This window comes from Erigeron canadensis, chromosome 5 (genome assembly GCF_010389155.1).
Source record: "Erigeron canadensis isolate Cc75 chromosome 5, C_canadensis_v1, whole genome shotgun sequence".
Lineage (NCBI taxonomy): Eukaryota > Viridiplantae > Streptophyta > Magnoliopsida > Asterales > Asteraceae > Erigeron > Erigeron canadensis.
In genome coordinates, this window is record NC_057765.1 from 1,056,293 (window position 1) to 1,128,381 (window position 72,089).

The window sequence follows — 72,089 nt, forward strand, 5'->3', positions numbered from 1 at the left end:
TCAGTGACCAAGACATGAATTAACTTGTAAGAATGTGTTTTACTCGTTTTAATGACAGACGCGTAATCAGTTTTGCTGAAAGATCAGCATGGCCATACTGACATCAAAAATTCATAACTAGAGTTCTACATCATATTTTTAACTCATTCCGGTGGCAACTTCGAACTAACACAGTAACCTACATTTTCTTTTTAGGGCTCAACAAGTGAAAATTATGTCATGGGGGTGATTTACATGTGACAAGGTCAGGGACAGAATCTGTCCAAACTAGTTCTCACTAACTTTTAACAAAATCTATCATGCAACCCAACTAAAAACCCCTAAATTGGTTAAACTAAAAAACCCTAACTTGTATTATATAAATTAGGGCTATTTGTTTACAAAGTCACTCAACTTGTCACAAATACCTATTTTTGGGTCCAAACAAAAAAGTTCTCTATTTTAGGGAACAAAACCGGCAAAAACACCTATAAAGGGTCTGTACCAGCTAGAATATGATGTGGAACCCGTCAATGCTTGCCTGGCACTTAATTGTACACCTGGACCCCACTTAACACATATAACACTATTATTTATCACCCCTAGTATTCCAACCACACTTTTTGGTATCCCAACCAAAAAGTGTGGACCCCCATGTTTATAATGGTATATATGATTGAGTAAAAAACGGCCCCTCTGTCATTAATAAATCTGGTCGGGTTACCAAAATAATGGTCGGGATACCAGGCGCCTTATTTATTTATATATCTATATTTATATTTATTTATATCCATATACATATACACTTGCAGAGTCCAAATCAAAACTAAAAATCAAGATAACAAATAAACATATCATTCATATCAGATTCCCATATTGTATAGTATATACACAATTCTCACGGAAGGAAATTGATACTTCTCACAAATCGCTATGCACGAATCTCGACTTATATAATAAATATATATAAAATTCTTTGTGCATACATATATACAAAGTCTCTGTGTTGAATTAGAAAATGATTTCAAATATTATCGCCTATTCGACGAGGAGCCCGGTGACATGAGGTTGGCGCCAACGAGAAGCATCAGTAGCAGATGGTCGTCGGAGCAGCAGATACGGTGGTTGGATCTATATGTTACTTGAGCACGATGCGTTGATACCGGCAAGACGCAATAGCAGCAAATGGATGGTTGGATCTAATGATCGAATTAGCAAATGGATCTAAAAAAACTCTAACCCTCCCTTTATCGACTTTTTTCTAATCTCCGATGTATGGTTTCGGCATCGGAGATTTATGTGTATTAGGTGGGCGATGATTATATAGTATTATAGATACAGATTAGATGATATAGATTTATGTGTTATAGATATAGTAAGATATAGATTCGATTATGCATGGGAAGATTGATGATGATATAGATTTGTGTTATAAATATTAAATAAGTGATGCCATAGATATATATTGGTTGGATGATATTTGAATAAGCTACCGTAATGACATGTAATTTTTGATTAAGCAAAAATAAAATTAAAAATATAAATGACTGGCTACCTGTTTGCGGACCCATTATAGGTGTTTTTGCCGGTTTTGTTTCTCACAATAAAGAACTTTTTTGTTCAAACCCCAGAAAAGATATATGAGACAAGTTGAGGGACTTTCCAATCAAATAGCCCTATAAATTAACTCATTTTTATGAAAACCCCTAAATTTCCCAATTCAATTTAATAGCAAGAACCCTAATTTCTAAAGGAAATCAAGAATTAGGTTAAAGGAAAATTCATTACCTTCAAGATTAGGAATTGTAATGTAGAATGAAATCACAATTGTCTTCCTCTTTCTTCTTCCTAATTTCAGTCCCATCACCACACTTAACCCTCACATTTTAATTTCTTAGATGATGGAAGATTATTATTATGATCAAGCTTTGAAGAATTTCTTGAATTAATAGACATTGATCTAGACTACACACCCAGGAACTGTCTGTTGTTTATTAAAAGAGTTGGCAGCATTGTGACAGACCTTTACCAATCTGCAGCATCAGAAAGTTAACCATAGTACACCGCAAGATTAACAGAATATGTGAACTACAATACCTGTTCTTCCTGCTCAGACTTGAACACTGCATTATCGACACCAACTTCTGTTCGCCTACACATTCTTTTCACATCAACGCCTTAGAAAGATACTAAGATAGTCCAAGAAGCCAACATAATGATCAATTCAAATATATATATATATATATAGATATATTTAAACCTATATAAACCATCAATATTTTACAAACTTCATAAAAAACAATTCTTATATGTAACCGGTCACTATAAACTGTAATGTTCTCATAAGATATTTTATAAACTCACCAACTGATGTGATTACATCTTTTGATCACTCTTTAGTCTTTATAATACTTCTCTTCTCCCGTTCGACACCAAATAGCAAAATCCAGCACATACTCCCACCATCTGCATCTGCATAATACACTAATAGAATAACCATGACTTATCAATCTCAAAAGTATCTCAGTGTAACAGGTCAAGCCTAAAGTTTTATTGTGAGGTCTTTTACCATCCATTCATCCAAGGATCTGTAGTCGGAACATGTAAAGCTATTTAGTTGCTTTGCCTAATCGAGTAATCAATGGTCATTTTCTAAACAAGCAGGATTGATACTTGCAAATGACACAGCAGAACGATAAAAAAAGATAAACTAAATACTTGAGTTCCTACATCATAGCAATATTTTCGATTACAAACCCAAAGAAACCTTTTATAAAAAACTATATTCTGCAAGAAAGAGAAAGCAACCAAATATAAAACTATTTATGGAAGATATGATGTCATGATTTTGATTATATATATATATACCTAAATGATTGGCACAAATCTTTGGGGTTTTGGATTGACGCATAACAAGACGACCTTTGCCGGTTTTCTTATGCTTCAAAAACTTAACTGAAATCCTTATCGAATCGATACGACTTTGATTTACTGAAAATTCGTAACATAATCAAAACCGATACATATTAAACACAATACATACACTTATTTTAATAGATACAGACACACTTATTTTTACCAATATATATAATAAAAATAATAAAAAAAGTAAGTGAGATCTATAGATCAAGGAAAAAAACATACAGATCGAGAATAGCATCTTTATCTTCTTCACCAGTAGTAACAGTAACTTCTTTCAGCTTAACGATCGGAGCGATTTGTGCTCCGGTATCTTCGTCTTCTGCTGGTGCGGTTTCTTCTTCTTCTCTGTGCTCTGGATCGTTGCTCGCCATTTGATTTCGATTTGAAGTTTTCAAGTTTTGAAGTTGTGTGTGTGTGAAATTTGATTGAGATAGAGATCGGAAATTATGAAGAAAGGGCGGCCGGATGTAAAGGGTTATTGGTGTGGATGTGTAGATATAGAGGCGTACAAGGGTTTTTTTTTTAAATAAGCACTGTAGCTCCGTGTTACCCTACCTTTTTTTATGACATTAAAAAATGCGTGTCATAAACTCTTCAGATTTTACAAATTATGACAGTATTTTTGTGACTTCTCACTTTGCGCGTCATCTATTAGCGTTGGTCATAAAAAGCGGGTTAAGGTAAAGATGGAATGAAGAAAAGATGAATAATTAAAAAGGTTGGTGGTAGAATTGTGATTCAACAAAAAAAGAAGTGTATGGCAACTCTTCTAAGTGCCACGACCCAAATGAGTTTTTGTGGGTATTTTACCCGCTATCCGCTAAAGTTTCAACTAAAACAATCCCATATTCAAAAATAAAATACTAGGAAACTATTTTAATGTCAAAACTATAATAGAGGTTAATTTTCATTGGCTTAATAATTTAAGATGTTAGATATGAAGAGAGATATAAATAAAGAGGTTAACAAGTATGCTGCTAGAACTTTCAGCAAATTGTGAGGGGGGATGATTTTGTATTTACACACGTGATTTTCAAAAGGGGGGGGGGAGATTGTGAGAGAGAATGGAGAATGATACATACTTCTAGCAGCGTATTTGTTTTTCCTATAAATAAAATGTTAGTGTAAAATATTGTAAATAAGAATAAATGTTTTTAAAGATAATTTGTCGTGTCTTGTTCAATTGTTCATGACATAAAGAAACTGCTTAGTGTCGGTGTATGAGGAGTTTAAGATTTAGGCAGACTTTACCCCTATCTAAGTAAAGAGACTGCTTTCAGTTTCTGCCTTAATGATCGAAAATGCCCTCCAACCTTTGCATGGGATAAAGATCGAACCTATAACCTTTGTCTCTAAAAACAAGGGTGTTTATCACTGATCCAACTTTGTTATTCAAGTATTATCTCCTTTTTAAGGTTTTTTTAAATATATAAAATTATTAGGATTAAAAAAAGTTTTGAGCTTATCCATTTAGCTAAGGTTGTCCTTGTCACCCATCATGTGCACAGCCAACAGATTAGGATATAGTGTAATATTTTTCACCAATATATACCTACCTACATACATCTTTATATATCACTTCAACATATATATTTTACTGAAAGTGTGAAGAAAACTCATAGCTTGAAGAGATGAAGAATACAGGAAAAACAATGAAATCCGGGTCAAAATACGGGGGGTCGTCATCGCATCATGAAATTACAAAAAAGGACAGGAAGTCAACAACAGGAATGAACGGGTCACCAAAGAAAGGAGGGCATGGTGGTAAGTTTACTTGGTCTGGCGATTCTAATCACTTCTCACCCGCTGAGTTGGATGATGGTGGATTCGATCACCAGATTACTGCTTCTATTGTTGTTGACCATCCTCCTAATAAATCATCATCTCACCATGATGTTTGAATACTTCAAAAAAATGACTAATAATAGTAGACGAATAATTTCATATAGGCTTAAAAACATGTCTTAAAAAAATTATATGTTAGATCGAACTCGTTATCTTTTATTTTTAACTTTTGATGTGTAACGTGTTAGTGTCTTTTTTTGTATAAGTATGTTTTGTAGGCCTGTAAAATTAGTCGTATTTATCATTTTTATAAAAGCGTCTCTAGGTTGTTATGGATAAATCGACCCATTATCGGTCGTGAAAATCTTAGTACGGAGTTGTTTGAATGTTTGTTACCGGATCAGATATATGTATGTAATTATTTGTACGCATCACGCATGGATGGATGTACTTTGCTCATGAATAATACGACTAATGATTAATGAACAAATATAGTTGCACTTTTGTTTTTATTTTTGTATTATGTACTATAGTTTTTCACAATATTATTTGTATCCATATATCCAAGATTCATCGTCTTTAACGTATCTAGTTATGTTATGATTTATGAAAGTGAAACGACTTTTCGATGTGATTAAAACAGTCACGGCATGCTGTAAGGCCATGGATGTAATACTTCTGGATGAATTCTAGTCGATTTAGAAATAGAAATGGATTGGCTTTTCTATTTCTTAGATGAGAAAAGTAAACATCAGCCTATTGTGTATTTGTGTTTCTAAGTTAAAAACGATCGAAAATGAAAACTAGATTATTATGATTATGAGTAGTGATTGATTCCATAACGTTTCCAACAAATTGTTGCCAAAACAAAGAAGATATATATGTTTTTCTATTAATATCGTGAAAATTAAGATCTATATGGGTTATTCAAAGAGATTTGTTTTGGAGTTTTTGTTGAGGTAGATTCTTCACCTAAACTGGGATGTTTCGGTTTAATTATTTTGCAAGTAAATATCTAAAATAGGAATTTTTATTTGGATATATAGGAGGATTATTCCTTTAGCCTAACATGATGTTAGGCTAATCTTGGCCTTTGAATGAAAATCAAGGGTCAAGATTCAAAAATAATTATTGAATCTTGGCCTTTGATTTTCAATTAAGGGTTAAGATTTTCCTAACTTGAGTCAAGTTGGGGAAATAATTTGAGAAAATCCTCTTCCGGATATATATAACTCGAATGACATATGAGTGATTTTAATTCTTTAATTGGTCACCTCAAGGTTTCGTTAAGAACTTTTGAATCTTAAACATCTAGTGAGATTATCATTTTGATAATAAGGTCATTTTGATGATGAGTTTGTAAGTATTTAATGTTTATGTCACAAAGTGTATTTCACTTCATATTTTCTATCATATTTTTGCTAGACAAATATAAACTACTTAAGTTAAAATTTGTAAATGTATTATAATGTGTTCTAACTAAACACCAATAATTGCACAAACACAAAAAAAACTTGTTTTTGAGCAAGCAACATCAACACACCGCACTTACAAAATGAAGTTAGTGTCAAACTAACTAACTAGTCGCTCGATATGAACAAATAAACGTACTCATTGCCTGCAACATCGACATTGTCATCATTATCGTTATTACTACCATTTCATGACTTAAAAATTGGACTTTTTAAACTTAGATTTTTTTAACATCTAAAGATTAAATCTTTTAAATTGGTTTTTCCAACCGAATCAATATATTAGTTTTTACAACATTGATCCATCATAATGACTTGATTTTTTTTTGTATATTAAAAAAATAAACTATTGATAACCCTTAAAACTATTAATAAAACACGATAAAGTAATTTATAATATTATACAAAGAATAATTGTTTTTATGACATTTAGTTTTATGTATATTATGTTTTAACCCTTAGAATTAAAAATAGCAAAATTCTAATCTTAATATTAATTTATTAAAATATTATATATGACATTTAATAATAATAATTACATGTAGCTTATTTTTTTTAGTAAATGACATTGAACTAGTAAATGTATTTTCCTTTTTAATTATTTTATTTTTTAATTTTTAAATACAATCTATGAGTTCTTTAAAAAATGATCTATAACAATCATCTTTTACATATTATATTGTAAAGAATATTTACGGTTTTGTCATTGTACAATGAGATGTATTAAGTTGTTAAAAAAATATAATGATAAATAAATTTAATTTATGTGCCTAAACATGAACTTAATCATAAGATGATGATGACATATGTAAGAATCAAATATCAAAATTAGGAAAGATAGGTTTCACATGTTCAAATTTTATAATTTTAGGTTAATATTTAAGCATATGATTAGGTTGGTTAATTATTTTCTTAAAAAAATAAAAATTATTAACTGTCATTTTAAAAGTACTATCTTCAATAATTTTCTACAACTATTAAAATGAGTTTAACTAGAATCTGAATTGTAATATGATGATCAAAGAAGATATTAGCTAACGACCACGCAACACTCTCTCTTTTACACCAAAAATCCCTTGAAATGCTTTCTTTCGTCCCAAATCCAAAATTAAAACCCCGTTTTCCATTAAATTAAATCATAAATCAAAATCATGATTTCCCAAACAACAATTCAATCAATCACCTTCACTCTGAAACCCTAAAATTCCCAACCAATTAATAAAAGAAAAAAAATGGGGAATAAAATCGCACGAACAACACAAGCATCAGCAACAGAGTATTATTTACACGATTTACCTTCATCTTATAATTTAGTACTTAAAGAGGTTTTAGGTCGATCACGTTTTTTAAAATCTATTCAGTGTAAACATGATGAAGGTTTGGTTTTAGTTAAAGTTTATTTTAAGCGTGGCGATTCTATCGATTTAAAGGATTACGAACGTCGTTTGGCTCGTATTCGCGATATCTTTAATCGTATCGAAAATCCTCATGTTTGGCCCTTTCAGGTTATATACATGTTTTTTTTTAATCAATTTTGATTGATTTTTATTTGATATTTAGGGAGAATTACGTTACGTTATAATGCGTTTTTAACTGTATGCTTATCGTATGTGTATCGCGGTTCAAAAGTTTACGTTTTGATGATTATGTAGTATAAGTAATGCTTTAGGTTGATAGATTAAATGCCTCTAAGTTTAATGCGGAAGAAATACGATAGAATGAGTACGTTTACCGTTTGGCGGTTTAGGATTGATGTCGAATTACGATAGCTGGAGTATATAATTTGTACACTTTTAAGGTGATAGTAGGCGTTAAGTTTGCAATTAAATTCATATTAAATGTTCGTTCGAGAAAGCCTTAAAGTATGACATAATAATTCCATAGTGTCAGGTAGGTTGATCGCAGGAAATATTTTTAATCACTGAAATGTTGATTAGAAAAGTTGGATACATCTGGGTTAATAAAGGGAATGTTTTCAGTACTATTTATCTATATATTGGGAATTTATATCATCAGTGTAGTTTTGTCCATCCAGAACCTCGATAGTAATCGAAGGAGTTATTTTTATTTTGAAACGTTGTGTTAGCTATGATGCCAAACAAAGACCTTATTGAAGAATACTGTAGAATGCTTATAGCCTCATAGGTGGTATGGTGAAGACTGCTTATTAGAATAGTTTCTAGTTTTGTTTACCTGACTCAGCAGTAAGGGTATGGAACTAACATTACTGGATGTAAGGAATGGATTTAGATGTTTCGTCTAAGGTAGCCTTAAACTAAGCTACTTTTCTTATACCCGTTTCTGTGTGGTTGCATTGGAGCCCATTTAAACTCCTCGTTTCAGCTTTAGTATTCAGTGCTTAACATTAGATAATGGAAGTTTAAAATTTGCAACTCATCTGAAAGTTTATTGTAGTTCTCCAAACAACAAACCTTCTATAATAAATGAGTAGTGTAATAGTTCACAAATCATTATAGTGTAAATCTCCTAGGACTTCACATACATATATTGGCATTTTTCCTGTTTAATTTTCTGAACGTGGCATTCATTGACTATATCTATTTTTGATTTGCTGAACCAGTCATCTTTAGGTTTAAGTTAAGGATGCCACTCAAAGTAGCTTACATAAGTTGTTCTCTTAGTGTCTTTTTTTTTATTAAAAAAACTTGAGAAAAAAGTTGTATGTCTATATTGCAGTTTTGGCTTGAAACTGATAAAGCAGCTTACTTGTTGAGGCAATACTTCTTTAATAACCTTCATGATCGACTAAGCACACGTCCTTTTCTCAGCCTTGTTGAGAAGAAATGGTTGGCTTTTCAGGTTTGCCCTTAATTTCATGACGTTTTCGTTATTTTGACAAGAGTAAAAAACTTGGTTTTCTTATGATACTTTCTTGTTGTTTAGCTGCTTTGTGCTGTGAAACAGAGTCATGACCATGGAGTTTGCCATGGTGAGCTCATTGATTCATGAATTTATTTATATTGTAGCTCTACTTGTTATTTCCGTTACAACGCAATTATGATTTATTTATATACAAATAGGTCGATTTTGGTTAACCTAAAGATTTAACTAAATAGGAAAAGAGTTAAATGGTCGAACATGTAGAGCATATGTCATTCATTGAAAGGTATAAACCTTCTACATTTTTATACCGAAAAAGATTGTAAGTTATCATTTAAATTTCTGTAGTATAGATTTTAATCAGACTTAATACTGTATTTATTTATAAAATTGGAAAACGAAACAAAATAATGTTTGAGGGCTGGCTCAACTTGACATTGCTCGGTTTGAGCCAGCAAACAGATTACCCTTTATGCTTTTTTGTCGAGGCCGCGCATTTTGTGACCCGTATGTTCTTTGGTCCCTGATGTAACATAAACATATCTGCAGGTGATATCAAATGTGAGAATGTTTTGGTTACTTCTTGGAACTGGCTTTACCTTGCTGATTTTGCATCCTTCAAACCAACCTATATTCCTCATGATGATCCCTCTGATTTCTCGTTTTTCTTTGATACCGGAGGAAGAAGACGTTGTTATCTTGCACCAGAAGTGAGTTTATTCTATGTCGTTTGCTTCTTCATTTTACCATTAATTTTTAATTGTTAAATTTCATTGACTGCACAAATGTCCTTTTCTACTCTTCTCAATACCTGGCAAGTTTGAAAGACGTGTGATATTTTTTTTTCTCTCTTTGAGCTTGTATCGGACGTCCTCTGTTACCCCTTATGTCTTAATCAGAAGAGAATTTATTTTGTAAGTTGCGAAGTCATATTTTACAAGGAATTGCTGACATTTTTCTCAATGTTTAGAGATTTTATGAGCACGGAGGTGAGATTCAAGTTGCACAAGATGCACCTTTACGGCCATCAATGGACATCTTTGCTGTTGGGTGAGTTTTTTTTGTTCCTCCTTTGCAATATATTTGTTCTAGTTTTCAAGGCATGCTATAGTTTTGGTTCATTATAGTTGGTACCTGTTGATATTCATTCTAAAGTTCATAAACAAGAGAATATTACTTAAAATGCAATACTTCAATTAGAGTTTTAGTGGTGCTGTATATACTTTACGAGCATGCAGTTACTCAATCTTTGATAATTCTAACTATGATTTTTGCAAATATGATTTTTGTAATTAGATTTTATATCCTTACAGCCTTTGCTACTTGTTGCTTTAGGTGTGTCATTGCAGAACTTTTTCTTGAAGGTCAACCGCTCTTTGAACTATCACAACTTCTTGCATATCGAAGGGGCCAGTTTGATCCTAGCCAACATCTGGAGAAGGTAAACTTTTACTATCTTCTCCGATCCTCTTTCTAAGCCTTTTAATTTGCCTTCTTGTTTCTCTTAATAATACTAAAATCTGTATTTTGAATGGAGAAGACATTAAATTTTAAGTTTTACCTTATGTATTACTGTTATAAATTTCGCAACCTACTTTTGTTACTGTTATACATCACCACAATAATACCCAATCTCATTGGTGCGTGGGGAGTTCCTGTTATAATTATCTTTATCATCTATATATGTATATACATAGTATAAAACATTCGGCTGGTGTCTTAAATATTGAATTCTTAAGTACAACAAAGTTACGAACATCTATTTAACCCTTTTGTCTTACCATTTGTATAATTATAGTATTTCTCTACTTACTTTACCTAATCATTTTCATCTATTAATATGTCACCAACAAATAATAAACTTGATTTTATGTACCCGTGTATTAGGCAATCTTAAAGCCGGTGTTAAAGCTGGCCACCGGCCACTGACACCCTTTGCTGCAGCTAATTGAAGTTCACGAATTTTGTTTTTGAATTTGATTTACACTCTAATTTAAATTTTGTTGAGAATCCATCCACCACTGAGCATGTCGCGGGTAGGCTTCTAGTTTCACATATTGAAGAACCATGTCTGTTCTTAAAAGAATAATACACTTAAATTTTTAAAACTAAAAGCACAACAGTTTGAGTTGCTAGACTCTAGATGTGACAAGTTGGGTGGGTTTGGTAACTGGTCAAAGCAGGTTGGGCTGCCTTCAAATGCTTTTGTCCAATGTTTTAAGTTTTTATGTCTAATTTGTATGTTAAATGTGATTAGAAAAATTATAATCTTTTTTAAGAATAAGATCTTATGCGTTAAAAAGACACTGGGTCATTTCACCTTATTAATCCCTTTTGATCTGTTGACTACGAAGCTATTTTTTTATCAACCACTTTGACCCGCTAGAGCTAAACATAACTTGAGTCAACCAATTCTTAATAAATGGGTCAAAATCATCTCCTATTATTCAATTTATTATCTTGATATATGTTAATATATAATCTCTTATCAATTACAATAAATATACGATGCAGATTCCAGATTCAGGAATCCGCAAAATGATTCTTCATATGATTCAGCTCGATCCTGAATCTCGCTGCTCTGCTGAAAGTTATCTGCAAAGTTATGCAGGTGTTGTGCTTCCATGCTACTTTTCACCGTTCCTGCATAATCTGTACTCAAATTTAAATCCTATTAATCCTGATTCGCGGGTAAGAGCGATCCAAGTTTCCATTCCCCAAGTGCAGAGTTATCATTTAACCAAGTTCTTTAATACTTTTATATATCCTCTTATCTTTCATACAGGTAGCAATGTGTCAGTTGTCTTTCCCAGAAATACTTAAACAAATGTTAAGCAACAAAGTGGAAGAGGTTCATTTTTCCGAAAATTCTCAGAATCACAAACAGGGGAAACTACTCCAAACTATCTCCAGTGTATTTAAGAGAAATCACCATCCGTTTCTGAGGGAGGTTACAATGAAAGATTTGAACTCTTTAATGTCTGACTATGACAATCAGTCAGATACATTTGGAATGCCATTTTTACCCTTACCAGAGGATAACACGAGCTGTGAAGGAATGGTTTTAATTGCGTCACTCCTCTGTTCTTGTATACGAAACGTCAAAATGCCTCAATTAAGAAGAAGTGCAGTCCTTTTATTAAAGTCATGCTCGCTGTACATAGATGATGAGGATCGGTTACAGCGTGTGCTTCCATACGTTATTGCAATGCTCTCAGATTCGTCTGCAATTGTCAGGTCGGCTGCTTTGGAGACTCTATGTGATATCCTACCATTAGTTCGAGATTTTCCTCCAAGCGATGCTAAGATCTTTCCGGAGTATATTCTCCCGATGCTTTCCATGCTTCCTGATGATCCGGAAGAAAGTGTAAGGATCTGCTATGCCAGCAATATATCTAAACTTGCCCTAACTGCGTACGGTTTTCTAATTCATTCAATAAGTTTAACAGAAGCAGGGGTTCTCAATGATTTAAGTGTAAACCAGAAGTCGCAAAAAATAACCGGAAAAAATGATGCACAGCTGGCACAACTGAGGAAATCAATAGCTGAGGTTATTCAAGAACTTGTAATGGGTCCAAAGCAAACTCCAAATATTAGAAGGGCACTTCTATTAGATGTGGGTAATCTTTGTTGGTTTTTTGGTCAAAGGCAGAGTAATGACTTTTTATTACCCATCCTTCCTGCATTTCTTAATGACCAAGACGAGCTTTTAAGATCAGTTTTTTACCGCCAGATAATTTATGTTTGTTTCGTTGTTGGTCAACGAAGCGTGGAGGAGTATCTTTTACCTTATCTTGAACAGGCTTTAGGTGATTCAACAGAGGGCGTTATAGTCAATGCGTTAGATTGCTTGGCGATTCTGTGCACGAGTGGATTCTTAAGGAAAAGAATACTTCTTGAAATGATCGAGCATGCCTTTCCATTGTTATGTTATCCAAGTCAATGGGTAAGAAGGTCAGCTGTAACGTTCATTGCAGCAAGTAGTGAGACCCTAGGTGCTGTTGATTCCTATGTGTTTCTTGTTCCACTTATTCGCCCTTTTCTCCGTAGACAACCTGCATCTTTAGCTTCCGAAAGCTCCCTTTTTTCATGTTTGAAGCCACCAGTCTCAAGGCAAGTATTCTACCAAATCTTGGAAAATAACAGGAGTTCAGACATGTTAGAAAGACAAAGAAAGATTTGGTACAATTCATCTGCATCTTCACAGTCTAAGCAAACGGAAACTGATGACATGTACCAGAAAGGTGTTAGAGAATTGGATCAGATGAAGATGTGGACTGATCGGAAGCCTGTTGGCACCACCTTGCAGTCATTTTCGCTTGGCGAAATGGGAAGCTTTGCTCGTACTGCTTCGGGTTCAGTTGATATTTTGGATCCCTTATTTTCAGATAAGTTGAAGTTTTCAGGATTCATGTCCCCACAGATAAGCGGTGCCAGTAGTTTAGTTGGTGAGAAATCTTCAGAAGGCATACCTTTATACTATTTCAAATATGATAACAAGAGAGCATCCGGAAATGCTTCGTTTGCACCAGAATCGTCTTTAACATTGGAGGCTTTTGGTTCTAGTTCTTTATCCACGAATCAGAAGGATCCTGTTAATAGTCCCCCACAACTTCATAGAGTGGTACATGAGTCGGAAGATAGAGAATTGGACCAGACAGTCCATGTCAGCAACAAATTTCAGGAGCTAGGAGTCTCAAGCTCTATAAATGATAACTCTCCCACCGAAATTTCAGGATTACCATCTTTTGGTGGAACCCCTGTAATTCCCGATTCTGGATGGCGGCCTCGTGGGGTGTTGGTTGCACACCTCCAAGAACACCGATCTGCTGTGAATGACATAGCTGTTTCAACTGACCACAGCTTTTTTGTCACTGCATCTGATGATTCTACTGTCAAGGTTTGGGATTCTAGGAAACTGGAAAAAGACATCTCGTTTAGATCTAGACTAACTTATTGTCTAGATGGAAGTCGAGCACTCTGTGCTACAATGCTTCACGCCTCTGCTCAAGTTGCAGTTGGAGCTTCCGATGGCACAATTCATATGTTTTCTGTTGATTACATCTCGAGAGGACTTGGAAGTGTTGTAGAGAAATATTCGGGAATCGCTGATGTTAAAAAAGTTGACATTAAAGAAGGGGCAATTCTTACACTTCTAAATTACTCTTCAGGTGGTGATGATGGTAAAACAATTCTTTATAGCACCCAGAACTGTGGCATCCATTTACGTGATACACGAGAAAACTCAAACTCATGGAATACAAAAGTGATTCCCGAAGAGGGTTATGTATCAGCACTTGTGGCAAGTCCGTGTGGGAATTGGTTTGTCTCTGGATCATCCCGAGGTGTTCTTACATTATGGGATTTGAGGTTTGGCATACCCGTGAACTCATGGCAATATTCGGTTGCATGCCCTATAGCGGATATGTGTCTTTTTGTTCCTCCTCAGAGTACTTCGCTATCTACAACAGTGAGGCCACTTGTATATGTTGCAGCAGGCTGTAATGAAGTTTCTCTGTGGAATGCAGAAAATGGGAGTTGTCACCAGGTAAATCACTAGTATCATTAACTCATACTAGTATATAAACTGTTTTGTAGTAAAATTTATTAGGTGAAAATTGATTTCTAAAGATGTCAAGTTTTATAGTCAGGTGGAAATTGGGTAAATTAGGCAAGTAGAGTAACATGTAAAAATGAGCTGGGATCAAATACGGGAACTCTCTTGAACGGGGTGGCTGGCAAGAAAATTCTTAAAACAATTCCTTAAGTTTTATTTGCCAAATGCCAAATGTTGTTTGTTTGGTATCATTGTAAGCTACATTTGATCCAGTATAGATACAACACTATCCAAACCAACCAATTTATAAATAAATGGTTGAAGTTGTTAGTTACAAAAACGGATCAATACATATCATAGAGTTCAAGAATAAGAAAAGCAAATTTTCTTATTTTTTTGGAAGTGTTATTAAAATGAAAAGCTATATTTTCTTCCCTTTCCATCTTCCTGCCACGTATCAATCTGGTTCGTTTGATACCGATTTATATACTGCAGGTACTGAGGGTTGCAAGTACTGACAGTGATACGGAGATATCTGACCAACCTTGGGCCTTGGCCAGACCATCTAGCAAGACGAATTCGAAAGCCGATTCTAGGAGGGGTGTAAATTACAAGTACAGAGTGGATGAGCTGAATGAACCTCCTCCCCGATCACCTGGAATTCGTTCATTGCTCCCGTTACCTGGAGGAGATCTATTAACTGGCGGCACTGACTTAAGAATTCGTCGATGGGATCATTGCAGGTCTTGGTTATCTCTCTTATGTTAGTTTGGTTGTCTCATTGTTATTATTTAATACTACTGACCTTCAGTTTTTCATAAATGCAGCCCAGAACGAACTTATTGCATCTGTGGTCCATCTATTAAAGGAATTGGAAATGACGAGTTTTATGAAACCAAATCCAGTTTTGGGGTGCAAATTGTGCAGGTTTGTCAATTCTATTTGATTGAAATACCCCCTTAGAAATAAGGAATAAATAGGGACGAAGTTCCTTGTGCTTGTGTAAATAGCATAACATCATGTTTGCATGGGGCTCAAGCTTCTGGTTATTAGATATAGCTATTGTCAATCCAAATGATATAGGGTTAATATTGCTGCGCTCATAATAATGCTCTCCTTACTATTTGAAATTCCAGCTCTGATATATTTCACCTAGACAGGACAGTTTCAGACCACATACTCAACTTCTTATTATATTGAGGGGGCCAAAACAGATAAAAGAATAGTTACTAAAAAATGGTTTAAGTTGTCAAAGTATAAATTTATTATTTTTTGGGACCCTAATTGTTTATAAAATGCTTGATTTTTATGGACCAAAATATTGTTAGTCAACCCCACCAAAGCCAACCTGAGTAAACCTGTAACTTAGTTACGCTTGACCTGCCATTCTGCCCATTGGCACCTTTAACTTCATTTTTTATGTTTAGTTAATCCATTTCAAAAAAAGGAAGTATGTGGTAATGTATTTTTATAGTACTTGTATTATTGTAAAAAAGATAAAGGTAAAGTGAGTCTGACATGACAATCACTTGTTCATAATAGGAAGCAAAAAGACGACCTTTGGCAACTAGGCCGACTGGAAAAGCAGTTCTTGCAGCTGCTGCCACCGACTCCGGTGGCTGTCACCGTGACTCTATTCTCTCTCTGGCTTCTGTCAAATTGAACCAGAGACTACTGTTATCAAGCAGCAGAGATGGTACTGTCAAGGTTTGGAAGTAGAGGATGTACTTATAGTGGCGATTACTTGTACATATATTAGCAATAGAGCTGTTCAAAACTTTATTATAGGTTTTTCTTTTAGTTTAGAATGTTTGCTTACTGTCAAGGTTCTAAGCTCCTGTACCTACTATAACTTTTAGTAACTTATATGACGAGTCTCTTGGTTTACTGTATAGCATGTAAATTTTTTGCCACTTGGGTAAATTGATATAAGTTTCTCTTTCAGTGTGTTATACGTTTCTATTTTAGCTGTGTTGTGAATATAATAGTCAGTTTCCGGATGATCATTATAATGTGGGCTTCACGCAATTTAGGATTGATATCTTTGCGAAACATGTGTCTGGATTACTCATTAGCATGTTTACCTTCTTTCTTTTTCTTAAAGGCAGATGGAAAACATCTGGAGCAGGAAGTTATAGTTACAGAGGTAAAAATCTGGATTCCGCTATGACATAACATGATCAAGCACTATGATGCTTGAATGTGATGAACTTGTAAAATAGTACCATAAGACATCATAGGATAAAAGTGGACATGTAAAACCAGATAATGTAACAGTATATTCTATGTTAATTCACCACGGAGTACTAGTGATGACTGCGTGACTACTCTGGAGACTCTCCAAATTTCATGCTGTACAGAATGCCATGAATCCGCGGTGTTGAGGTTCTTTGCGTTTTCAACGGCATCATCTATTCCTGGGAAGCATTTAGATCCATAATCATTGTGCTTTGATGGAGCATAAATCTGATGTGAACAAGGTTAGCGTTAGTTCATATGTTTATCTCTACTGTTTTGTGGACAACGAGATAATTTTAGTTTTTTTTTGGAAGACCAAGGTTATGTGGTAAAGCTCCTCTAGAGTCTAGAGGTGGCAAAACAGGTGGATTGGGTAGCGGGTCAAATTGGTATTGGGCCAAAACGGGTAATATTAATTAAATCGCGTTTTGTCTAAAAAGATTCTAATCTGTTATGGATCAATTTGTCGAATGTGGTAATAAAATAAATTTTTCAGTGATAATATTTTTTTAAATAATGGTTTTATGCTTTGTAAAAAAATTTGGAAATGTTTAATTATATGACCCATTTGACATGTTCTTGCTAAGCTAATTATAGTTGTTTTATACTTTGACCTAGAGATGAAGCAAGACTCCTAATGGACCTGTTCAAGTAAACGGCAAAATTGCCACATTTGGCTTATTTTTTAGTGAGAAAAGGTCACACCATCCTTTTTATATGACGGTTTCGGTTTTATTAAATATTTTTCTTATTCTTTTTTGTGTATGTGGGATAAGTGGGAAGGTAACAATAAGTAGTATACTTCTTTTGAGGCATAAATTTGTTGCAGCAAAAAAAAATCATGATTCTTCCATACAGGGAGATTAAAGTTATACCAGATGCTTGTACCATGATCTTTCAGGGAGTCCGTCCCTATCTGTAAGTGCTCGTTCTGCCATCATCAATCTGTCATTTATTTCTCTTACTTTCCAAGGTTGAGTTTTCCTCATGAATGCCCAGCCTTTGGTTTCTTTTAATTCCTGTAGCTCGTAATAGTTCATGTTCGGTATTAGTTGTACAAGCTTACATAAGAGAAGATTATTGCCGGACGCTTGACTGATACCTTGATTTCATCATTTATTTGCGTGACTGCTTTTCTCATTTTTCCAATAGATTTGAATAAGGGATCGAGGCTTATTCTTTGATCTGATAATTCAGTGTTCAAATCCTCTGCGGCTTCCTGTATCAGTAATTAAACGCATGGTAACGCATTGGTATGCTTCTAACTACCATCAAGAAGTTATGTAAACATACCTGAAGCTCCTGCACATAGGAATCGTAACTGAAAGGCAATATCTCTTCATCTGCAAGCTGAAGAACAACTAAACCCCAAATGCTTGCCGCTGTCATCAAAATCATCGGAAGTGATAATCAAGAATTAAAGGTAGACAGAAATAGTGTACATTTCTTTGCTTTGATAAGATCCAGTTTTTAGATACTTTTTGAATTGAGATGTACTATATAGGCATTAAAGCCATTGCCAAAGCACATAGAGTCTTAGCTTCTAAGCCAAGTATCACGGGAAGCCTGAAAGTTCATATGCCTCATTTAGTTAGAACTAAACATGGAAAAATGGGATGTTTGGGGGCTGTGTAACATGCTAGAATAGGTTCAGTTAACTTGAAACACTTCTCATCAAACTGATTAATCTGGTGGTAGTTAGTGTATTGAATATGATAAAAGAAAAAACTTACACTATTTTATTAATATAATCTACACTTTTAGATGACGTTTGATTCATTTGAATTGTTCCTTTTAAGCTAATATTTTGATTTACCCATTAGGTAAAACATAACTTGAGTCGTTCCTTTTATAGATGGATTGAAGCTCCTTCCACTAGTTAAAATTAAGATTCGTACAAATTACCTGCTAGGTGTCTACGAAACATTGGGTCGCCAAAGTTGCTCATCCAGACAAAGTCATCATACATGGAGTGGTAGACTGGGTAGCCTGCGACCAAAAAATCCAAGGAGTCAATAACTTATGTAATCTCCCCCTCAACCATATGTTGAGAAAGTATAACGAAATGTTATGTTGATGCAACCTTTTATCTGCCAACACTGGATAGGGAGTGTCTGGAAATTTAGATAACTTACTGTTTCCAAATGATATGTCTGTTGACGGGACGCCAATATGCTGTACAAATGCTGCGTAATCTGATCCTCCACCTCCTAACCTTCCAATCTTTTCCTCATCAAATTTCTTGTCAGGTACAGAAATTTTATATATTCTATTTAAATTTTTAATGTGCAAATAGATGTTTTTTATTCTGATTTTAGAAGTAAGACGTTAGTTCTCTGTCAGCTACTTGAAAGGCAGGAAAGTACTTCCAAAACATTTACCTGGGGACTATTGGTATTTTGTACCCATGATTCGTAGACTGTTTGTGATAAGTTGTCTGGGTCTTGAACCTTCAAAAAACGTTGTTGAATTAATGTACAGATAAACGAACTGCTTATGTGCCAGAACAAGGAGGGGGGATAAACCTTTACATCTACATTTGTAATAAAAGAAGGTCTAGTAACAGGTCGAAGGGCTATTAACAGGTCGTAACATGTATGTCCCTCTGTTCGGGTTGGGTTCTCTTTGAACACCTTTTGTCCAAAACGTTCTTAGAATAGCTGGTGTGTAAAATATGACTTGGTATTTGGCTTTCAGAAATAAGCGGTTGAAAATGTCAATGTGTATGTTTATTACCTGTTTTGTAGCTTCTATGATTAACTGATCAAGCTGTGGAGTTGCAGAGGCCCGAAATCCTGCGCCAGAAACCGCTATGTCAATGTTCAAGTAAGCAACAGCCTTTGATGCTAGCATTTCTCGGTTTTCTTCAACCCATTCTGTTGAGCCTACCTGAAATACAGCGTAGAATTATTGATGTTTCAACTTTTTCATTTTAAACTGCATGTGTAGTGCAAGATAGAAATTGACCAGTCCGTATTCCTCTGCATCCCAATTGCAAAATATGATAGTTCTTCGAGGTTTCCAACCCTGTTTCTGAAGCTTTTCTAGCCTTTCAGCAACCTGAATATTATATGTTTTTGTCAGCAACTCAGCACAAGTTTTAATAAAGGTGTGTCCTGGCCCCTGGGGAGTTACCAATATTGACCTCTTCACTGGTAAACGGGTCAATTTCAGTTATACTTTGTTATGAAATAAGTTAAAGTGACAATTTTTTTTTTTTTTTAGCTAAAGCACAAACAGGCTGAATGGGCCAATCATGTCGAAAGCGTTCTTTACTTTAGGTACAAGAGGGAATGTATAAAGTGTATTCAAACTGCATACCTCTTAAATAATATTATTTGAAGGGTTAGATTATCATAACAATCTAGTGTTTTTAATGATATTTTTTACATTGGTTATATATAAAATCTAAGAAAATGTAAGGAAAAGTTTTTGAAGGTCATCGTCGATGACCCAACTTGAGTACTTGACTCATCTTAAAGTTAACTGTTTTAACTTTAGACCTCTCACCCCACCTGCCAGTATGATTTGGATTTACCTCAAGCAAAGCAGCAGTGCCACTGTTGGGATCAACAGCTCCAAAGGTCCAAGCATCCCGGTGATTACCGAGGACAACAAATCTGGACACAAGCACACGCAGTTAAAGCTCTATTTGGCATATTACTTGGTGGATAAACTGTTACTTTCTCCAAGTCCATTTATATTGAAAGATAATTATCATTACCAATAAGTGGATGCTACTAAATTACTGATTTCGAGTCCAAAGGTAGATTAGATATTTAACTAGAGTTCATTTATGACACGTGAACTATATCTGAAGTCCGAATTTTATAATTTTCATGATATAATATGCAGGTTTGTATGATTAAGTGCTTCGTCCCTGTTCTGCCGTCGTGTTACATACTCACATGTATGATGTATCCACTTTCAGACACTTTCTAGGTGGTAATTTTCTTCTCACATTGCTCTCACGTAACTAGAGGTGCAAGATGGATTTGCAGATGGGCTAGTTAATGGGCTGTGTTTAGTTGAATCCGAAAACAATTTTTCTAAATGTCACACGTAATTGGGTTAAAAATTTCCACTCTAGATGTAACTTATCATGTATTTATTTTTTCAGTTGAGGTAAACATGAGTTTAATGGACTGGAAACATAATATACAATCAAGTACCTATCAGGCTCTTCTGCTCCTTCAATTATGCCTATCACATTCTGAATTGTACTTATAACTTGTTTTGCCTGCAAGACCAATATAATTTATTAGCAAAAAGCAAATATACATTAATCACTGAAACTTGCAATTAAAATTGTCATTCTTATGTACTGTTGGATTAAAATTTCGATCTTGTTACGGTAGTTAGGTAATCTTAGGTTTATCTGAACAATCAGCTTTTTTTTCACCATAAATCTTTATACCTGCCTCTCCAAACCTGGTGGTTCATAGCTATCGCAAAATTAGAATCCTAATCAGTGCCGCTTTTTAAAAAATCTATATTTTGATTTTATTTGAAGCTTCAGTCATTATTGTATCTGCCATTACCTTGTAACTGAGGTCTATAATCCCAGGTCCCGGTCCAACCCTATAAACCGGAGCATTTTTATCGCCCTGCCAACCATTTTTAGCCATCACTCCACCTATGGACCTTAAGATTTCCTCACCATCGGCACCCGAAATAGGCAATGAAGGTATTAATGGAACATCTCCCCCCTCTTCCACCTCTTCATCAGATAACCTCTCACATCCCTCGATACTACTAGGCCAGCCTGGCGTTGTAGGGTCACCTGCCCCGTTAAACACGCTACCCACCTGGACGCCACTTGGTGGCATCCACTTGTCATCTGGAAACCATTTTGTATCCCCCCCTGCCCCACCATAATCTTTCCTATCCGTATAAATTAATACTCCAGTTGCACCTGCATCATATGCGTTTTCAACTATATCCCCTCTATATATCTCTCCGTATCTTGCCAACACGATAGCACCTGAAACATTGATCCCCATCTCTTTAAGTGTTGTGTAGTCCTCCACACGCCCGTAATTTACATACGCTGCTGGTCCCTTTACAGTACCTGACTTGGCGTATGCATGAAATGTGGGTTCCACTTGGTCTGCCACGTCAGCATATGGGTCTCCTTCATAGACCTCTTGACGGAGAGTGAAACTGATGGGTGGTTCTGGGGATGGGCGGATTAAAGTCAAGGAACGGGAGTCTGGGTAAGTGAGTAAGACGGCATATTCTGCTAGGTGTGATTTGATCTGATTATTGGAGAGAGTCGACAAGACATACAAAGCCGCCTCCTCGTTGGCTTCAGTACCGGCGAGGTGAGGACGACGGGTGAGGGTGTAAAGGTGGCGCGATATTGATTCATTGTTGGACAGAGATGGAGATATGAATAGTGAGTGGTAGTATGATTTTGGTGGGGTTGAACTGAAGAAGAAAGATAAGGTGGTAATTATGGCAATGATGCTGCTTATGATTTTGCTTACCATGGTAATGGTGCAATTTCAAGGATTCTGTTTCTGGGTTTTAAATCCCTTTCTTTTATTTTATTTTTTATAATTTAAATATATAATAATTTAATTAATTTTGAATATCATTTTCTAGACTTTTTGTTCCTTTCTTATTTCCAATAAGAAGAGTGAGGCGTGTTTGCTAACTTTTATTTCCTTTACCTTATTTTATAGGTATCATTGCATTGATGAGTGTTATTGATAGGGATATGGTAGTGTGTGGTAACAATAATAAAACATTATATGTCATTGTCAACAGAGTCTTTATTTTAATAATAGGACAAACTCACTTTTATTAGGTTTCTTGTAGCGAATTGCCAGGTCGGTTACTTTTGTGCCTGTCTTCTTCCATCTATAATTTTGTGCCACAAGTATATATGTGCCCCAGAATTTCTAGGACTTTTTAAGTTTGTCACTTTTGGATTATCCTCTAGTTTTCTCAATCCATCTCAAATTGTTTAGTATTTCTACTGTTCAGATTAAAAACCCTGGGTTTTAGTCAATTCAAGGCACAAGTTGGCACTAGACTGTTTATAACTGGAACTAATTAGATTTCTATGTTTTCGGTTTTAGCTAGTTCTGAGAGATGTATGGTTAATAATGTTTTAAACAGGGCAGTTTATTTCCCTATATATATAATTCTATTTCTGATTTATTTCACCTAGACATGGCAGTTTAAGACCACGTACTAGTTCAACTTCATATAATATTGAAGGGGTTAAACAGGTAAAAGAGCAGTTATTAGAAAAATGGTTGAAGTTCTCAAAGTAAAATGAATGACACCGTAATTGTTTGTAAAATGTTCAAAAAAACTGGAATCTCTAGTAACATTACATGATTAACCATTGTGATGCTTGAATGTGATCTTCTTGTAAAGTAGTACTATAGACATCGTAGGATAGTGGAATTGTAAAGCCTGATAGTGTAACAGTATCTGAAAATTCTATGTTAATTCACCACGGAGTACTAATGATGACTGCATGACTACTCTGGAGACTCTCCAAATTTCATGTTGTACCGAATGCCATGAATCCTCAGAGTTGAGGCTCTTTGCATTTTCAACAGCATCATCTATTCCCGGGAAGCATTTAGATCCATAATCATTGTGCTTTGATGGAGCATAAATCTGATGTGGATAAGGTTAGCGTTAGTTCATATGTTGTCTCTGCTGTTTTGTGGGCAACAGGATAATTATATTCTCTTGTGCAAGACCAAGGTTATGTGGTAAAGCTCCTCTAGAGGTGGCAAAACAGGTGGGTTGGGTAATGGTCAAAATGGGTTCAGGCCAAAATGGGTAATCTTACCTGAATCGCGTTCGGTCTAAAAGGTTTTAGACTTTAGTCTTTTATGTAGGTAATGAATATGTCGATTGAGGTAATGAAGTCGTTTAATTAATAATAATTTAAATTTTTATTAGGAAAAAAGGTTTTATAAGGTTTTATGCATTATAAATAAAATTTGAAAACATTTATTTATTCAAGCCATTTGACATGTTCTTTTTAAGCTAATTCTAATGATTTTACCCTTGGACTTGCTAGAGATAAAATATAAACCTCAAATGCGACGCTTACAAGGGGTATGATTCACATATCCTGTGCGGCCAGCAAAAACCCTTTGTTTCAAGATCATTTCGACCCAGAAAAGGCACACGCATCCTCTTTTTTTGTGTGTATTTGGGATGGGTTGGAAGGTAACAATAACTAATATACTTCCATTTAGGCATAAATTTGTTGCTGCAAAAACGCATGATTCTTCCATACAGGGAGATCAAAACTATACCAGATGCTTATACCATGATCTTCCAGGGAGTCCGTCCCTGTCTGTAAGTGCTCGCTCTGCCATCATCAATCTGTCATTTATTTCTCTTACTTTCCAAGGTTGAGTTTTCCACATGAATGCCCAGCCTTTGGTTTCTTTTATTTCCTGTAGCTCGTAATCGTTTATGTTCATTCATGGATATACAAGCTTTTACATAAGAGAAGATTATTGCTAGACACTCGACTGATACCTTTATTTCATTATTTATTTGCATGACTGCTTTTCCCATTTTTCCAATAGATTTAAGTAACGGATTGAGGCTTATACTTTTATCTGATAACTCAGTGTTCAAATCTTCTGCACCTTTCTGTATCAAGAATTAGACATATCGTAACGCATTAACATACTTCTAACTACCATCAAGAAGTTATGTAAACATACCTGAAGCTCCTGCACATAGGAATCATAACTGAAAGGCAATATCTCTTCATCTGCAAGCTGAAGAACAACTAAACCCCAAATGCTTGCCGCTGTCATCAAATTTTTGGAAGTGATAATCAAGAATTGAAGGTAGACAGGAATAGTGTATATTTGTTTGTGTTGTGAAGTTCCAGTGAGTTTATAGATACATTTGAAATTGAGATATACTTCATAGGCATTACAGCCATTGGCAAAGAATTTAAAATCTTAACTTTAAGCCAAGTAGCTTGGGAAGCCTGAAGTTTAAATGGTTCATTTAGTTGGAACTACACATGGCAAAATGGGATGTTTGGGCAGGCTATGTAACATGACAAAATGGGTTCAATTTGACCTGAAACACTTCTCATCCAAAAGTTCTGATTAATTTGTAAGTAATTAGCGTATTAATTATGATGACAAACATTAGATTATTAATATAATTTACATGTTAGATCCATTTGACCTGTTCCTTTTATGCTAATGTTTTTGATTTAACCCATTAGGTAAAACATAACCTGACTCATCCCCTTTATAGACGGTTTGAAGTTCCTACCTCTAGTTAGAACGTAGATTTACACAAAATACCTGCTTGGTGTCTACGAAACGTTGGGTCGCCAAAGTTGCTCATCCAGACAAAATCATCATACATGGAGTGGTAGACTGGGTAGCCTGCGGCCAAAAGATACAAGGAGTCCATAACTCATGTAATCTCCCCCTCGACCATAATTATAGAAATGTTATGTTGATGCAACCTTTCCGTCACTTCATATGCAGTGTCCAAAGGTTTAGGTAACTTACCGTTACCAAAATATATGTCTGTCGACGGGACACCAATATGCTGTACAAATGCCCCATAATCTGATCCCCGGCCTCCTAACCTTCCAATCTTTTACTCATCAAATTTCTTGTTAGGTACAGAAAATTTAATATATATTTTATTTAATATTGTTGATATTTTGTTTATTTTGATTTAGAGGTAAGACATTAATTATGTGTCACCTACTTGAGGCAGCCTCAGGCAGGAAACCAATTCCGAAACATTTACCTGGGGTCTATCGGTATTTTGTACCCATAATTCGTAGACTGTTTGTGATGAGTTGTTTGGGTCTTGAACCTTCAAAAAACGGTGTTTAAGTTATTGTACAGGTAAACAAACCATTGGAGAAAGGGGGGGGGGGGGGGGGTCTTCCTGAACATGTTTTGTCCAAATATATGACTTGTGCATTCGAAATCCAGAAGTAAAGTGTCAACTCGTTTTACATCTATTAACGTGTATGTTCATTACCAGTTTTGTAGTTTCTGTGATTAACTGATCAAGCTGTGGAGTTGCTGAGGCCTGAAATTCTGCGCCAGAAACTGCGACGTCAACGTTTAAGTAAGCAACAGCCTTTGATGCTAGCATTTCTCGGTTTTCTTCAACCCACTCTGTTGAGCCGACCTGAAATACAGAGTAGAACTATAAAGTCTCAACTTTTTCCTTTTAAACTGCATGTGTTGTGCAAGATAGAAAGTGACCAGTCCATATTCTTCTGCATCCCAATTGCAAAATATGATAGTTCTTCGAGGCTTCCAACCTCGTTTCTGAAGCTTTTCTAGCCTGTCAGCAACCTGAATATTATATGTTTTAGTCAGCAACTCAGTACAAGTTTTAATATAGGCGTGTCCTGGCCCCTGGGGAGTTGGCAATATCGACCTTTTCACTACTAAAGTGGTAAAAGGCTGAATTTGGGATATACTTTTTCAGCTAAAGTGGGGATAATACTTTTAGCAAAAATACAAACGGGCTGAACTTGTAATTTATGTCGAATGTGTTCTTTTTTTGGGTAAAAGATGGAATGGTTAATGTGTATTCAAACTGCATACCTCTTAAATAATTTCATTTCAAACGTTGGATTATTGTTATAATAATCTAGTGATTTTATTCATATTTATTACATTGGTTATATATAAAACCAAAAAAATGGAAGGAAAAAGTTTTTGAAGTTCATCATCGATGACCCAATTTGAGCCATCCAAACTTACCTGTTTGAACTTTAGACCCCTCACCCGACCTGCCAGTATGATTTGGATTTACCTCAAGCAAAGCAGCAGTGCCACTGTTGGGATCAGCGCCTCCAAATGTCCAAGCATCCCGGTGATTACCTAGGAGAACAAATCTGGACACAACAGCACACAGTTAAAGCTCTATTTGGCATATTACCCGGTGGACAAACTGATACATTCTCCAAGTCCAAAAGTGATGCAACATGATCATCATTACCAATAAGTTGATGCTACTAAAGTACTGATTTCCGAGTCCAAAGGTAGATCAGATATTCCACTAAAGTTCAATTGTGATACATGAATTATATCTGAAGCCCAAAGTTTACAATTTTCATGATATAATATGCAGGGTTTGTAAGGTTAAGTGCAACGTCCCTGCTTAGCCGTCGTGTTACATACTCACATGTATCAACTATGAGACAATTTATAGATGGTAATCTTCTTCTCACATTGATTTCAGGTAACTAGTATTGCAAGTTGGATTGACAATTGGCCTAGTTAATGGAATGTGTTTAGTTGATCCCAAAACGACTTTTCTAAATGTTACACATATTATTCGTTTACATAGTTATACTAACGAGTTCACAACTATTGACTGATATTTTCAAAATAAAAGTAAACTTTAATACAAGAAAATCTCATTTTTTTCATAAAATATGTAGATGTGACTCTTAGTGTATCCTTCATCGTGATACCTTAGTAAATACACACTAAGATACGTTAACATAATGTTGGTGAGCTCATAGGTTTACCATATGGATTAGCATGGACCACACGATATCAGTTGTATAAATATCATAACAGACTTAAAAAGACAAAGAGTTTCATATGATATGCCTTGAATACCGAAACCTTAACGAATTGTTTATCCCGTATGTATCGTTTCACTCCAACACTAATGGTTTATATATTTTCTTATGTTATGTGTATTTATTAATCTATACTACATTTTTAAGCATTTAGTTCCCGCCATTTTTTTCAACTAAGTTGTTGATAACCCTAAAATATCGCTCCCTTTTTATTCATTATTTTAAATATTTCCACTTGAAATACCTATAGTATCTACTTGAAATACCTATAATACCCCTAATGAACTTAATTTACAGCATCTACCCTTAACTCTTAAATAACTACGCAACCCTTTTACATCAGTTACTTTTCATTAATAACTACACCGCTACCGCTACCGCCGCCGTAGCCACCACCGCCGCCGCCACTATACCACCGCATATCGCGGGCATATGACTAGTATGTTTGATATAGCTCTAACATGTATTAGTATATTTAATCATGGTAACCTTATATAAACAATGTTTATGTAGCAAAAACGTTTTTATAAGTTTTAATGTATACTATTTGTGATATAAAAGAGGTGACAAGCATTTAAACAATAACATTACAAGTTCAAAAATGAGAGTTCACAGTTCCAATCATAATTTAAATAGGTTTATACTTTTCTTACAAGAAGATAGAAGGCTTAAAGGTATAGGATCAAAGTACGTTTGCTTGCATAAAAATCACCACTTTTAGAGCTTGAATCGTTATGTTTCACTTGTAAACTTCAGAAAACTTGTTATAGAGCTGAGATCTCGAGAAAAAGTGTTATAGTTGTTGTTGGGTGTGATTGGAAATGAGAGATTAAAGGTGGAGTTGTGAAGAGGTTTAATCAATGTTTACTAGTTCTTTAGTTTAACTTCAAGGCCATGTTTCTTACAAATCTTTCAAGTTTCGAGGTCATAATCAAGTGTTTAGTTTTTTGTCATCAAGGTTTAAGCATACTAAGTAGTTGTTTGTAAGATACAATATCAAGTTTAACAAGTTTATATTCTAACTAGAAGTAAACATGTCGTCACATTACATATGCATTGCTTGTTTATGCCTCGCATTAGCTTAATCTACTTTAATTAGCCTAATAAGTAAGTTGAATTTTGAGGTTTGTCATAAAACTCATGTGGAGGGATTGTTCTTCCTCAATTTATTTGTTTTCTGTTGAGGTAAACATGTATTTAATGGAATGGAAACATAATAAACAATTGAGTACCGATCTGGCTCTTCTGCTCCTTCAATTATTCCTATCACATTCTGAATTGTACTTATGACTTGTTTTGCCTGCAAGACCAATTTAATGTATTAGCAATTTAATGTATTAACAGAAAGCAATTATAATCACTGAAACTTACAATCAAAATTGTCATTTTTATTTACTGTAGGATAAGAATCTAGACTAATGTACATTCCCTATTGGTGCTAGTTTTAACAGATTCGATTCTGTGAAGATATTCCCAGTTTTAGAATGCATTAATCAGTTGATTGATATTAGAGTAGTTAGGTAATATAAGCTTTATCTGAACAATCATTTTTTTACACCAGAAATTCATCAAATCTAGCTATTACAAAGTCAGAATCATAATCTGTGCTGCATGTTAGAAACCTATTATTGTGACTTTATTTTGTAGCTGCAGTAACTGTTTTATCTGCCATTACCTTGTAACTGAGGTCTATAATCCCAGGTCCCGGTCCAACCCTATAAACCGGAGCATTTTTGTCACCCTGCCAACTGTCGTTAGCCACCACTCCACCTATGGACCTTAAGATTTCCTCACCATCGGCACCCGATATAGGCAATGAAGGTATTAATGGAACATTTCCCCCCTCTTCCACCTCCTCATTGGATAATCTCTCACATCCCTCGATACTACTAGGCCAGCCTGGCGTTGTAGGGTCACCTACCCCGTTAAGCACGGTACCCACCTGTACACCACTTGGTGGCATCCACTTGTCATCTGGAAACCATTTTACCCCACCAAAATCTTTCCTATCGGTATAAATTAACACTCCAATTGCACCTGCGTCATATGCATTTTCAACTATATCCCCTCTGTATATCTCTCCATATCTTGCCAGCACGATAGCACCTGATACATTGATCCCCATCTCTTTAAGTTTTGTGTAGTCCTCCACGCGCCCGTAATTCACATATGCTACCGGCCCCTTCACAGCACCTGACTTGGCGTATGCATGAAATGTGGGTTCCACTTGGTCTGCCACGTCAGCGTACGGGTCTCCTTCATAGACCTCCTGACGGAGAGTGAAACTGATGGGTGGTTCTGGGGATGGGCGGATTAAAGTCAAGGAACGTGAGTCTGGGTACGTGAGTAAGACGGCATATTCTGCTAGGTGTGATTTGATTTGATTATTGGAGAGTGTCGACAAGACATACGAAGCCGCCTCTGCGTTGGCTTCACTACCGGCGAGGTGAGGACGACGGGTGAGGGTGTAAAGGTGATGGGATATTGATTCGTTGTTGGATAGTGACGGAGATATGAATAGTGAGTGGTAGTATGATTTTGGCGGGGTTGAACCGAAGAAATAAGATAAGGTGGTAGTTATGGCAATGATACTGCTTATGATTTTGCTTACCATGGTAGTGCTTCTGCAAATTCTAGGATGATTCTGTCTCCGGGTTTACTAATAAATCCCTTTAATTTTTTTAAATTTTGAATGTCATTTTCTAAATTTTTTGTTCCTTTTTTATTTTAATTTTAAAATAGTGATGCATGATTAATTGCTAACTTCCACTTCTTCTGCCTTATTTTATTAGTATCATTGCATTGATGACTGTTACTCATAAAGATGTGGTGCCTGTCTTCTTCCATAATTAACTTTGTGCAACAAGTTTAAATGTGGTAGAATTTCTAGGACTTTTTGTGTTTGTCACTTCTGGATTATCTTCAATATTTTTCTGGAATATAAAATTTGTTTTTTTAATCCATCTCAAATGAGTGAAAGTTAAAAGCCGGCTGAACAGTTTTGTTTTGTTTTTTTTTTTACAATAATTAGCGTGTGCTGTCAATACCAGAAGATCAAACTGGGATCACTTTGATTTCAATTTTGGAGTTTTTAGAAACCTGCTTTTTTTCCGTCTCTTGGTTCATATTAATAAAATATGTATAATCAAACTTTCTTGAACACAGAAATATGGTTCAGGAGCAGAAATTTAAACAGGACTTCTTAGATATGTTATGGTCAAGCCTCTAGATAGTCAATGTATGATAATTCAGAACTTACGACATCGTATGATAAAGTTAACAGAGAAACTCAGATTGTACAATAATAACTCAATAATACTTATGTTAGTCCACCACGAAGAACTAGTGATGCCTGTGTGACTGCTCTAGAGACTCTCCAAATTTCATGCTGTACCAAATTCCAAGAATCTTCAGTGTTCAGTCTCTCAGCATTTTGAATGGCATCATCTATCCCCGGAAAGCATTTAGATCCATAGTTGTTGTGCTTTGATGGAGCATAGATCTGATGAATCATACAAGATTATTGTTAGACAATGTGTTGCATCTGCTGTTTTCTAGACGAGAACAAAAAATGGTTGTTTATTGTTGATGACCGAGGTTTTGGTTTTCAGTTCTTTCTTTTGTCTACAGGGGTTGGTGTGGAATTAGTATGAGTTGAATTAGTTGATGCATAAATTTCTTGCAGTAAAAAGAACGAGTCTTTGGCAGATCAAGTTTATACCAGATGCTTATACCAAGGTCTTCCTGAAAGTCCTTCCTTATCTGTAAGTGCACGTTCTGCCATCATCAATCTGTCATTTATTTCTCTCAGTTTCCAAGGTTGCTTTTTCCACATGAATACCCAACTTTTCTTATCTTTTATGTCCTGAAATTTGAAATATTTATATGTATTCATGATAAGACAGGCTAGGTTAGAAGATTGCTGGTAGTAACAAGAGCCGTACCTTGATTTCATCATTTATTTGTTTAGTTGCTCTTTTCATATTCTCTATAGATTTAAACAAGGGAATTAGGCTTATGCTCTGATTTGATAATGTAGAGTCCAAGTCTTCTGCACCCTTCTGTATCGATTGTTAGATATATTGAGAAGCATTGGTATATAATAGTTTGCTTTAAACCTATGAAAGTACCTGAAGCTCATATACATAAGAATCATAGTTTAAAGGCAAAATTTCTTCATTAGCAAGCCGAAGAGCAACCAAACCCCAAATGCTTGCCGCTGTTGTCAAATTAACTTTCGGGAAGTTATTACCAAGAATTCCTTATCGGACAAGAATGGTGTAGTAGCTACTCTATCTATCCATCTATAGATTTCCATAAGGGCATTGTTAATATATGAACTAAGGATAACCAAGGATTTAACTTGGTCATCTCTGATGGTTACGATTTGTTTAATCTATGGACTACAACTTAATATATGTTTTTCAGTTTATCAAAAGTAATATTTTTAGAATGGCAAACCAAATTCTTCTTACTCCTAAACTACATGAATGCCTGGGTCTCTCAGGATTTCCGATCCCCCCCCCCCCCCCCCCCCCCCACACACACACACACACACTCACTCACCCACCATAACACAGACAAAACTCCACCCCTACAAATGTAGGAAGTGGGACTAAAACCCGGGTGGAATACCCCAAGGTCAAAGACCTTACCGATGGGCCACCAACCCCATTGGAATTTATCAGAAGTATTACATGATGAAAACTGTAGCTATAAATATTTGAGTCAGGTTATAATTCATTCAGATTGACAAATGACAATACACTTCCAGAAAAATTGAGATACACTTGAAAAATATAATGCTTGAGTCAGCAATATTGGACCCAGTTCCGTACAATTGGGGTAATTTGGGTTTTGTTTCATCTCAAGTGGTCAAGTTCAAAAGTTTGCTAGAAGGAAATTGTGTTAAACCGGTTGAAAGTTGCCCAAATTTGTTTAGACGTGAACAACCTCCTGAATCATGTTATTCCAAGAGTTACCTAATTAGCTTAATCATTGTTAAGGCATTTGATACGAACCCATCCCATATCAGGCTCGCATCATGCCATAAGCTAAGTCTGAAACTCACTCCCAAAACCTAGCTCAAAGGAGAAGGGGACACCTAGGCTTATAAACCACCAACCAATCCCACACTTGGCCGATGTGGGATCATATTAGCATTCATTATGGGTTGAGATCCTTAGGTTTTTATTGTCTCAAGTTAAGAAGTTCTGAGAGGAAAAGAACAATGAGTCCCTTAATATTGACTTTTAGCTTATGATAGACTATTTATCATGTTTGAAGTTCCTAGATAGGTAATAGGTTCAATATGACCAACTACACAGGATTTCAGCCAAGAAGTGGACAAAAGATGTTTACGGGCTAACCCAACTTTTTTGACCTTTACAAAGATGGCCCATTTTCAATCGAATCTGTTTTGACATGTTACTCAACCCCACCTATTTTGCTACCTGTAATTGTGGATTTTGGCCATCACGCGCCAGCTTAAGTTATAAGATTTATTTTTAGCAAATTTTAGATAGATTCAAAGGAAGTCTGAAAGTTTAAATGCTTCAATTTGTTAGACATGTGAATACATAACAACATACCTGCTACATGTCTACTAAACATTGGGTCGCCAAAGTTGCTCATCCACACAAAGTCATCATACATCGAGTGGTAGACCGGGTATCCTGCAAGTAAGCATCCAAGTAGTCCATAAGATACATAATGTGTCCCTGGATCATACGATAAAGATTCTGTTCATGCAAGCTATTCCAAAAGATTCAGACGCATCGACAGTTGCTTTTCTATTCTTCATTATCATCATCTATGTTAGTTTTCTTATCGTATACATTAAACATATTTTACTAATTGGAATTTGTTTCATCACTGGAAAAAGATAAATGCCATCCCTGAGCACCCCCACCGACTTTCCTATGGCCAACACGGGCGGTGAATGGCGAGTAACCTATAGAAAGGAAAACAATGGGGTTCTGATTCAAACCAGAGACCTCCACCTTTATGGTGCATGCCTAGCGCCTCTTTTCCGATGGGGCACAAACTTGAGGATTTCTTTTGTAACCAAATATTATAGAGGTCATAAATTTATACTATTACTCCATAAGAGATAGGTCTTTTCAGATCAAGGTTCTAAGACTTAAGAGTTTTATTACAAATGGATTCTTGTTTTGAAAATCTATAAATAGGGTTGGGGTTGTAATTCAGAATTTCAGATTAAGCATTATATTTATAATTGATAAAAAATCTATAAATAGGGACTTATATCTGCAATTTGTATCACGCTTAACTTTGATAATTGATTTGGTGATAGAGCTATATCTATTAGTATTACTAGATGGGGTATCTTAATCGTTTTATATGTTTAGTTTCATTGTATTTTCGGGCCAGTTCTTATCATTTTTCTTAACTTGATGAATCAATCTTGCACTTAAACTAGGCATTATTCAACCCATACCATACTTATCATTTCAATGCTGTCTATGGAAACATGATTATTGACTATGACCATTCCTACTAATATTTTTTTAGAGAACTTGTATGTTGCTCACCAGGTAGCAACAGTAAAATGAACACCGAATAAGATTTTACGTATATAGAAGGTTTATGTAACTTACTATTTGCAAAACATATGTCTGCTGCAGGAATGCCAACATGAATCAGAAATGCGGCATCGTCTGATTGTCCATCTCCTAAGCGTCCCATCTTTTTTCCATTAAACTTTAGTTAGGCATGCAAGTAGATTCCTTTTTATGGTTTAACATCAATTTTCTACCAACTTATCCTACTAACCATTGTCAACTACTTGAGAGGGCAGGAAAGTAAATTTTAAACACTTACCTCAGGATAAGTCATATTTTTGACCCATGATTGGTAGACTGTTTGTGATGAGTTGTCTGGGTCTTGAACCTTCAAAATAATTCATTGGAATTAATATAGAACTGAAGAAGTTATCTGTGAGCTAAAATGAGCAGGTTGGATGGTTTGGGTAATGGGCCAAACGGGTAATTTTGGCATGATCAGGGTCAGGTTGATCGAAAATACCATTTTTCAGGTTCTATTAATTAGAAAGTACTGTAAATAACGTGTCTTACACCTTAACGTGATTAGAAAAGTATTTACTTTTGATAATAATCCAATGTTTAGAATAACGATTTATGAGATTGTATGCATAAAAACTTTGGATGATGTTCAACCAGTTTGACCTGCTACATAATTATCCAAACGTCTTGACATTACCCATTTTATAAGTTAGAGATCGAGCGTAACTCACATTGACCCAATCATAAGTAAAAGGGTCGAAATTGCCACCTCTTTATACAGATTAATACATACATTAACTTGCATGTTCATTACCCGTTTTGTAGCTTCTATAATCAATTGATCAAGCTGTGGAGTTGCGTAGGCCTTAAATCCCGGACCATCAACCGCATAGTCAACATTCAAGTAAGCAACGACTTTTGATGCTAACATTTCTCGGTTTTCCTCAACCCATTCTGTTGATCCCACCTGAAGAACAGCATTGAAATTGGTCATGTTTTACTTTTTATTAGAATGCATGTGATGTGTAAGACAGATGGAGACCAGTCCATATTCCTCTGCATCCCAATTGCAAAAGATTATGCTTCTTCGAGGTTTCCAACCTTCCTTCTGCAGCTTCCCTAGTCTCTCGGCAACCTGAATGGAAGGTGATAATCAGCATGGCCGTTCTATAAAAAGAATGGTATTCCTAATAGAGGTAGAGATTTCCACCCTTCGTCTGGTTATGGGGTCGATTTGGGTATACTTCCTGTCGAATATGTCAAATGGGAGTCGGTTAACCGGTCAAACAGGTTGAAAGCCATCTGGGGCGTACTTGCATCAGTTAACTTCCCCAATCAAATTTTATTTCAGAAATTAGATTATCATCATCTACCTGTATCTCCTCAATTATTTTTATCTCATTATTTGTAAATAAAACAAAAAAAAAAAGGAATAATTGTTTTCAAGGCCCTCTGACAGTCTGACCCTTCTTGACCCATTTTAAAAGAGTGACTTAATTTGACCCATTACCCACCTCTGCGTGTGATATGAATTTACCTCTAGCAGAGCAGCAGTGCCACTGCTGGGATCAACAGCTCCAAAAGTCCAGGCATCCCGGTGATTACCCAGGATAACATATCTGCAGAAAGGCACACAATTTTAAACTTGTTCAAATTCTGATGAAAGGTACACAATTATCTTCACTAATTAGTTGGACTTGTCTTGGTTCCAAAAGGTTCTTGTAGTCAAATACTATACCTACATTCTTACACTGTATGTCAAGTTCAAAGTTACAACTTCATGACTTTGATGGGGGTGTGGGATTTGTGTAATATCTGCATTTTGTAATTAAATGTACTTTCCTCCTCAGATTAAAGTGCTTCTACATTTTGTTTATGTTAATTATTGCTCGAACAGAATGATATATACTAATAGAATACCTATCAGGTTCCTCTGCTCCTTCAAGTATCCCTATCACATTTTGAATTTTGCTTATGACTTCTTTTGCCTGAAAGACATGTTAACAGTAACAAAGCATTTTAATTATTGCGACTTGAAGTTGAATTTATTGTTTTAGCTGACGACATTACCTTATAACTGAGATCTATAATTCCAGGCCCTGGTCCAACCCTGTAAACCGGAGCATATTTGTCACCCTGCCAATCGTTGTTAGCCACCATTCCACCTATCGACCTTAAGATCTCTTCACCATCAGTACCCGATATAGGCAATGAAGGTATCAATGGAACATCTCCTCTCTTTTCCACTTCATCCCTAGATAATCTCTCACAACCTTCTATAGTACTAGGCCAGCCTGGCGTTGTCGGATCACCCGCCCCGTTATACACGGTGCCCACCTGGACGCCACTTGGTGGCATCCACCTGTCATCCGGAAACCACTTTGTATCTCCCCCGGCCCCACCATAATCTTTCCTATCCGTATATATTAACACCCCGGTCGCACCTGCATTATATGCATTCTCTACAATGTCACCTCTGAATATCTTCCCATATCTTGCCAACACGATAGCACCTGAGACGTTGATCCCAATCTCGTTCAGTGTTGTATAGTCCTCTACACGTCCATAGTTCACGTACGCCACAGGTCCCTTTGCGGTACCTGACTTGGCGTACGCATGAAATGTGGGTACCACTTGGTCTGCAACGTCAGCGTAGGGGTCTCCTTCGTAGACCTCTTGACGAAGACTGAAAGTGGTGGAGGGTTCTGGGGACGGGCGAATTAGAGTCATTGAACGGGAGTCTGGGTAAGTTAGTAAGACTGCATATTCTGCTAGGTGAGATTTGATTTGATTATTGGAAAAAGTCGACAAGACATACAAAGCCGCCTCCGCATTGGCTTCAGTAGCGGCGAGGTGAGGACGACGGGTGAGGGTGTAAAGGTGGCGCGATATGGATGCATTGTTGGATAGTGATGGGGAGATGAATAGTGAATGGTAGTAGGACTTTGGTGGGGTTGCAGTGAAGATGAAACATAGAGCAATGGCTGCTATGACTATCATAATCATCTTGCTGCTTAACATGGTGATAGTTTTGGTAGTCAACTGCTATTAATGAGTATAAGAATGTTTGATTTTGAGTTTATGTTTTGTCATGGTTTTTAGTTCAAGTCATAAAAGTCAAATGATGATTTCATTAACTTCTGTTCTTGTCAAGGTGGGTGTATAGTCAGTCTCATGTAATTATTAATTCTTGATTTTCAACCATCTTAAAATTTCCTTCATTATATAAATCTTGTTTTTTGTAAGAAAAAGAAAAAAACAACCTTAAAAAAGAGAAACTATTATTTTAGTTTTTGGAGTCCTACAATATGCCTTATGATTGCTATCTTTTACTTGTCCTTTTTTTTTTCTCTCGATTTTTTGGCTCATTGGGTTGAAAAGATGGCAAACTGGCAATAACCTATAAAACATCATATGTCATTATCAAAGAGGCTTTTTCTTTTCATATTAATTTGATTAAAAAAAAAAAGGACAAACCCATTATAGGTTTTGTAGTGGATTGTCAGGATGCTTACATTAAATAAAATATATATTCGTGTCATGTTTAGGTGACAATTTTGACTCATTATTTACATTTAGTTACTTTTATATTTGAAAAGGATTATGCGTAGATTATATCAAATTACTCGTATATAGCAAGAAAACTAGCCAAATAAGTTCACCAAAACCTGTTTTGACAAATCTTCCTCTGTGTTGCTGACCGAGTGTTACTCTTTTAAAACGGTGAAAAAAGGCTATCCACACTCGATATAAATATTATAATTGTGTTTGATTGATCATCTTTGTCAAATTAATTTGATTAAAAATTTTCTGTAAAATTAGAAGATTTTAAGGTGATCTTCGAGTGATAAGAGGGAAATGTTTCCTTGTGTTTGACCTCAAGTTGTTCCTATGCTTGACTTTGTTGCGAGCAACCAATCTATCCTCACAACCATTCCTCTGAATACAGTTCTCTATTTCAGTTCCCTTGAATTCAAAGCTGCAAAAACATCCTCCATGGCGAACTTATCACATCCATACAACATATCAACAAAGTGGTCATAGGCTTGAGGCAAAAAGTTGAAAATAATAATAGCTTGATCCTCCATGGCAACAACCTTTTGTCAGGACTTGTATAGTACATGTACAACCTCTTATTGTAAATCTGATTTTAAACGCTTAAATGTTCCAATCCAACTCTGCCTTTGACTGGCAAAAATTTATAAATTGTCATGGAAATCTTCATATAAAAGTAGTATGCTCAGTATTATAAAATTCAAATGGCATCTGCATTTCTTTGTATTAAATATCAGTACTGAAAAAAAAATTCAGTACTATTTGCAATTCAATATATTTTAGTTGGGCCTCCACGAAGTGGGCTGAAAATTCTATTTGTGTTGAACGAAGTTTGATCCAATGGGATGTAGTTATTAGGCCGGTGCTTATAGGCGTCCTATGGCTCGAAGACGCTGGACGCTATGGATAGCGAATGTCCTATGGCTGCGTCCGGGAGCTGAAGTCCTCCCGTAGAAGATCAAGCACGCTATGAATGGTGGGGTCGAGCAACTTTTTATCTTTTATATATATATATATATATATATATATATATATATATATATATATGTGTGTATTTGTGTGTGTGATATAAATAATAAATTAATTATTGATGTGGCGAAAAAGTTCCAAGAAGCCGTCCCTATAAACATGGAGAGTCATGAGGTGATGTTGATGTGGCAGACAAAAAGCTCCAAGAATCTTGTCCTTATAAGCACGGGCCTTAGAATGATAAAAAGTTGATATATTCAGATGCTATTAATAAACTAATGCACTCCTTTTTCCAAACGATATATTCCCATTATGTTTCCACTATTTTAAGCTTAGCATTTTCATAATATATTGTTTTTCAAAGAAGAACCGCATGACGAAAGTGATATAGTGTAAAATAAGATAACACAACTGAACCAATTGATACATGTGAGAAACAACTAATGAATACCTGGATAATTTCACACACTTGAACACGCACTTGTGGATTGAAAGAAAAAATAAATCTATATATCAATAATTAGATCATTTTTCCAATATATATGAATATAAAATGCATGACAAAAGTTGAATGACCCGCAAAAGACAAAAGAGCCAAAAGCCGGGCTATAATGAAAGTCCAACAAGACTTAAAAAAATGACCCAAACAACCTATAGAATTTGTAACAAAACATGCTTCTCCTTCCAACGGCAGTAATGAGGCACCTTTAGTCACATGATCTTGGCAAAGAGTCCGTTCATATCAAAAGGTTATGAGGATGCACCAGAAGTATAAAAATATATTATGAGAGAAATAATTGATATTGATTCAATGCTTGTTTTAAATGGGATTTTGCTAACCAGTTTCATTAGAGGGTAGCCAATGGTTCGTCCTTGAATTCGTTTGAGGTGGACGGACGAGTCCATACCATTGGGTGGGACTCGTCCCTGGTTCGTTCGGGTCACTCGTCCGGGTGGTTCGTTCCTGCAGGGATGAATGCTACGATTGTTTCTTTCTTTTTTTTTTTTTTTTTTAATTCCAACGGCTATGAATTCATAAGGAAGGAGACAAAACTAACTTTCACCATTTGGCAAGTTTAGCCCCTAAACGACTATGTAGTTCAAAACAGGTTCAAAAAAGTGACAACTTTAGTCCTTAACGGCTAGTTTTTCAAAATGGCTATATATACACTTCAAGTGAACCACCATTTGACACCACTCTTGCATATATTCAGCTATATTATTCCAAAGCACACTTTTGTATACATAAATTATCATGAACAACCAGTTTCATTCAAGTTTATCAACGTACACGAGACCCGATTTGTTTCCTACTGAAGACGATGATGAAGAGCTTTTTGGCATCATGGCCGAATGTGTTGATTTGTTTGAACAAGGTGAATCATCAAGACCATACATACCCCGTATGGTCGTCGACAAAGATCGATATGGTGCTGACGAGCGCCTAATGGCAGCTTACTTTAACGAAAACCCAAAGTATTCGTTGAAGAGCTTTAGGCAACGATTCCGTATGTCTAGACCTATGTTCATGCGCATTGTGAACGACATAATATCATACCCATCTCGCAATCCAAGTCATGTGCCTTTGCATTTTAAAAGAATGCAAGACAAGCAGCTTGATGCCCGAGGAAAGCCTGGTTTCAGCACCATCCAAAAGTGTGTATGCGCCATCGTCAATTGGCGTATGGCTACAATCCCGACTCGCTTGAGGAGTATCTACAGATGGGTGAAGAAACAACAAGGTGTTATCTAGACTATTACTGTAAGTGTGTGTTCGAACTTTACAGGGATGTATACTTGCATAGACCAACACCGGAGGACATACAACGCTTGTACGCTCGACATGAAGAGCTTTATGGCTTCCCAGGCATACTCGGAAGCATTGATTGCATGCACTGGCCTTGGAAGAATTGTACCAAGGCATAACAAGGTCAGTTTACGCGTGGTGATCACGGTCATCCAACCATCATGCTTGAAGCGGTAGCTTCATACGATAGGTGGATCTGGCATGCTTTTTTCGGCACAGCTGGTTCGAACAACGATATACATGTTCTGAACCAGTCGCCTTTATTTAGGGAAATTATTGAAGATCGTGCACCTGATAGCTCGTTCACTGTTAATGGTACCCACTACAAAAAAGGTTACTATCTCGCAGACGGCATTTATCCCGAATGGTCGACTTTGGTAAAGTCATATTCATGCCCTCAAGGTGAGAAGCGGAAGAAATTTAAAAAGTTTCACGAAAGTGCCCGGAAGGATGTCAAGCGTGCCTTTGGAGGGCTTCAAAACTCATGGCACATTCTAACCCAACCAGGAAGATCAAAAGCGTGAATCGGATCACTCGAACAATGTACGCATGTGCTATATTGCATAACATGAAGGTTGAAGACGCGGGGTACGCCATAAACTCACTCGAGGATGGAGACGACATTGATCCAATCGTCTTACCGGAACGTACGTTCGAGGAAAGGATTGCACTTCACCAACTAAACCGGCAAGGAGCTTCGAGATTGCACTGTGCATCATGCTCTTCGTCATGATCTTACGGAGCATATATGGCGCCTCCCGGCTTAATGTGTGGTTTTTATTTTAATGTGTGTTTTCTTTATTTGAAGTATTGTAATGTGTTTTTTTGTTGTGTGTTTTTTTAAATAAATTGTGTAATGTTTTTATTTTTAATGAAGTGTTTTTATTTGGGTATGTTTTAGTTTGTTATAATTTTAGAGGGTTAAAAGTGTAAAGTTTAAATAAATGGGTAGAATTAAATAATTGGCGGGTCCAAGACTAGTCCATTGGGTGCATTTTAAGGGGATTAGTCCTTAGAGTGTTTTTTGCTGATGTGGCGCTGACATTGACTAGTCTTTGGTGGATTAGTCCTTACCATTAGGTACCCTCTTAGGGCATTGGTTTTGGTATACTTTTTGAACTCAAACTTTTTTTAAATAATCAAAACTTATTTAAGGAATTTGCTAACTAGTGCCTCTAAACATTAGTTATGATTCTTTTAATGAATTTAGGTGTTTTTCTTAAATATAAAATTATGTATTTACAATTCATCTAAAAATAATAATTATCAGATTGAATTAAGGAGCTTTAAATGTAATTTTTGATACTTTAATAAATACGGGCTTCATTGAATGCATCATTGGACACTAGTTATGAATTCAGATAAATACTAGATATCGATTCCCATTTAAAGGTTGCAAGGCTGATAAAAGCATTTCTATTCAAACTTGAACATTGACATCAATATACTAAGATTCTATATAGCTAACTAGTGCTCAGGCCCGTCCGTTGGACGGCTAGTCTCAAAATATATTAATCAAAGCTTAAAAATTGAAATTCAAGTATATTAAATCTCTATAACCAATATCACAACTTAATCAATTCGAAAACTAATGAATGAAACATATGAATATAACCCTTTATAAATATTGATTCTAATTTACCCTTTTTTTTTCAACTTCAGTTAAATAAAAAATTTGTAGTTTGTTATATCTAAACCTACCACAAACACAAATAACAATTTTAGACTAAATGATTTAAAGTTAAACTTAACAAAAAGAGAAACAAAAAGTGTACAATATATAATTTGAAAAATACATACCCTTTCATCAACAAAGACCATCTCGAACGTTTTGATTTTCTTCAGGTTGTTCCACTCCGAAATAATGTACAACACGGAGTCGTCCATAATGAACCTATAATGGGTAACAAACTAAATTAAAGGAGATATAATAATAATAATAATAATAATAATAATAATAATAATAATAATAATAATAGTTTAAGTTCATAATATATTAAATTTCATTAAAGTGATCGATCTTTAAAAATTAAAAACATGTTACCTGGTATATGAGGAGGTCGAACCTTTTGGTAATCGACTTTCTATTTGGTTAGAATAGGTTTTTTTTGTTGAGAATATGTGAGTGTTTTTTCTTAGGTTGTATATATATATATATAAAATAATTTTTAGGATTTTTAATCAATAATAAGGTGGCCTAGACTTAATTATTAAAAATATATTAAAAAAATAGAGGATTGATTAGGAGGGAGAATTAAGCTCAAGGAGAAGGATTATGGGTGTCAAGTGTATCCCCAACCCCCTCTTTTAGTTATATTATATTACTAGTGTTTAGGCCCGTCCAATGGACGGATAATCTCAAAATATATTAATCAAAGCTATAAAAGTGGAATTCAAATATATTAAATGAATATACCAAAATTAACTTGGAAATTTGCTAGCTGAATAGCCACTCTATCGGTCAAAATACTCTTAAAATTTTTCGCCCATTCACTATTGACCGAGTCATGTATGATAGTGCCCTGCAAATAGCAAAAAAAAAAAAAAAAACATGGAAAAACTGCTAAGTTCTCTTAGTGTGTTTATTAACCATAAGAATCGAATAAACATCTTTGCATACAGATCCAGGAAAATTATTCAGGATAAAAAAGGAACCCAACCAAGGACATTCTAAACGTGGGTCAAATGATTTTATCGACTAATGGAAGAAAGATAGGGAATCAAATCCTTGATAAAAAAAAGAGTCGAGCCAAAAACGTTGCAAAGTCATCTCCTGTTGTGTTAAATCCTAAACATAACGTGGTTCAAAGGGTTTTATCTAAATGTATTATTTAAAATTGATATCGTGTTTTTCGTAAGATCCGAAGTATATCTGTAATACACAAACTAAAATGATGAATTATTCCACTATGCTAAATAATCATACTAAAACATTCAACATCATCTAAATATGTAGCATTTTCCCCTGATAGAATAACAGCGGCTTAAAAATGACACCATTAATGAGCTAGTTTCAAAACAGATTCAAAATAATCATAGTCGATAGATTAAAGTAATCATAATCTTACTCATAGCAAAATTCGACTTTTTATCTAAAAGCTTATAGAAAGATATAATCGTAAATCTTAAGTATACACCATTAATGAGCTACTTTCAAAATGATATCAAAATAATCAAAGTCAATATATTAAAGTAATCAGAACCCTACTCATAGCAAATTTAGACTTTATATCTAAAAGATTATAGAAAGATATAATCGTAAATCCTAAGAGTTAATATAGGTTACAAATATAAAATTTAATATATAATATTTAGATTAGTTAAGTCATATATCACAACTTAATAAATACGAAAACTAAATAAGAAATATACGAAAATTAAGTCCATATAAATATTGATTTCAGTTTACCCCTTTTTTTAAACTTTAGTTAAATAAAAAATTTAACTACAAATAATAATGATTAATTATGTGAAAGTATATAAAAAGAAAAACCCTTTTGTAGTTGATTGTAACTTCTTCTTTTGTTGTCCTACGTGAGCTATATTATAGATTACCAATAAACCGAAAAGTGTAAATTAATTATTTTTAAATTAGGTGAAATTGTAAATTGGTGATGAAAAACAATAAAGTATAATTAATTATTTTTAAATTAGGCAGGGCCGGCCCTGGCCATGGGCGGGCTGGGCGACAGCCTGGAGCAGCAACCAGTAGGGAGCATAAAATTTTTGGAGTCTATACTAGATCTGAATATGTGTTCGAATTGACAGTGGTTATTTACAGATTTTAGATGATCAATATAACTAAACTATGTTTTTATATTGAAATTTGAAAGAAGTAAGTTTTATCTAGTTGAGTGTAAAAATAAAACTTACGATTTGTGCTTCAATGGAGTTTTTTTGTGGATGGGTTTTTTTGTAACTTCTTCTTTTGTTGTCCTACGTGAGCTATATTATAGATTACCAATAAACCGAAAAGTGTAAATTAATTATTTTTAAATTAGGTGAAATTGTAAATTGGTGATGAAAAACAATAAAGTATAATTAATTATTTTTAAATTAGGCAGGGCCGGCCCTGGCCATGGGCGGGCTGGGCGACAGCCTGGAGCAGCAACCAGTAGGGAGCATAAAATTTTTGGAGTCTATACTAGATCTGAATATGTGTTCGAATTGACAGTGGTTATTTACAGATTTTAGATGATCAATATAACTAAACTATGTTTTTATATTGAAATTTGAAAGAAGTAAGTTTTATCTAGTTGAGTGTAAAAATAAAACTTACGATTTGTGCTTCAATGGAGTTTTTTTGTGGATGGGTTTGTGTGAATACTGAATTGATTGTAACTTCTTCTTTTGTTGTCCTACGTGAGCTATATTATAGATTACCAATAAACCGAAAAGTGTAAATTAATTATTTTTAAATTAGGTGAAATTGTAAATTGGTGATGAAAAACAATAAAGTATAATTAATTATTTTTAAATTAGGCAGGGCCGGCCCTGGCCATGGGCGGGCTGGGCGACAGCCTGGAGCAGCAACCAGTAGGGAGCATAAAATTTTTGGAGTCTATACTAGATCTGAATATGTGTTCGAATTGACAGTGGTTATTTACAGATTTTAGATGATCAATATAACTAAACTATGTTTTTATATTGAAATTTGAAAGAAGTAAGTTTTATCTAGTTGAGTGTAAAAATAAAACTTACGATTTGTGCTTCAATGGAGTTTTTTTGTGGATGGGTTTGTGTGAATACTGAATTGTGAAGAAGAAAGATACTGTACACTAGATTCTTTTTATAAGTTTTTTTTCTAAAGCCCCTTAGAAAAAAACTCATGAGCTAAGTACACGAGATGGTCTTTCTTGTCTAAATACTTGCGGAACTTCATGGCTGAGACGATCTTTAGCTCGTTCGTGGACTTATCGCCTTGCACTATCAGGATCTCGTTGTTCTGGAGTGGTATATGAACTGTTTTCTCATGGCAACAAATAGTCGCGTGGTGTTTGGATAGCCAGTCCATTCCCACGATAATATCAAAACTACTAAGTTCAACAGGAATTAGGTCAATCGTAAAAGTCTTGTCTACTAAGACCAAGGAGCAGTCTAGAGCAATTTCATTAGTGCCATACCGTTGGCCATTAGCGTACTCTACCACATACTTATCATTTAGTCTGCCAGTGTTCATGTCAGTATTAGCTTTAAAGTCTAATGCAACAAGCTACGTTCAGCACCAGAGTCAAATAGTGCTGAAGCGTAATGATCGTTCATAAGAAAAGTACCTGTCACAACCCGTGGGTTCTGACGAGCTTCTTCAGCATTCAGAGCGAAAACTCGAGCGTTAGCAGGGCCCTGTCGGTTTTGCTGGTGCTGGCGGTTCTGGTTCTGCTGTCTTGGTCCGCGTGAATGAGCATCACGCTGAACATGGGCGTTCTGAATCTGATTCTGATTTCTTTGAACTGGTGCAGGAGGTGGTGGAGGAAGTCTGTCATTCCTCATCTGAAGATTTCTGTTCACTGGCGGCGGGTTAGCTCTGATCATGTTTGTCGACATGACATTGCAGTATCTAGCCAAGTGCCCAATGCCTTGGCACTTGTAACAGGTGGGACAAGCACCAGTGTGGTGAAGATAGCACTGGGAACACTTAGGAGCGGTTCCAGAATACCTAGGCGGCTCAGGTGCTGTTGTCACAGCATAATTCTTCAAAATCTTCCCCTTCTTACTTGGGGGCTCAACTTTCTTCTCAACAACCTCTTCAGCTTTTCTCTTTCCTTTCTCATCACTCTCCAACACATCTCCGGATCTGATGATGTCCTTGGTCAAAGTCTTAGCCAATACAGTGGCTCTGGACATAGTCTTAGGACCCTTACTAGTGAGAGCACGACGAACTTCTGGGATCAAACCCCAGATAAAGCGATCAATCTTCTTCTCCTCAGTAGATGCTAGATGTGGTACAAGTCTGGCAAGCTCGTTGAACCTCAAGATATACTTCTCAATCTCCGTTCCCTTCATCTTTAAGTCCCAAAACTCCTGCTCTAATTCTTGCAATGCATCCTTGGTGCAGAACTCAGCTCTCATCATCTTCTGGAGTTCTTCCCAAGTGTGAGCATATGCAGCCTTTCTGCCATCAGTAGAAACAACGCCAGTCCACCATGACCTGGCAGCACCATCGAACTGACTGGTGGCATGCTCAACCATCTTCTCCTCTGCAGTCTCTGTGTGATATAGAGCCTCTTCCATGTTCTCAAACCACATCAACAACTCCGAAGCTCCCTTTTCTCCGGTATAAACTGGGGGTTTGCACTGAGTGAAGGTTCTGAATGAACAACCTCTATTGCGGGTAACTCTGCCCTCAACAGCAACTTTGGTGTTAATCTGACTGGCACCTTCAGAATCACTGTGCACTACTTGGTTCTGCTCTTGTTCTTCCTGCGTCTTCTTGGTGCCTTCAGTCAACGGGATCGCTAACATCTGAGCGACTTGAGTAGCAATGTTGGGTATCATCGCATTCATGCGGTTGGTGATAAGATCTGCTACATCTTCCAGAGTAAAGTTGATAGTAGTATTAGGTTGAGGCTCGGGCTCAACGACGGTCTCGGCAGTGGGTACGGCTCTTGGCTTTCTCCCTCTCTTAGGCGGCATTCTTCCTTATGCCCCTAAAAGATAGAAATAAGAACTTGATTACGATTCGTATAAGTCTGTAACTCCAAGCACGTGGTGCGTATATACAATGATCATTGATAGTACGTTATATAAATAAAACAGTCGTCGGTCGTACGTCAAGGACCTATAATCGTATAAGCTCTAAGGCCTATAGATGATGTACTAGTACGTAAGTCTTTCAAGCACGAATGAACCAGAAGAGAACAAATGAACATGAACGATATTGAACAAGGTTCCTAATTGAGCTCTAGGAATTGGATGACACCTTCCATAACACACCTTGAGGTCCTAGGTGCTTTTATCTTAGTTATATGTAGTTGATCAGGTTACATATAATTATGATAAAAGTACCTACTACTCAAACCGGTCATCAAAGGATCACCTCAGAGTGGAATCAAGTTATAGCTCAAGTTTTCCTTAGGGAAAAACTCGGTGTTCACTATAACCATGGGCTCTGATACCAACTGTAACACCCCGCTAAAGCGGAATACACGGGGTGCACAGACAAGCACAAATGCACACAGTACAAGTTCAACACAGCCATTAAGATTAATCAAAGATCAAGAGAACAAAGTCATTACGGATCATAATTAAGTCTAGATCAGAAGTACAAATGTTATTACAGAATATAACTAAATCAGAATAGCCAAATTCATGGGACAGAACAATTGTCCCATAGAACAGTACTTGAGCTAGAATAGTAATAAGGCCTTCGTAGCTCCAGGACTTGTATGCACGAACCGTCACCAAAAGGATGAGCTTAGAACGGGAGACTCTTATGCTAAAGATCTAGTACCTAGCCTGAAAAGCATGTAAGCTCAAAGGTCAACTACGAAAGTAGTTGGTGAGATTCACATAAAGTATTTTATAAATATACATAGTACTGGTATGTATAAAAGTCAAGTTATATAGTCTGTACGGCTGTCAAATGTACCTTGCTGTAATAACAATAGTTTAGAATCTGTAATGTACTTAATATGTATGTCTATTATTACTGCTAATCCGCTTGGCCATAACGAGCTATGATAAATCAGGGAACTCATGCAATCAGAAAGTATATAAGTACGAGCTAGGTCAGAACTGGTGACCAGAGCATGTGATCAGAACAGGTGATCAATAAGTCTAGGTAATATGCATTCTCCTGTCCTGAGGAGAATGAGGATGGGCCTACCCTAACAGCGCTGTCCATAATACCTACGGTCCATTCCCAGAACAGGTGGGAGATGAATTGATAGCAGTAAGTTTTAGGTCTCATACATAGACAATAAGTACACACAAGAATGTATTCAAGATCCTGCCCATTCAAGATCTAGAACACACATTTAGAAAATAAGTATCATAACATAAATAGTCTGTCTGTAAATAGTTTGTCTGTACATAATCTGTCTGGAAATAGTCTGTACATAAATAGTCTGTCTGTCTTAAGATAGTACGTAGTACAGTCAAGAAAAAATATATATATATATAAGTCTGTATATATATATAAGTACAAAATAGTTTTCATGCTTTTCAGTCCCCGAGAAAGAACTTTAAAAATGTACGAAAGGGGGAAATAAGTGAACTCACAGTGATCTGGTACAATATATAGAACTGGTACAGTGAACAAGTACAAAGATAGATAAGTATATCTATCGGGACCCAATCACGCCTTGCCGAACTCCTATGCACATAATAACCATATAGCAGTACATGTATTAGTCTAAGTGATTATTCAAATCACAAATGTCCTTGGTGAACTGATGATTTGGTCCTTTGAACATTTTGACTCAAAATAGTTTTAACTGAACTTTACGTACATGAACTGAGCGAAGGTGAGCCTTAAGTCTGTTTGAACTGAACTTGAACGAATTTAGACATTAAATTCGTTGGACTGAACTGAACGAAGTTAGACATTAAATTCGTTGGACTGAACTGAACGAAGTTAGACATTAAATTCGTTGGACTGAACTGAACGAAGTTAGACATTAAATTCGTTGGACTGAACTGAACGAAGTTAGACATTAAATTCGTTGGACTGAACTGAACGAAGTTAGACATTAAATTCGTTGGACTGAACTGAACGAAGTTAGACATTAAATTCGTTGGACTGAACTGAACGAAGTTAGACATTAAATTCGTTGGACTGAACTGAACGAAGTTAAACCTTAAGTTCGTTGGACTAAATTCGTTTTGAACAAGATAATTTCGTTTGATGCAGAAGGCATACGGACATAACACTGAACTTAACAAAATTACGAGTTTTGAAGATTAAGGCATGTTACAACCCAAATTTGATCGCCAAAACAGTTACTAGACTTATTTAAACATAAACCCATTGTTCTTTAACACGTTTTTGACATCAAAATCGACCAAATCATCAAGAACATATAGTTGGAAAGTTTGAACTTAATTTGATCAAAATCACAAAATACGTTGTTGTTACCTCAAAATCAGTTTCAGAAATATGTTTAGATGATTACAAGGAAGCTAATGATATCAACGATTCGATCTAACAATCACGAAATCAAAGAATTTCTTATGTGTGTGTTTCTTGGTGTGGTGAGTGTGTGGAGGTGATGAAGGTGGTGAAGAATAGAAATCTTTTTGGGTTTACACTTCTTTTTATACCTTACCATAAAAGTGCAAATTTCACAACTACAAGGACCATTTTGCAATTAAATTGAGCTGAGCTCTTTAACGATCTTGTGATATTTGTGAACCGAACTTACTATATTATTGAATGTAATCACAAACTCGTCGAACAATAACAATATTTAGATCAATTTGAAGTTCACATAAGCACATAATGAACATCTAAAGTACGTCTATAACTCATATAAATTAGACTGTCTGACCGATTTAGTGGCATATGTACATTTTCAAGGACTTAAATAGAACATTTCTGGGACGGTTGTTACAATACACTTGTGAAATCCCAAACTTATGTTTGAATATATGTGACCTAGAGAGTAACATAGAGTTGTATTTATTTATGTGGGTTTAAAATTAATAGAGCCCGATCACTAGCTTGTATCTTTTTTTCACCTAACAAAAACAATACACAACTTCATGCAGGATAAATGTTTAATGTAGACAGTCATATTTATCTAAGAATAAAAACATTATTTGCAGAAAAAACATCTGATTTATAAAGTATATGCAAAAGTGAATAAGCGATATATATAAGTGATATGAGTTTTAAAAAATATCTTTAAATTTGTACATTTTAGCCTTTAGCATTTTACTAGTACTTTTTTTATCTACCAAATCTACCAATCTATATATAACAAGGTCCTAAATTTATTCCTAAACAAATAGGAACTCTTAGATGAATTACATCATTGATTTATAACCATTAAATCAAATTTAATTATTTTATCTTTATTAAATGACAATATTAATACTTATTCTTTACATTGATTGTCAAAATATACCCTTATTAATTATTAAGATATATACCATAAATAATAATATGTATAAACTATTCGACTCTCATTACCTTTTATACAAATTGTGATATTATTAGATTATTTATTTATTATTTTATTATATTAACATGCATGACGATTTCAAAGATAAAGTACGATTGTGATTGTATTATAATTAGTCAAAATTATATATTTTATTAATATGGATGATAGTCCATAACTCCATATGGCTTTTTTCTCATTATCCTCGTGTAGAGATCTTTTAGTTTATTTAGTTTTTTTTAAATTCATAATTAGATAAAAAGTTTGGATTTATAGATTAATTTTAAGTTTTATTTAAATCATTAGATCAAAATGTTAATCATATATCTTTTTTAATTTTTTAAAATTTAATTTTAATTTAATATATACAAATATGGTCATTAATTATGAAAAATAATTTTTACATTTTAAATTTGTAAAAAGTAGTTACGTTAATGATATAATCAAGAAAAATGACATCTCTCTATATAACTAAGGGAATATGAAAATACCTATGTGGCACCTTTATCCATTTTACAATTAAGATTTTTGCTTATGTATCAATTTATAGATTAATATTCATTATTTAAGTGTATACATTTATCTCATTTAATCTTACATGGAATGATTAGTTGACAAACTTAAATAAATAAATAATTTACATATAATAAAAAAAAACATATAATACTATACGTCTAGCCTATCTAAACATATTAAGATAATCATCTTTAAACTTCTTATGCTATTATTTAGAAAATATATCTATTATGTTTAATATTAAATGGTTTGAATTTTCTACTGTACAATATGTCAATGTTTGTTAGGCAAATTTTAAATTCTTTCATAAAGTTTTAATCGATATTTAATTTTCATTGAATTAAATATTAGTTTATTGTTTTTTTTTGTTTTTTAATGTTTTATTAATGATTAAGTTGTTAGTTAAAAAAATATATGATTTTATTATAAAATTCATATTTATGTTATTGCTATACACTAATGATATATAAAAAAATATAGTGCAAGTTATTTTATATTATTATAATTATTTCAGAAACGTGTCCCTACTAATTAAAGTATGTATAATGAATAAAAGATTCAAATTTCAAAAATTATAAGTTTTAAAAAATAATTACTCTGTAATTAAAATATCACTATGTTTATTTTAATTTGATTGGATTTAAAAATATTAAAGTAAATATAGTCATATATTATTATGAGATGAGAAATGATAAATCCTTATAAAATAATACCTAAAAATTCTCATAACTATTGAATGAAGGCATACAGAAAAATCAGGGGTTGAGATTTAAAGAGAAAATTAATGAAATCCACATGTCACAATCTTATAGTTTTAGTAGGATTAATTATTAAGCTAATTTTTGAAAAGATATACCATTTTCCTTTTTATATATGTTAATCATTGTTTTTAAATAATATTATTTAAACTATAATTATAATCAATTTAATTATATTGTTTTAGCCATGAATCGCACGAGACATAATCTAGTTTAATACAAGTAAATACAACATTAGACCTTTCATTTTAGATAACTAAAATTTAATATACTTTTAATGATGGATGTATTTGTAAATGTCGGTTTCCTTTGAGTTAACATTAATATTTTATTGTAAATAAACAAATAAAGAGTTATTGTAATAAAAATTAAGTTTTCACAATCAACTATCTTAGTATATTGAATTAATTTTATTATAACATTAACAATATATTGAATTTGATTAAATATTTTTCATTAATTATAAAGTGCCTCATAGATTACCAAAATGGGTCAGGTTGACCGTTCAGTTCATAAATACAAACATAGAAACATAAGGTAATAACGTTATTAAAGGGTAAAACTTATTACAATATAACTAAACAAACTTCAAATTTTGAAATTTCACCATAAAATTTTGATTACAGATAACATCTACAAATATATATAAGGATATTTTCAATTTTAACCCTTAGATCAAAATGTTATTATTTACTTTTATTGGTCGATCATAAAATTAGCTTTTCTACTTTAAATATTTAGACCAAAAAGTTTTAAATATATTTTATGTTTATAAATTTTATATTTTACGCATGTAAATTTGGTGTGTCTTTTATTATATATTTTTGTAAATTTTTAATTTAACAAAACTATATTAGTCAACCAAGCATTATTTAAATCAAAGTACGATTCATTACAAGACATGATATTGGACCAAAAACAATTATTTTTACAAATCAATTTTGAAAAGACACTAATTATTAAAACACTAACCATGCATGTTGTTGGTAGCTCTATCATTTACTAATAGTTTCATCATTATGCTGAATAAAAATGTTTTATTTAATAACACAGTCTAGCTGACTACTTTTACAAAGTTAAATGTTGTGAAATAAAGAATATTGTGCAATGATCTTGCGACATTTGCATAAAGATAATTACTATTTGATAGTGATATTTGTACTATTGTTTCCCTATAACTAGCAACAAACTTTTTCATTGCCAATTAGAAATAAAACAACTCACATAAATGACAACCACCAATGCTTGAAGATCGATTAGGTATTCTATACTTTTTATAGTTTATGTTTATCCAATCCCAAAGTTGATTCCAATTACCAGAAGTAAATAAAGAAACCTAGAACATTTGTACGATCCTAAGCGCCAAAGTTGTTCATCTTAGTTGAATGTACGTAAAATCCAAGTTGACTTCTACACCCAACTTTGTCTTCTATATTTGTTCTTCATCTTCCATTTTGATCAAATGCAAAATTCTTCATTAATGCATTTTGAATAATAATTTCTTAAACTTATTACATCAATACATGTGAATATATATATATATATATATATATATATATATATATATATATTTTAGAGATCTAAGGTGACCTAACTTAAGAGAGCATAAGCTGACCCAGTTTACAAGTATAAACTTATACATTCTTTTTTTTTTTAGAACAGCCAGGGCCGGATCACGGGTATCCGGACTGGATACCGTGGACCTACCCTGAAGTAATCAGTGAAGGACAACTTATACATTCTTTTACACTGTTTGTTATAAATAAATCTAATCAATTACACTAAGACTCAACATGTATATCCTACTTAACAACTTCGATACATAATTTTTTTTGAATATTAATATCATCATATTTCAACTTATCTTATCTCGCGTATTACGCGGGAAAGTAATCTATATATATATATATATATATATATATATATATATATATATATATATATATATATATATATATATATAACAAGGTCCTAAATTCATTCCTAAACAAATAGGAACCTTTAGATAAGTTTTAACTTTGATTTACAACCATTAGATCAAATTTAATTATTTCATCTTTATAAAATAACAATATTAATGTTTTTACTTTATATGATTTGTCAAAATATAACCTTTTTAATTATTATAATATATATCGTAAATTATATATAAATAATAATAATAGTATATTGATTAGTTGATTTCCTTTAATAAGATGTTGTTGTTTTATAACGTATTCTAATTATTAAGATTGTTGATTGTATTACAAAATTGTCAAAACTTTATTATTTATTGTTTTTTATTTTGATTAACGATTTAATAAATAATTGAGGGTTATTATTTTATTTTATTTTTGTTTACACTTTTTAAATATTTATTTGGTTTTTAGTATGGTAATTATAATTATAATATATCTATCAATATATATATATATATATAATAAAAATTGAAGACTTTGATTACAACCTATAAGATGGTGTTTGTCATGATTTCGTTTTGAAATGATTATTTGGTTATCACGTTTATAAATCACAAATAATCTAAAGAGTGTTTGTATAAAAAAGTGATTAACTAGTTATTAAAATGCAGTTTTGGAGGTACACACGCGTTTTTTCAAAACTCAATTTTGAAAAAGTATAATCTATTTTGGAAATGCATAATTTGTTTTGTAAACGCAATACCAAACACCCCGTAACAGTGTTTACGAATGTATTCAAGGTTTTACATACAATTATATGTATTAAAAGGAAAAACAATTATTGTTTGTTTTTGTATTACTAGAGAATAGAACATGTCCATGTAATGTACTAGATAACATCATGTAATGTTCATAAAATCAAATTTGACGTAATTTTTTCTTACTTTGGTGTTTAGCCAGAATATTTAGTAACAAATTCAGTCATCTCAACAAAACTTATTTAGAGTTGATATCCTTGTCATTTTAGCATCTCTTATTTATACTCATAATATTAGTTTATCACATACTAACATTTTAGTAGATTTATAAGTATTTCTCGCGTATTACGCAGTAAAATAATCTAGTTATAATATATATATATATATTGAGGTTTATACTATCTAAGATATTAAGGGTCTCTTTACTGTGAAAAATATTTTAAAGTTTTTTTATTATAATTTTTAAAAAATAGAAAGAATTTTCCATCTATAGAAAACAAGTGAAAATTTTAAAAACATATTCAAAATATAGAAAATGTTATTATCATTTTTCATTGTTGAAAACATATTCTAAAATTTGAAAATTGAAAATTAGAAAAGAATAAAAAAAGTTATTTTCTAATTTCATATTGAAAAGTGAACATTGTTTTTTTTTTTTTGTTTTCTTAGAATTTTTTAAAAAAAACTGATTTGATTATGTTTTTTGTTTTTCATGTTTTAAAAAAAATTAAAATGAAATACATTGGATGTTTTCTCCAATTAAACACCCCTTGAATTATTGTGTTTTGTCAACGCCAAGGGAATTTACTACTCGTATATACGTACACAATCTCCTACGTACTTAACCTCTAAATTAATGGGTGATGAATTTACTTTGGAAATTAACCCATATAGATGATGAAATTTATCATCTTAATTAATGCTTTCCCTGTCTATCTTTTCCTTTTTACCCTTTAATTAACGCATACATCATCAAGTTAATTAAATTTTTTAGACAAGATATAACGGACCAGATTAGGAAGATTATTTATACTTTATTATTGTATATGATAATAATATCAATCACATAATTGGATATATATAGTTCATTGTCACTCGCATTAATGTCGTTACAGTTGATGAATTGACAACCCCATTATGTTTATCACAAGTCGTTAACAATGCCATTGTATATTGGTGCTTTTGACTTTGAAGCTATAATTTTGGCTTTCAGTCAAAATCAAAAGACTTGTTTGGTCACACTTGCACATGCACTCTATAATTTGCATGCTGAATAATTCCAGATTAATTGAACAATCTAATCAACTAAAATATCGAGAAATCAACTAGAATTTAGCAAAATGTACAAGCCTCGGGAAAAAAAAGATTGATCGAATTATTAGTGACAACAATTGGTCACAATAAGTCTAGCTAGTATTTGTTGGTCAACTATGAATAAGAAACCTACAAATGAAGCTTCTGACAATCTTTAGAAAAATTTCACAAGAAACCATATAAATAGTGTTGAAATGGGACATGGGTGTCTAGGTTAGAGGGAGTCAAGGATGATGGGTGTGTGAATGAATACCAGATGGCCAATTGCACCTAACCATATATGTTTTTCATCAATGGCTTCATCCTTCACTGTTAGGGAACATGCCATCCATGTATACAACTCAACTTAATTATAACAATCTATTTCAACAAATTATAGATACACATGTTTGATGTAATACTACTATAACAATCCTTTTCTATGTATATCTTCTTTTGCAAAACTTTTTTCTTTTACAAAGATTGCAAAAGCTTTTAAGCTTGCATTATATCACACAATAACACGTGAAAAGTCATAAAAATTCATGTGAGATAAAAAGCTTGCGGTGAAAATATATAACATTTCAATAACTTGGTACATATGCATGTGTAAATGAATTTATTCACATGCATCATATATATGAATATGTTAAGGTTTTTTTTAGCCGCAAACTTTGTTAAATATTTCTAGTAAGACGTTGAAAAAAAATATTACAATTACTAAATAAAGCTAAGACTCATTGACCACTACGTACCAACAAACTAAACAGGATTAAGATTTTTCTTTATCGATATGTGACATTATATATAAGCGGCATGTTTCATTTTAAATCTATATCTATCATAGTTTTTGCGATAACATAAAAAGTTAAATCTATTAATTAATTGATATAAATACCTAATATAAATAAAACTTTTATACTAAAAATCTTATTTTTTTCATTATGCATCTTTATAACCATCAAAAATTCTATTTAATTCATTATTATCATTAATGTGGATTTTCGTAACCAATCTATAATACAGCATATATTTGATTAAATCATATAAGAATAAAATTTAATTATTCCAATATACTAGAAATATTAATTTAATTAGTATTATAGATAACAAGACGCATGATGATGGTGTGGTGGCAGCGGTGTGCCGGCTGCGGCAACAGGTGGTTGTAGCGATGACCGCAACGGTGTGTCAGAAATTGATATAACAAAGGGTGGTGTATTTAGGTTATTTGATCTATATAGCTTTTTTTTTTGAACAACCAGTCAGTATTCGTCATCTGGGGACACCTCACCGTATAATGGTGAAGCCTTGTACGTACTTTAAATTACGAGATGTAAACCATAAGCCGTTACAAGTGATTCAAAGAAAAAATTCTAAGACACGTCACTCAAGAAAGTCGAACTCATAACTTAGGGTAAAACGAAAAATGACTCCAGCTAGTTGATCTAGCCTTCATTGTCAAAAGATTTATATAATAAATTATTTTATTAGAGATATTATATATACATTAAATGAAGGAATGAATGAAGTTGAGGAATAAAAAGGTCTTTTTTTAAAAAAGGATATGAGATGATAGGGGGAGGGTGGGGGTTCCCTTATAATAAGTAGTAAATACAATATAATAACAATAATAATAATTATAATGCATATTCATGATTTAATATTACTTTATCTACTTAACTATTTATCCAATTATACTAAGTAGATCGTTTATGATACATGTTTTTCATTATTATGTTACAATATAGGGATTTTTTTTCATGTTCAAAAATCTTTTTTTTTTTTAATAAAAAACCAAACAATATATTGATAGTCAATTTATACTTTGTACAAGTATTAATACTAGTATGCGAATAGCGAATATATTATGTTCGTAATTACTTTTGAGCGTTGTCTCATCTATTATGGGATTCTCTAAAGACGATTTCCGGAAGTCTTAATGGACCGTGGCTAGCTTGTCATGGAGGATTTTAACATATACTTATCTCCAGAAGAAAAAAATAGTGGTGCTGAGAAACCATAATGATATTTATTCTTTCTCAAAAATAATTCGCTAATAAAAAAACTTTATTAATTTTATCTTATTATTATATTTTATAAAATTTGTATGATGATTGACGCACATACATTTATGTACATAAGCCATAAAAATCTGTATAGAGTTCACCTCTTATCTTATAAGGGGTATGATGTTGAGCAATTATTCCCAAAAATTTATAAATAAAATTCCACCCATAAAGTGTAATGAATATCCTACATGTATAGCTCATACACACCTAGTGTCGTTCGACTTGTTTGTCCCTACTTAACAACGATGTCCTATCATCAAAAGAAGTTATTAGAATAAGAAAGAAATATAGGAAGATGGATATCGTGAAAATAGATTTTATCGTCATTTAATAGATCGAAGAAAGATAAATAAATGATGTAGTGCATATAATTGTTTTATACGCATTGACTTTTCTGGTAAAACTAGTTATAGACTTATAGTTTACATTTAGATTTTTTTTTATTTACTATACTATTAATAAAATAGTAACTAGGAATTTAAACCATTCAGTTAAATTTTATGTTATTTTCTGACTTACTGACTTAATAAATAACCATAACCGTTAATTATATATTTTGACCTGGATATTTTCGTAATTGTTTTCACAAAAATTTCTCTAGTCACTTTATGTTTTTTAATTAAGAAAGTTAGAACAGGAGACCTGTTTAGGGTACATCACGGCCACCTTGGTAATAGTTCATTAAAATTTAACAGAAACTTTTTTATTTTCTTTATCTTGAATTTGGATTTCTTTTATTATTAGAGAAATGCATTTATTATTGGTGAGGTGTCCAAGGAAACGAGGTTTAACCAATAAATTAATATTACAACGTACGTAATAATTTACTCATGGTTTATAATAGATATTATATAATACATGTCTTAATGTCTCAACGTCTACAAATATTCATAAATCCCCACTATAGAAAATGACATTTATTAGAAGGAATTTTATAAAAAAGTATCACTCGTATAGTCGTATGATAAATGAGCAAAAGCCACAAAAGTTTCTAATGATTACAATATATAATCCAAAATATACAAACCATTCATTTACTATCCAAACTCCAAGCCACCCAACATTGTTCAACACTATCATCACATCCATAGACTCGCCACATTCCTTAAACCATCCCATCATTCTTGTCTCAAATAATATTATATATACCTATACCCACCCCATATGCGTATATATATATATATACACATACGCAGAGATGCACATACCCCAACAATTATATATAATACACCCATAATAGCTATCTCATGCACATTACACACTCACAAATGTGTGTAGATAGGTATTATTGAGGTTGATGATTTCAACATATATATCTATATATCAATAAACTAAAAAAAGTTTGTAGCTTTCTTTTATTGACACATAACATTATATTAAAAATGACAAATTTCTTTTTGGTTTATTTAATTAATTAGAAATCTATTTAATAACTTCATTATTGTAATCTATTTAAACTAATCTATTTAAACTAGGATATTGTTATCTAATCCATATAGAATTGTCGTATCTATAATTAGTTATATGATCTATTAGTTTCCTAATGTCTCTACAAAGCCAATGATATATATATATATATATACGAGCATGGTACCCGTGCAATGTGGCGACGGTGGTGTAGAAGACGGTCTATTGGTGACGGTGATGGTACTGTTGGTAGTGGTGGCGGTGTCAAGTGGTGTAGGTTGATGTAATTGTGATAGTGAAAAGTTTTAAAAGATAAAGGTTTAAAGTGTTAAGTATTAAAATAAGGGTTTATGGTGTATATTAATTCATTAGGGGCAAAGTTGATAATTTATAAAACTCTTTCCATAGTGGGTTTTTATTAAGGGGCAATTTAGTAATTTCGTATGTGACATATAAGTAACTATTTCAATTTTGAGAGGGGTGCATAATCTTTATATAGGAGTATATATATATATATATATATATAGAGAGAGAGAGAGAGAGAAAGAGAGGGGTTAGGTATTGTAAAATAAGTATTAAAATAAAATAAATAAGACAAGATCTTGACCTTTAGATCATAGTTAAATTGATGCACAAAGATTCACGAAGCAATTGATGCACGATGATTTTCATGATGTATGATGATCTTCGGTGAAGAAAAATCTATTGTTTTATTTGTTTTACTTTAATACTTGTTTTATTTTACGTAAAACCTATATATATATATATATATATATATATATATATGAGAGCCTTATTTTGAGAACCCATTTTTTGTAAGAACATTGAGAACTCTAAAATTATGTATTAGATCCAATGTTCTAAAAACCAGTATTTTAATCATACCGGTGTGAAAAAAATTTCCGGTATTACCGGTATTATCAGAATTACCGAAAATACCGGCCGGTACGACTATTTTATTTTAGTTTATTATTATTCTACAAAATTTGTTACAATTTAACGAAAATAATCAAAAAAAAATTATAATTCACTCAAAAATAATAACAAATAGGTATTTCATAATAGAAATGTAAGGTTTAAATTACACAAATAACAAAAACTAACATTAAAGTATCATAAAAAAATATTTTAAAAAATTCAAAAAAATAAAAATACCGGAAATACCGGCCGGTATGAAATAGTGAAAATACCGGAAAAATACCGGGATTAAAATACCGGAGTACTCTCAAATACCGGTAATACCGGCCGGTATATACCGGTATTTAAAACATTGATTAGATCACATGTTTTTTTGTTCATTAACATGTAAAACGTTATAAAAATACATGTTGTACAAGAAAGTTTTTTTCAAAACCTTATATATCCCTATTTGTTAACATGTGAATGAAAACATGAACATATTCATTCACAAGTTCACAAAAGGTTATTTTGAGGGTTTTTAAAAAAAGTTTCTTCTACAACATACTTTTTTATATCATTTCACATGTGAATGAAAAAAAAACATGTGAACAAATATATTATTTAAGAGTTATCATGGTTCTTACAAAAAAAATGATTCTCAAAATAAGGAAACTCTCTCTCTATATATATATATATTGAAAAGTTATTTTGATAACCTCTAAAAAGTCAGGAACTTTTAAGAATCTTTTGAAAATGATCATGACCATTAAATCTTTATATCAATGGCTTAAAATAAATATGGCATTTTGATAATTAACTAAAAATCTAAATGTCAATTTATTAATGGAAAAGGGTAATTTAGTCAACAAAAAATTAATTAAAACCGTTTGCTATTAAAAAGGAGAACATAAAATCAACAATACTGAATAACTTTGAAAACGGATTCCAGTGATAGATTGAGGTTATAAACCCGACGGTGAAGGTGAGTTCATAGCCCTTACCTTGTATGGGGTGAAAAGTATACTTGTTTTCGTTTTGCTTATATGATCGTTATATGTTCGTTTATTTATCATATCAAGGTTATGATCGTTTAACTATTGAATCAAGGTATTATGATCGTTTATTTATTGACTCAAGGCTTTATTATGGGTTACAAGTTCGTTATATGATCGTTTGTTGATTGAAACGAGGTTATATGTTCGTGTTGTGATGAAAGATGAATAACCGTTGATATCACGACACTTGCTTCTTATTGTTAAAACTTACGAACTCATCGACTTTATGTTGACACATTTTAGTACAATTTTCACGTAATCAAGTGAATCAAAGATGTGATAGATGATTGTATTGCATGTGTTAGGACTGAGCTTGGACTTTTGTGGATCCGTGATTCATTGCTCCCGTTTACGGGTTATGCCTAGGATCGTTAGCCGTCATTTGCTATATTTTTGTAAACTATTGATGGTGTTGTGCTCTTAGCTTGTGCATTATTTGATCCAATACTTGTATTTGTATTTGAATTATGTATGGATTGCTTCAATCCTTCAATGCATTTAATTGTCTCTACTTAATTTTCATGTCACGCTGAGCTTTTCTTATAATGCTTCATATTTCCGCCTTGTTAGGGTGTTACAACCTTTCATTTTGATGAGATAGTTAAACTAATACTAGCACAATATCAACACAATGCGGCAAGGTGATGGCGGTGGTGGCGTCAAATGGTGTAGGTAATTGATGTAAATGTGTTTGATTCAAATGGATTAAGTAGAGATATCTACCAATAAACTAAAACAGGATTAACATGTTATTCAAATGACACGTGGCATAATCCTTGATTGACACGTGTCTTTTTAATTTATTTATTTTGTTAAATTAACTTTTTTAGTTGTATATAAATTCAATTTTCTTATTAGACTTTGAATACTCTAATTCTTGGCTTATTAATATAAAATACATTATAACCTTATTTGATGATCGTTTTCTTATTAATAAATTGTATATTTTTCTTTATCAATTATTCAACTCCTATTATTTATATTAATTATAAGAAGTTATTGACATGAAGATTCAAAAATTTGAGTTTACGATCTGAAATTGCAAGGCTATTTGTCATCGTTCACTATGCTTACAAGTTCTGATTTTGATGTGGCTTTAAAAATTTAAGGTAAATCCAAAACTCTAACTAAAAATATATTATATTTATTATTACTGTTTATTATAATTTAGCTTCGATCATCGGTTTACTTTAACCACAATTTATTTCATACTTACGAATCATGTATGAGGCATATTTGAATTTCTTTTTGATACGATCTATATAACTACCGTACATCGTACATAAAACCGATGTGGGACAGGTTACTTCACATAAAACTTGTTTATTTTCATGTATTTTTTTATTGTGTGCATGAACTAATCTCAAAAAGTTATTGTGTGCATAGTCAACGGGTCAACGTGAAAGTGGTGACCAACTAACTTTTTACCCGGTGACTTTTGTTTACTATGAGACTCTTGAACAAGTTTCCTGAATACAATAAAACTGACCTAGAGTTCGTGCACACAATAACTTTTCAGGTTTAAATCTGATTTTAGTTTTATAAAATGACATCTCAAGATAGATATTTCCTTATCTAACATGTTAGTTAGGTCCAGATTTACTGGACTCGCTCCAGACGAGAAAACTGAAGCCCTCTGAAGATTTGTCCAGATATTATGAGAAGACCAGTGAACCATTTACTTGTACATGAATCTGGATTCCACTAGATAGGTTCACTGGACTTTACTCCAGTCAAGATCATTCCACTGAAGACATTCTCACTAAAGTCGAAGACTGAAATCTGAAGAAAGATGAATGAAAAATGGCGGGGCCCACTGGCAGTCTTACCAGATCTCCAGACTGGAGTCCTTGTCAGTGTTCAAGATCTTACAAGTCTGAACACTGATTACAAGGATTTGACTTTATGCCTTTACATGCTTTTATCCGGACAATCCATTTGTCTTTTGTTAAAAGCCTTACACGCATGTAAAGGTGGTTGGTTAATAAGTTGACAAGTCACTATTCTTGTACTTTAACCAATGTATCTAAGGAATTAAAGTTATTTCCCTAAATGCATGTAACCATATTTGTACGGCAAAAAGAATATTATATTTATTCCTTTTTCCTATAAATACCAAGTCATTTCTTTTGTCCAAATCACTTTTGCAATTTGGTGCATTTGCCTAAATACTCTCGATCTTAACAGTTATACTTCACAACTTTAAGTATTTCGATCAAGTAATTTATTTAGCAAATATAGATCACTTGTAACTCATAGGTTGTTTAGATACTTATTTTTGTAATATCTAGGTGTGACATTTGTCACCAAAAATGGTAATTTATTATAGTCTCTAACTTACATTCCAAATTTCTTGACTAGTCAATATGCCTATATAGTATAACAAGCATAGAAATGTGGTGATCATTTCCAATATGGGATTTCTATTACTTGATATTCAATAGTTTAGGATTGAGATATTTGATCTTCCTAAACGTAGATGACTATAACTATCCCCGTAATTTCTAGACTTGTAGTTGTTAGTCATATTTATTTCTAGACATTGATAAATTAGTATACGCTATTTAGTGGTGAACGAAATCAATAATTATAAAAGTAATATATAATTAGTATAAGTAGTAAGATGGTAATAGTAATAGTAAAATATCATATGTTTAGTAAAAAATTTTAGTCATATATATATTACCACAATTTAATGGTGAGCAAGGAATTTTAATTCCATTAGAATTCTTATGATACATTAAGTCTAATCATAAACTAACTAAAACACTTATCTCCATATATATATATAATAAGTATACCCTAAATAATAAAAAAAAAAAAAAAACAAACCAAAACCCTTCTTGATTTTCTTTGCCGATCAACAAACAAACATCACAACATAGAATATTTTTTTTTTTATTATTAATCATCTCATTGTCAAAGCAAACTTTGGTAAGTTTAATTATAATTCTATTGAATCTTGATTTAAATTACAATTAATAATAGAATTCTTAAAGATTATATTCTATTCTTCTTTTCAAGGTATCTAAGAAGAAGATCATCAATCTTGGGGTAAAATCACTTGTCTTCTCTTTTCATATATATTAGTCTTTTTAATTATTAATATATATATATATATATATATATAAGCATATTTTTTTTTATTAATTTTTATTTATAAGTAACCTATTTGATGAATATATATTATGGCAAATTTATAATAATGAATGAAAGGGTTTTTTTTAGGGTTAAATCAAAAGCTTGAAGTATAAATCATATTAATGTTAAAGTTTAAGTATTTAATGAAGCATAATAATTAATGTAATAAAAGAAATCCAATTATGAAGGCATAAAAATCATAATAACAGATTTAATTAGGTGTTGGAAAGATTTGAAAGTTTATATATAAATATTAGTTGTAGTAGTCTTTAAAACAGTAAGTTTGAGTTATTTCAGAATCTGGACAGATTCGTTTTGTTAACTTTGAAAGGTCGTATCTTGGTCATGGGAGATGGTTAAGTCACGTTTTTGGTGTCTAAAATTAAGTTCAGGAAGTCTACTTTCTGGTGGAAGCGGTTTCGTGTCAAAATATGAAGTTTAAGGTTGTCAAACGAATTTTATAACAAAACTGCGCAAAGCTGAGTTTTCCGAACAGATTTTGGTCGACTTCAAATAGTCATATCTTGGTCGATTTTATGAACTGGACAATTATTTTTCTCCAGAAATTTTTTTGAGATGTTAAGATTGTACAGTAAAAAAATTGGATTTTTTTGAATCTTCGAAGGCCCTTAACTTTTATAAAACTTTTCTGTGCGCGAACAGTGATTTTTCTGACTAGTCTGTAATCATTGAATTTTTAAAAATAGTTAACGTGCCAAATAAATTATGTAAAAATTCATGTAAGTATATAACACTCTAAGGTAACAGTAGTTAAGATTTGGAATCTTGAATCATTCGTTTCATCCTAATAAAAAATAGATAAAGTTACCAAAAAAATTTCAGTTAATATGAACTTGTAGAATTTAATCTTAAATCAGTAAAACAAATATTATATATTAAGTTATGTGACTTGTAACTTAATAATATATGACAAATCAATTGTGAATATTTTGAAAGTAGCCATATGTGTATTTCATCAAATACGAGTTACAATGGACGGTTCTTGACCATGTCCATAATTGTAACTTGTTCATATTTATATGTTATGTAGATTCTAGCGACCTTGTTGGATTTGCATAACTACTTGCTTGTCGAGGTGAGTTTCGTGGCCCCTTTTTATATTATTTCTTTGGGGAAAATGATGCTCAAAACACTTTTCATTTCTTTACTAGCTGTGCCAAAACTTGTTTGTTTTCATGGACAAATACGTGTAATTATGAAATTGTGTATGCTAGCTCGTTTGTATTGATTTCTTTGATGCAATAGATGTCTGTTGATATCTATTGAAGACTATTGGATAACTATCGACCAACTTTATACTCCAGCTGGTAGTTGTTGGTATTTAAAGCATGATTGAGTTGTTAATAGGAGTGATGGAGATTGTGTTGTTGGATAACTATGATGACATTGATCAGTATTTAGTATGCTACTACATGTTTATATTTACACTATTGTCCAAAACTTGATATATCATGCACAGCAAACTCATTTGTATTCCTTTAAACCTACGAACTCACCAACATTATGTTGACATTTTCGAGCATTCATTTTCAGGTAATAACAATGTTTAAGAAGATTGAGCTTATGGACTTTAGGAAGACCAATAAAGAGATCCTTCATGGACTCCTAGATTGCATGTGAAACGTTGAACGCTATTTGCAATTATTACTTCTTTGCTATTTGAGGCGTGCTGCCTAGACTTTCCGTTTATGGAATTTACATTTATTTGAATTTCATTTAGTATGACTCTATTATAAAGTCCATGTGCCATTGCTATATCTTTTAGTCATATCCTACGATTCCGCCTAAGGTGGGGTGTGACAGATTGGTATCAGAGCCGTGGTTATAGAGAATTAGGTGGTTTGGCCTAGACTATAACCTAAGTACCCTCATATAGTGTACATTATAGGAACTATTTGTGCATCGTATATGTGTGAGTACTTTCATTAGATAGCACTAGTTATGTGAGCCTTATATTTGCATTTAATTGTTAATTATGATGAAGCCTTATGTGCTTAGATTAGTGCAAAGTTTCAGCCTGTAATTTTAACGTAGCTAGTTTTACTTAGTCATGGCACGTACAAAGAAAACAGCCTGTAAGAGTTCCGCATGGAGGGACATAATCATCCGTCGACAACTTAAAAGGGACGCCGCAGCTAACAAGGAAACCCCCGCTCAAGAACCATCTCAGAAGCCTAGAGTTTCCTCTGAAAGCGAACCGTCAGAAGATCCTAACTACTACTCCAAGACAGTTATAATCATCGATTCTGACAGCGAGCCGGAGGAAGAACCGGACTATGATTCTAAGGCAGACCCCGAAAGCGTTCATAAGGGAAAGACAATGGAGGCTACGATAAAGGACAACAGAAGCTATAGTCCTACTAGCTCAGTAAGCTCTCAAGAGAGCCGGATCGGACCAGCACGACAACAAGCTCCTTATCCTCCCACCATTTCCTCCAACTCCCCTTATGACGCCACTTGCACGTGGGAGGGCTAGCCTTTACGGACTATCTAGGAATCCTATCGAACTTGCATTAGCTTCTTTTTTCTTACTTTCTTAGTTTTGGATTTTATTCTTATGTCTTGGATTCCTACTTTCAAATTTGGAAATTTCTTGGATTTATAAATTTTTTTAGATTGATTGATTAATCGAAATGTCGTGCTTGGTATATGGATCTATGTGTTTTGTGGCAATTATTTATGAAGGATGTGCTGAATTTGTGACATATGAATTTGGACGATAAAAACATGTGTGGTGGGATGTAGTTGTAATTACGGTGCGCAACGTAATTACAAATACATCACAACACACATGCGCTTATATGACCAAGTTTGTTGATCAAACTCAACACAATTAACAAATTGGACAGGTGTAAGAAATTTTGCCATGAGTAGTAGTTATTCATTGAAAGTCTTCATCAAGTACTTATAAATCCTTTCTCTTTGTGTAGAAAATGAATAGAGGAGGAAGAAATGGAGGACGTGGAGGTAGAGGTGGTGGTCGTGGTGGAAATAATGGGGTTAATGATGGAGAAGGTGATGGTGGCAATCCGGATATTGCAAACATGATCACTCAGCAAATAGCTGCCGCTATTCCTACTATTGTTACTCAAGTGACCGCTGCTGTTCTTAATGCAAACAACAATAACCCTAATAATAATAACAATAATGAGAATAACAATAACAACAATGAGAACAACACTAACAATAATGAGAACAATAATAACAATAATGAAAATAACAATGATGGTAATCAGAATAACAACATCATTGGAGGCAATAATAATGGATGCACCTATAGGGAGTTTCAATATTGTAAACCACCAGATTTTGATGGCAAGGGAGGAGCATTGGCAGCCACTAGATGGATAGAGAAAATGGAAGCTGTCATGGATATTAGCAACTGTGCAGAGAATCAAAAGGTGAAGTATGCCGCAGCTTCACTGACTAATAAAGCATTGACATGGTGGAACACTGAGATACAAGCTAGGGGTAGAGTAGCAGCTGTGGGGATGACATGGGACGAGTTTAAGGAATTACTACTGGAAGAATTCTGTCCGAAAAATGAAATGCAGAAGTTGGAAAATGAATTTTGGAATCATTCAATGGTAGGAGCCAAACATGCCGCTTACACTGATCGGTTTTATGAGCTTGCCAAACTAGTACCTCATCTTGTTAGACCTGAATCAAATAGGATCCAGAGGTACATCTATGGTCTTGTTCCCCAAATTCGTGGGCTTGTGTCAGCAACTGAGCCAACCACGATTCAAAGTGCTATTCAGAAAGCAGGATCTTTAACGGATGAAATGGTGAGAAATGGGTCATTGTCTAAGGTTAATGAGAAAAGGAAGGATGGTACTGAGACAAGTAGGTCAAAGAATACTGATGGAAATAACAAGAAGGCAAAAATGGCAACAGGGTTGATGGCAACGGATGCGACTAAGATCGGATATACGGGTTCTGCTCCAAAGTGTACAAAATGTCAATTCCATCATTTCCAAAATTCACCTTGCCGTTTGTGTACAAACTGCAACCGATTTGGACACCTTGCTAGAGACTGTCGAGTGGGAGTCAAGCAGGTGGCTCCGGTGAATGCTGTTAACCCGATAAATAACCGTGGAACGTGCTATGAGTGCGGTAGTCATAACCATTACCGCAACACGTGTCCAAATTTGAACCGAGCATGGGGTCAGAGGGGTAATAATCCAAATCAAGTACTAGCTATTGGTGGAACTCAGAATCAAGGAAATAATCAGGGACAAAGAGCTAACAATCAGAATCAAGTGGTAGCTAATGGAGGGAATCGGAATCAAGGGAATAATGCCAACCAAGCCCGTGGTAGAGCTTTTGTCATGGTAGCAAATGAAGCTCGTCAAGATCCAAATATTGTGACGGGTACGTTTTCCTTAAACAATCACCTTGCTACAGTATTATTCGACTCTGGTGCTGAGTACAGTTTTGTTTCTATTAAGTTTATGCCACTCCTAGATAGAGAACCCATAATATTGAATACTTATTTCTTGGTTGAGGTAGCTAATGGAAAATTTGATAGAGTTGATAGAATCGTTAATGATTGTACCTTAGAAATAGAAGGTCATCTGTTCAGTGTTAACCTTCTGCCTTTCTCGTTAAGGAGTTTTGACGTAGTTATTGGTATGGATTGGCTATCGAAGCATAGAGCCGAGATAATTTGCTATGAGAAGGTGGTCCGTATACCGCTAGGAAATAGTGAAATGCTACTCATATATGGGGAGCGGGTGGAGGAAAATCAGAAGCACCTCATGGGCATTCAGGCTAACGAGAAGAAACTCGAAGATATTCCTATCGTACGGGATTTTCCACAAGTTTTTCCCGAAGATCTAACAGGATTACCTCCTGTAAGACAAGTTGAATTCCGTATAGATCTTATTCCGGGAGCGACGCCAGTCGCCAAAGCTCCATACCGTTTAGCACCTACCGAAATGCAAGAACTGTCTAATCAACTCCAAGAGCTCCAAGAAAAAGGCTTCATCAGACCTAGTCATTCGCCTTGGGGAGCACCAGTATTGTTTGTCAAGAAAAAAGATGGTTCGTTTCGTATGTGCATCGATTACCGGGAGTTGAACAAACTGACAGTTAAGAATCGTTACCCTCTTCCTAGAATCGACGACTTATTCGATCAACTTCAAGGTGCGAAGTTCTTCTCGAAAATAGACCTTCGGTCCGGATATCATCAACTCAGAGTTAATGAAGCAGATATTCCAAAAACAGCATTCAGGACTCGATATGGACATTTTGAGTTCTTAGTCATGCCTTTCGGTTTGACTAATGCACCCGCAGTTTTCATGGATTTGATGAACCGTGTATGCAAACCCTATCTCGATAAGTTTGTTATTGTATTCATTGATGACATTTTAATCTATTCGAAGTCTAAGGAAGAACATGAATCTCACTTGAAAATGATTCTTGAACTACTTTGGAAAGAGAGATTGTTTGCTAAGTTTTCGAAGTGCGACTTTTGGTTACAAGAAGTTCATTTCCTTGGGCATGTAGTGAATAGTGAAGGAATCCATGTTGACCCCAGTAAGATCGAAGCAGTAAAAGATTGGAAGACTCCTACGACGCCATCAGAGGTTCGTTCATTTCTAGGCTTGGCCGGGTATTATCGACGATTCATCGCTAACTTCTCGAAAATCGCTCAACCACTTACTCAGTTAACCCAAAAGGATAAGAAGTTTGATTGGGGATAAGCAAGAAAAGGCATTCCAAACACTGAAAGAAAATCTATGTAACGCTCCTATTCTTACCCTCCCCGATGGTCCGGACGATTTTGTAGTTTATTGTGATGCTTCAAATCAAGGCTTGGGATGTGTACTAATGCAAAGGGGTAAAGTGATTGCTTATGCCTCTCGGCAACTCAAAATCCATGAGAAAAACTACACCACCCATGACTTGGAGCTTGGTGCAGTGGTTTTTGCACTCAAATGTTGGAGGCACTATCTCTATGGGACGAAAAGTGTGATCTACACCGATCACAAGAGTCTCCAACATATTTTCGATCAAAAGGAGTTGAATATGCGACAGAGGCGGTGGATTGAATTATTTAGTGACTATGATTGTGAGATTCGTTACCATCCGGGTAAGGCGAATGTTGTGGCTGACGCGTTAAGTAGGAAAGAAAGAATTAAGCCAAAGCGAGTACGAGCATTGATCATGACAATTCATTTGGATATAAAATCAATGATAAGTCGGGCTCAAGATGAAGCATTGCAGAATATCAATGTAGAAAAAGAAGGTTACGTGACCTTGATCAGCAAATGGAGCGTAAAGAGGATGGAGTACTGTACTTTGTAGGACGAATATGGATTCCACTTGCAGGTGGATTAAGAACAGTGATTTTGGACGAGGCACATAGTACGAGATACTCCGTACACCCGGGAGCTGATAAAATGTATCACGACCTTAAGGATTTGTATTGGTGGCCGGAATGAAAAGAGATATAGCCAGTTATGTCAGTGGATGCTTAACATGTCTAAAAGTCAAAGCTGAACATAATAAACCACCGGGTTTATTAGTGCAACCACAACTTCCCGAATGGAAATGGGAAAGAATAACCATGGATTTTATTACAAAGCTGCCAAGAACTAGTAGTGGGCATGACAAGATTTGGGTGATAGTAGATAGATTGACAAAGTCTGCGCACTTTATAGCTATCCGTGAGAGCTACACAATGGAGCAGTTAGCAAGGATTTATATAAAGGAGATAGTGGCAAAGCATGGAATTCCGGTGTCTATTATATCTGATCGTGATAGTCATTTCACATCACGATTTTGGCAGTCATTGCAAAAGGCATTGGGAACACGTTTAGACCTGAGTACGGCTTACCATCCTCAACCGATGGCCAAAGTGAGCGTACTATTCAGACTTTGGAAGATATGCTTAGGGCATGTGTGATGGACTTTGGGGAAGCTGGGATATTCACCTTCCTCTAGTTGAGTTCTCGTACAATAATAGTTATCATTCAAGTATTAAGTGTGCTCCATTTGAAGCTTTATATGGACGGAAATGTCGCTCACCTGTTGTTTGGGCTGAGGTTGGAGAAAGTCAGTTGATTGGTCCGGAGATTGTACAAGAGACAACAGATAGGATTTTTCAAATCAAAGAAAGACTGAAAGCAGCTAGAGACCGCCAAAGAGCTACGCCGACAAACGGCGAAGGCCTTTAGAATTCAATGTTGGTGATAAAGTGTTACTTAAAGTGTCGCCTTGGAAGGGCATGGTTCGATTTGGAAAGAAAGGAAAGTTGGCACCAAGGTACGTTGGACCGTTTGAAATTGTTGAACGGATTGGTCCGGTAGCTTATCGTTTAAGACTACCTCAGAACTAAGTAGGATACATGATACATTCCACGTGTCAAATCTCAAGAAGTGTCTCGCGGATACAAGTTTGCATGTACCGCTAGACGACATTAAGATTGATGACAAGTTACATTTGTGGAAGAACCAGTTGAGATCATGGATCGAGAACTTAAGACATTAAAACGTAGTAAAATTCAATTGTCAAGGTCCGGTGGAATTCAAAGCGAGGCCAGAGTTTACTTGGGAGCGAGAGGATCAAATGAAAATCAAATATCCACATCTATTTGATGCTACGTCTTCAACCGTAACTCCAACAAATTTCGAGACGAAATTCTCTCAAGTAGGGAGACTGTGACATCTGTCACCAAAACTGGTAATTTATTATAGTCTCTAACTTACATTCCAAATTTCTTGACTAGTCAATATGCCTATATAGTATAACCATAGAAATGTGGTGATCATTTCCAATATGGGATTCTATTACTTGATATTCAATAGTTTAGGATTGAGATATTTGATCTTCCTAAACGTAGATGACTATAACTATCCCCGTAATTTCTAGACTTGTAGTTGTTAGTCATATTTATTTCTAGACATTG

At 34.0% G+C, this 72,089-nt stretch overlaps 5 protein-coding genes and 1 long non-coding RNA gene across 9 annotated transcripts; 3 read left to right on the forward strand and 3 right to left on the reverse strand.

The window, feature by feature from the left end:
• Window positions 1-7,186: 7,186 nt before the first annotated feature.
• On the forward strand, window positions 7,187-16,500 carry LOC122599440 (serine/threonine-protein kinase VPS15). The gene is made up of 11 exons (XM_043771953.1): window positions 7,187-7,663; window positions 8,856-8,978; window positions 9,063-9,108; window positions 9,549-9,709; window positions 9,970-10,049; window positions 10,335-10,440; window positions 11,514-11,690; window positions 11,785-14,547; window positions 15,052-15,299; window positions 15,384-15,483; window positions 16,099-16,500. Exons 1-11 carry the CDS (start codon window positions 7,391-7,393, stop codon window positions 16,273-16,275), a joined length of 4,254 nt encoding a protein of 1,417 aa, XP_043627888.1. The 5' UTR covers window positions 7,187-7,390; the 3' UTR covers window positions 16,276-16,500.
• Window positions 16,501-16,694: 194 nt separating this feature from the next.
• LOC122600871 (probable glutamate carboxypeptidase LAMP1) lies at window positions 16,695-22,351 on the reverse strand. Of its 2 annotated transcripts, none has more exons than XM_043773651.1 (12): window positions 21,336-22,351; window positions 20,967-21,034; window positions 20,333-20,414; window positions 19,762-19,854; window positions 19,531-19,683; window positions 19,176-19,244; window positions 18,930-19,017; window positions 18,700-18,783; window positions 18,088-18,176; window positions 17,897-18,013; window positions 17,670-17,813; window positions 16,695-17,022 (listed from the first exon to the last, which is right to left on the reverse strand). In XM_043773651.1, the coding sequence occupies exons 1-12, from the start codon at window positions 22,284-22,286 to the stop codon at window positions 16,840-16,842; spliced, it is 2,121 nt and encodes a 706-aa protein (XP_043629586.1). In that variant the 5' UTR covers window positions 22,287-22,351; the 3' UTR covers window positions 16,695-16,839. The 2 variants fall into 2 exon arrangements, with proteins under 2 accessions (XP_043629586.1, XP_043629584.1); XM_043773649.1 differs by having other exon boundaries at window positions 18,930-19,035.
• An 886-nt stretch (window positions 22,352-23,237) lies between these two features.
• LOC122600342 (probable glutamate carboxypeptidase LAMP1) lies at window positions 23,238-29,990 on the reverse strand. Its single transcript, XM_043773051.1, has 12 exons — window positions 29,052-29,990; window positions 28,609-28,676; window positions 26,599-26,680; window positions 26,040-26,132; window positions 25,810-25,962; window positions 25,564-25,638; window positions 25,323-25,410; window positions 25,110-25,193; window positions 24,507-24,595; window positions 24,316-24,432; window positions 24,087-24,230; window positions 23,238-23,433 (listed from the first exon to the last, which is right to left on the reverse strand). The coding sequence occupies exons 1-12, from the start codon at window positions 29,988-29,990 to the stop codon at window positions 23,251-23,253; spliced, it is 2,115 nt and encodes a 704-aa protein (XP_043628986.1). The 3' UTR covers window positions 23,238-23,250.
• On the forward strand, window positions 26,487-38,098 carry LOC122600343. 3 transcript variants are annotated; one of them, XR_006324035.1, is made up of 6 exons: window positions 26,487-26,827; window positions 26,917-27,000; window positions 31,062-31,140; window positions 34,747-34,825; window positions 34,933-35,117; window positions 35,468-35,855. It is a non-coding gene; the product is annotated as an uncharacterized LOC122600343 (long non-coding RNA). The 3 variants fall into 3 exon arrangements; XR_006324036.1 differs by lacking the exons at window positions 26,487-26,827; window positions 26,917-27,000 and adding an exon at window positions 37,884-38,098 and having other exon boundaries at window positions 30,878-31,140; window positions 35,468-35,587; XR_006324034.1 differs by lacking the exons at window positions 26,487-26,827; window positions 26,917-27,000 and having other exon boundaries at window positions 30,878-31,140.
• Window positions 30,562-36,969, reverse strand: LOC122600341 (probable glutamate carboxypeptidase LAMP1). Its single transcript, XM_043773050.1, has 12 exons — window positions 35,992-36,969; window positions 35,842-35,909; window positions 35,459-35,540; window positions 34,964-35,056; window positions 34,736-34,888; window positions 34,220-34,288; window positions 33,997-34,084; window positions 32,968-33,051; window positions 31,507-31,595; window positions 31,321-31,437; window positions 31,098-31,241; window positions 30,562-30,878 (listed from the first exon to the last, which is right to left on the reverse strand). The coding sequence occupies exons 1-12, from the start codon at window positions 36,940-36,942 to the stop codon at window positions 30,696-30,698; spliced, it is 2,121 nt and encodes a 706-aa protein (XP_043628985.1). The 5' UTR covers window positions 36,943-36,969; the 3' UTR covers window positions 30,562-30,695.
• Window positions 38,099-39,700: 1,602 nt separating the features above from the next.
• On the forward strand, window positions 39,701-40,776 carry LOC122599432. Its single transcript, XM_043771943.1, has 3 exons — window positions 39,701-40,187; window positions 40,233-40,375; window positions 40,507-40,776. The coding sequence occupies exons 1-3, from the start codon at window positions 39,701-39,703 to the stop codon at window positions 40,774-40,776; spliced, it is 900 nt and encodes a 299-aa protein (XP_043627878.1).
• The last annotated feature ends 31,313 nt before the right edge of the window (window positions 40,777-72,089 follow it).

Coding starts and splice junctions, on each gene's coding strand:
- LOC122599432 (XM_043771943.1), top strand. CDS start 39,701: ATGAACAACCAGTTTCATTCAAGTTTATCAACGTACACGAGACCCGAT. Junction 40,188..40,232: donor ATGGGTGAAGAAACAACAAG/GTGTTATCTAGA, acceptor CGAACTTTACAG/GGATGTATACTTGCATAGAC. Junction 40,376..40,506: donor TTGTACCAAGGCATAACAAG/GTCAGTTTACGC, acceptor GTTCTGAACCAG/TCGCCTTTATTTAGGGAAAT.
- LOC122600342 (XM_043773051.1), bottom strand. CDS start 29,990: ATGGTAAGCAAAATCATAAGCAGTATCATTGCCATAACTACCACCTTA. Junction 26,681..28,608: donor GGAGCAGAAGAGCCAGATCG/GTACTCAATTGT, acceptor TGTTGTGTCCAG/ATTTGTTCTCCTAGGTAATC. Junction 25,963..26,039: donor ATGCAGAAGAATATGGACTG/GTCACTTTCTAT, acceptor TCTGTATTTCAG/GTCGGCTCAACAGAGTGGGT.
- LOC122600341 (XM_043773050.1), bottom strand. CDS start 36,942: ATGTTAAGCAGCAAGATGATTATGATAGTCATAGCAGCCATTGCTCTA. Junction 35,541..35,841: donor GGAGCAGAGGAACCTGATAG/GTATTCTATTAG, acceptor GCCTTTCTGCAG/ATATGTTATCCTGGGTAATC. Junction 31,596..32,967: donor GTTTAGTAGACATGTAGCAG/GTATGTTGTTAT, acceptor ATTTGACAACAG/CGGCAAGCATTTGGGGTTTG.
- LOC122600871 (XM_043773649.1), bottom strand. CDS start 22,286: ATGGTAAGCAAAATCATAAGCAGCATCATTGCCATAATTACCACCTTA. Junction 19,036..19,175: donor AAAATACCAATAGTCCCCAG/GTAAATGTTTTG, acceptor GTACCTGACAAG/AAATTTGATGAGGAAAAGAT. Junction 17,023..17,669: donor GATCATGGTACAAGCATCTG/GTATAACTTTAA, acceptor TGTTCACATCAG/ATTTATGCTCCATCAAAGCA.
- LOC122599440 (XM_043771953.1), top strand. CDS start 7,391: ATGGGGAATAAAATCGCACGAACAACACAAGCATCAGCAACAGAGTAT. Junction 10,441..11,513: donor CTAGCCAACATCTGGAGAAG/GTAAACTTTTAC, acceptor TATACGATGCAG/ATTCCAGATTCAGGAATCCG. Junction 15,300..15,383: donor CGTCGATGGGATCATTGCAG/GTCTTGGTTATC, acceptor TCATAAATGCAG/CCCAGAACGAACTTATTGCA.